The 63859-nt window shown below is 41.7% G+C and overlaps 1 protein-coding gene across 1 annotated transcript; it reads left to right on the top strand.

Moving 5' to 3' along the window:
• Window positions 1-3156: 3156 nt before the first annotated feature.
• On the top strand, window positions 3157-29529 carry npr3 (natriuretic peptide receptor 3). Its single transcript, XM_085180558.1, has 8 exons — window positions 3157-4467; window positions 20597-20719; window positions 22641-22816; window positions 24460-24595; window positions 26310-26404; window positions 26488-26620; window positions 26704-26788; window positions 27163-29529. Exons 1-8 carry the CDS (start codon window positions 3810-3812, stop codon window positions 27272-27274), a joined length of 1518 nt encoding a protein of 505 aa, XP_085036684.1. The 5' UTR covers window positions 3157-3809; the 3' UTR covers window positions 27275-29529.
• The last annotated feature ends 34330 nt before the right edge of the window (window positions 29530-63859 follow it).

Genomic DNA, 63859 nt, shown 5'->3' with positions numbered 1-63859 from the left:
TCGCTGCTTTTCCTCAACATTTTGCCGCCACGTTTCGAAGAGCGGGAAAGTAAATAAACGGCAGACAGAAATGAGGCAGGTCGAGTCTTCTTGCATTTCACGCATGCGCAGCACTGTAACATAAGCGTTTTCTGGCCGTTTCAATGTGGACGCACAACTCTGTGAAAATGACTGAAAACACTAGTGTGGACGCAGAGCGTTTTCGTCTGTGTCCGGGCCAGTGTGGACGTAGCCACTGTGATGGTGCTATATCCCCCTGTAGGTGTATATCCCAGCAGTTTGGTCTCAGAGCACAGGCTGAGGCGCAGGCTGTGGGAGACTTCCCATGATGCACTGAGCATTTTTTCAGTACCATTGCCTTTATATGCCAGCACTGCATGTCGTGTCTTCTTTTGTCTACTGTCTCCCAGTCAAAAAGGAATTCCTCCAACCCGTCATTGTGAAGTGGGATTGTCTGATGCTTGGAGTTCTCTCTGCACAATACACCCAATGCAGGCACATCGAGTACATATGAAACTCCACACAGAAAAACCAACTGGCTTGACCTGAAGGCCTTCTGTGAGGCAACAGTGTGAGGCAGCGCATCTCTGAACACTCAACTTAAATGTTACAGTAAATCACTTTTTTAAAATTGGCAGCATTTTCAGTGTCTGGGTGTGAGACCAGCAGAGGGGAGTAAAATCACACTGTTGCTTCAGTACATCAGCGCTGTGACAGCCTGTGAAAAACACGGGAAAGCAAGCTTTAGTTTTTTAATCTATTTATCTTAAAGACGTTTATGGCCACACTAATGAAGCAGACCGCTGAGGTCAGGCTGTGGAACTGTGCCACTGGCAAAATGTCACCTATTTACTGTATTTCGATGCCTTTAACTAATAGTAAATATAACATAAAACATATAAAACAATTAGAATGTGTATCACATGAAATCATTTCAGGAACATTAGGTGAGCAATTAGGACTACAACTGATTTTCATGTTCATCCTGAAGGTGCTGGATATTCTTGAGTCAGTGCATCATTCTTATCAACGCACAGCCTCGGAATCTGATTGGCCGTTTTCTTGCACGATGCACACAGCACTCAGTGCTGCATCTGTATAATTCTGATGTCAGAAATGATCAACAACAAAACGAGCAGAGCACAGCTGAGCCCACAGGTTCAGCAGGATGTCTGCTCAGACTGCCGTCTCAAAAACAAACATGAATCCAGACGTAAAAGATGAGATGTGTGCTGAGCTGAGCCTAATCACCATCATTTCACAGTTTTTCTAGGCACTGGTCTAATGGGTATAATTTGTACAATAAATAAAGATGTGCAGAATTATTCTTTACATACTGTAAAATGCTTTTCACATCATTTTCCATGTAATGATTTTAAACGTTACAAAATCTGTGGAAAGCATCAGCACTGACGTCAGCGACTGCAGCCTGAATGCCAGCAGACAAAAGGTGTCTTTAGACAGCTCAGTGGGTCATTAGTGACACGTTAATGAGCCGTGATAAGTGCAGAGGTTATAAGCTGAAGCGTTTTTGGTTTGCTTTGTTTATTCATTCACAGGAGTCGCTCACTCTGCTCGTTTGGATCTCTCTGCTGTTTGTGTTTTACTGCAGGCCATGAACTCTGTGCACACACTTGTTCTACCATTTTATTTACAATTTATCTGTTTCATACGGCTACAATGGAAAATGGTAAATCATTGTGGGGATGGCTGCAGTTATTCTCCAACACAGACTGAACTCTGGCAGCTTTCTTGTAATTTCTCCAAGTCGTCTCCAGGAATAGTTTTCGAGGCTTCCTGAAGGACGTTCAAAGCGTTTCTATCAAGATGATCGCACACTGATTCGATGATTTTGAGATCTGGACCAGGCCAGTCTATCACTGATAATGTTCTGCTCTGTGTTTTCTACCTTGATATGCTGTTACTGCATTGGTAGCATCTTTGGGATCCCTGTCCAATCAGAGGCTTTGAAACGCAGCCCTCCACTGTTTCCCACAGATGACCGGAGACCCTCACTGTGGCAGCTCCACCCTGAGCTCCTCTGAACATACTGATGTTCAAAGAGGCTCATCTGGATTCACCATCCATACATTTAAAATGTATTTTTATTTGATTAGCATTCAAACAGCTCAATGAATACAGAATTAAGATCTACCACAAAGCACGAACGCACGAGGCAAGGCTAATCAAAGGATGCTTATTACACCAAGCCTTTTAACAAAAGCTCGTTTAGCGTGCAGCTAACACAGGCTCGAAGCACAAGAGTAAAACAAACAAACAAAAATCAAAACAAAAACCTTAGATAATAAATTACATTTCATAACAACAATCAAAGCAAAACAACCAAGAGTTTCAGTGTTATTATTATTATGGCTCTTTTCTTGATTTATATATTTTTCTAATCCTCTATTTTTAAACAAGGAAAATGAACTACATCTCTTTAAATCACGGTCATAACTCTTCCACACATTAACCCCTCTGACAGAAACACATCTCTGCTCTGTTTGTCCTTATCTGGTTTTTTCTTGCTCTGCAGTAATTCGGCACACCTCAGCCTTGACAACCACACTTTGACTGGGACCATTTCTGATGAGGCCTCAGTGACGTTAGATGGATCCACTGATCAGATGCATCTCAGATCTTTGCTGGGTTTCTTCCTGTTTCTCACAGACATGTAATTTGTCGTTTATACTGTTGTTTATGGTGTTTTTGCCAGAGGCCTGTCAGCAGAGTCAGCATGCGCTGAGCTTAAAATGATTTCTTTGCCAGTTCACTCCCAAGGTTTAAAAAACTAAAGAACTTAGGGCTTCATTGAGATCGTTTGTATACCATCAACATGGTAAATGGTAAATGGACTGATTCTTATATAGCGCTTTTCTACTCTCTCGGAGCACTCAAAGCGCTCTATACAACATGCCACATTCACCCAATCACACACATTCTCACAAGCACTTTATCTATACTTAGTGCTATTTAACTACATTCACACACATTCATGCTCCGATGGACGCATCGGAGAGCAACTTGGGGTTAGTATCTTGCCCAAGGATACTTGACATGCAGACTGGAGGAGCCAAGGACCGAACCACCAACCTTCCGATCAGTAGGTGACCTGCTCTACCTCCTGAGCTACAGCTCATCACAATTTTAATTTTTGGTCACATTTTCCCACCAGTCTTTCTACTTATTTGCTACTAATGCTGAAAATGTCTATACAGAGATGTTGGTCACTGCAGAGTCCATGCACACCTGCAGTTTGGCTTGTGTTGTTGTTAATTAAGCCCTGTCTAAATAAATGATCTATAGCTGTGTCACAGATGGATCAACAAAAAGTAAAGAGCGTCATCTGCATTAACTGGAGCGCATTAAGTCACGCTACGTTGAAGTGGCTCATTGTGCGCTCGGGAGCGGTGTAGCTTTAAGAAGGAGGTGGGCAGCGCTCCGATGACGCATGAATAATCCTGAAAAGACGCTTCTAAACTCCAGGCCGGAGCCAGCGTGTATGATGGCTGTTGACTGAGCTGGAAGAATTTCCGAGCCTGGCACGATCAACTGTTGAGAAAATAGTTTGAACAGGTTCAGGAGCTTGGGAAGCGACTCTCAATGCAGAATAAAACACACCCATTCTGGTAGATTGGCTTCTCCAAAAGACAAATACAGTTATTTAGTATTAAGGCATTTACTAACGACAGAGGGCTTTCTGTTTGCAGCTCTATGTGCGCTGCCGAGAGCCAACTTGAGGGAAGGAACATTGGAAGAATATTTCTCTAAAAGTCTTTGGCTGCCTGTGTTGAAGAGGAAGTGCTACCATGCCACATTTGAGAACACTATGTGTCTATGTCTTGGTAGCCCTGAGCCCAGTTATGACAAACACCACCGAGGACTTAGATGTTTTGGTATTTTTGCCACAAAATAATTCTTATCTTTTTTCATATGAACGAGTCGCACCGGCGATCCGTTACGCGCAAAAGAGGCTGAAGGCAGACGGGGGTCAGTACTCCGGGTTCAACTTCAACATCCAGTTTGAAAACTCCGACTGCCTCTATGATGCTTTCTTCACATTAGCGGACAGGTCCTGCGGACAGAAGCCCGACCTGATCCTGGGTCCCGTGTGCGAGTACGAGGCTGCGGCAGTGGTGAGGCTGGCGTCCCACTGGAACATCCCGGTGATCTCGGCAGGTGCCCTGGCCACAGGTTTCGCGAACAAGAACAAAGAATACTCCCACCTGACTCGCATCGCCCCGCCGTACGTGAAAATGGCAGAGACTTTCACGGCGATGTTTGAACACTTCTCCTGGAAGAGCGCTCTGCTGGTGTTCGAGGACGACCGGGAGCAGCGGAACTGTTACTTCACGTTAGAAGGAGTATATCATCTGATGAGCAACTATAACATTGAAAGCTACGTGTTAACTGAAGACAAACCGCTGGACACGGACGAGCTGCTGCGAAGCATCAATGACATTGAAGGTAAAGCAGCTTCCCTTACTCTTTAATCAGACGGTGTGTGTTTAATGACAGCTGGAATAAGTCTCGACTCATCGTCACTGGTTTGGCTGACAGCGAACCATCAGTCACAGCTTGGTGTTGTTTGTGTTCTGTATGAAAGACAGCGAGTTTCAGTTGATGAAACAAATGAGCCCTGCACTGATGTGCCCTTCACAAGCCTGCATTTATCTGACATGTCAGTTTGCACATGCACTCATAGTCCTACTACAGCAGATTTCAGTGAACTGAACAATCGTAATGGGCTAAATTAGCCACTGCCAGAAAATGTAAGTACAAGTATATACCTGCACTGTCACACTAGTGTTCACAGTCTGTACATTAACAACTACCCAAGTTTCACGTTTCAGCTTCAGCAGTCAGAACTCGGTCAGTCTTATGGCTCTTTTAATCTCCTCCACAGCAGCCTCTCAGTACGCAACAAATGGCATTATTACCAAAAGCAGCAGATCTGCTCATTGAATCAACTAAATGTTTCATCAGACACAATAAGCAACCTGAAGCTGTGAGAGATGTTTCCTCTTATTCACGGTTCTGTCCTGTTCTCTTACTACACTGTTCACACAACAAAAGGCAGGGCTTCAGAAATGATACTAGACAATACAGTGAAAAGCATTTTCACTTTTTTGCACATTTCTCAAACTTTCATGTTTCAGATCATCAAACAAATTTAATATTAGATAAATTTAAAATGCAGTTTTTAAATGATGATTTAAAAAACCCACCTGGTCCTGTGTATTAAAAAAAGTAATTGCCCCAATAGGGCTGTGCGATATGACCAAAATCTCATATCCCGATATAAGACATCTATCGTCCGATAACGATATAAATCACACAAATGTAACATTTTCTGTATAGTCTGTGAATCTCGGGCAGCTCGACTTGCGTGAAGTGTTTCCAGCTGTGCGTCATGTAGCCGGAGTCGAGTTTTAACGATGCATGAAACAATACATTTTTAGACATAAGTTGTAACGGCGCCGTTTTCTTTGTGAGTGTTTATTACACGGCGTGCTGCGGGGAAAAGCCTGTTCTAACGTTTGAGTCTAAGGTTTATTTTTTAGCACCTGGCGTCTTTTTTACTTCTCATCCGTAAATAATCTGCTCTTTCACGTGATTCAGTTTATTTTGAAAAGTCTTAACAGGATCTTCAGCTTTATTGTGAAAGGTTTATGTGGAACATAAACAAGCGGACACGCGATGGCGTTACTGTCGTTGTTGCTAATGACAACGCATAAAAACAGGCGCTTGTCTGTCTGTAGTGTGGTTATATTAAATATAAGAGAAAGAGAGAACTTTAATAAATTTATAATAACTACAGTGACATCAAACATGAAAAAATATTACCGTAAACAGTTTATTTTGCAACACCACGAAACAAACGACAGCGTAAAATGAAACTATAGACGTTTTTATATCGTCATCCGATATATATCGTTATATCGAACAGCCCTATGCCCCAATTTGTTAAATCATGAGTCATGTGATTAACCACATCATTTTTGAAGACCTTGGTTTAATTTGGGGCGACCGTGGCTCAGGGAAGCACATCTGTAACCGGAAGGTCGCCGGTTCGATCCCCTGGTCGTTGTGTCCGCGGGCAAGACACTTTATCCTGCCGCCTACTGGCGCGATGTGGCAGCCTCGCCTCTGTCAGTCTGTCCCAGGGCAGCTGTGGTTACAACTGTAGCTGCCTCCACCAGTGTGTGAATGTGAGAGTGAATGAATAGTGGCATTGTAAAGCGCTTTGGGTGCCTTGAAAAGCGCTATATAAATCCAATCCATTATTATTATTAATTTCCTTAGCCACACCCCTTTAATGTCAAAAATAGTCTGTGGACATCACTGCTGATGTAAGACTAAGACAGGAACATCACACCAACAGTCCAACAGGGTGGTGTGATGGTCGGGGGTTGCTTTCATGCTTCAGGATCTGGATGTAATTAGTGGAACCATGAAGTCTAGGACAGTTTGCTCACTCATGTCCTGCAGCAGCACACAGAGTCTCTTCCTCTGAATAGTTTTTAAGAAACAGGTTTTTTAGTGTCCTATTCAAAGTCCATCTGATATGTTTAATCTTACAGTGAAATCGTCATTAAAAACCAAAATGTTATCTTATTAAAATTTGTTTCATCTGAATCACGTGTGATAAATATGCAACAAACTAAGGATCAGAAAGAGGTTGAATACGTTTGCATGGCACTATCTACAGTAAATAATATAACATATATAATAATGTATCCAATCATAATCCCAGATTTTTAAAGATCTCTGGTGTTTGTAGAAAATGAAGATGAATACAGAAGGAAGCTGTCCTGTAACTGAGAGAAGCAGATATAACTCTGCTGCTTCTGCAGTGATCCCTCACAGCTCTGAAAACATGATTTTTCAGCCTGTTCCTCTTCACATCCAAGCAAACATCCCTCGTGCAGCACAAGCTATCAGTGGTGATAGGCATGTGTGTATTTGTTTGTCCTCACCCCGCCCACTGCTTAGACAGACTTACATAACATCCTGCATGCTGTCTGCATGGTCCATCATCTCGTGTCTAATGGTTTTGTTGCTTCTCACTTCACAATCTGGACTCCTTCTTCTCTCCAGGAACATTTCCAACTCACCTCGAACCACACCAGCCATCGTGTGTGCTGTCATTTCTACACGATCGCTCTGTTTGCTGCTGTATCACTGTGTTTCACTGCTCATCACTGTATCGCTTCTTCTCTGCGAGTGTGTCCAGAGGTGTTTTTGCATGGAGCCATTAAAAACTGCCAATGGAAAGTAAAGTAAGCCAAAACCATTTAAACCAGTGGGATTACTGTTGGTAAATAAAGCATGGTAATGAAACGCAGCGAATCATAGGGCCACCCAGTAATCAAGCCAGGGACTCAACACATTTGAACCCATGTGATATGTGCTTAAAGCGCGAGGCTAAGATACTGATGAGCAGGTTGTTGGCACCGCTGCTGTGGTCATGACCCTGAGGAAGTGGAACCATGTCAGAGTCATGAAGAGGTGCCTGTGATAAACTTTAAATGGTGACGAGAGACTAAGTGCACTTGATAGCAAGACATGAGTTTGATTCAACAGCCGAGCAGTGGGCGGAGCTGAACGCTCCTCCATGTTTCACGTGTGGCTACACAAAAACATCAATGTGAACACAGCAGGTTTTTCTAAGACATGTAAATCTTTCCTAACTAGCTTCCAGTGAGAGGCATCCTGTCTGATGATGCTGTCACAGCTTTTTCCCGTGCTGGCACGCAGTTGCTACTCTCATCTGTTATGATGTCATAGTCACGTTTGTAGGAAATGATCAGTTTTTACACAAAACTCTGTACGGAGAGTTCAGAAGAACAGAAATGCCCACAAACACGGACTGTTGCATATTATACATTAAACTACTTCAGTGTAAAACAACTGCCAACATGATCTTATAAATGGTGTTGTTGGCCTGTCACAGCGCAGCGTTACAGCCTGCAAAGCAACTATTGTACTGCGAAATATCACCAGGGCTCAGGATGGGCCCAAACAATCCAGAGTGGTGTCCTGGCACCAACATGAATAGGTCAACTTGATAATAATCACATATTATTCGTTATTATTTGTGTGCTGTATGGTGTTGCTTTCATCTGACAGCACAGAGGTGCTTGATCGGCAATAAGAAAATAATGACGTCTGTGGTAAATAGTGAGTTATTCCTGCTAAAACACTAATAATGTCCAAATATCTTGTATAAACAGCAGGGATGGGACTCAGTTTTGCAGGGAGCTGAGTCGCAGTAGCTCAGTTCGGGTTGATAGTTAGTCTGCTTATCAGTGTGACATGCACTCGAGCTACAATCAGCTGGTTTCAGTCTGCGTGTCGCAGTCTACAGCATGGACATGGACGTTACTTTTACTACATAAAAGGACGAGAACGCGACGGTAAAGTGCAAGCTGCATGTATCTGCACAGACGCCATGCTAAGCTAGCCAAGTGATGTTAGAGTGGGCGCATGCTGACCCCACCTCAGCAGCCTGAACTTCAACAGGTAACAAACAGGTGAGCAGGTGGACTGCAGCCTCTGTTTCGACCTTTCTTCTCTCTAAGGTAGAGTCACTGTGGTGATGAAGTTTGTTCTGATTTTCATCTTTGCTTTGTGTTTGTACCTAAATACTGAGAGAAAAATCACGTGTGTGTCCTCATTAGGGCAGGGCTGTTGTGTAGGACTGTAGCCTTGGATTTAAATGTGTTTCAGGTCATCTTATGGAGAAATGCAACACTATTATAACAAGTAGCACAATTAATTATTTTCTCCCGGTAGTAATTAAGTAACACACTGCATAACTTTGAAGAACAGTGTTGTATAATGTGTGTAACACATGACGACCCCAGCACTGATCACAACAGACATTTGACCACATTGTATCAATTAATGTGCACAAATGTAACATCATTAATGTGCTGCTTAGTGGTGACTCTGAGAGTGAAGCCAATGACAATCATGAGGATCATTCAGTAATAGGAACTCCTTAATAATAATAATGTAGTATTGCCATTTTATACTAGCAGAGCAGGGAGAATATTAACAGGAACTAAAAAGAGAGCTCATATTTCTCCCATATGAGCTTCTCTTTACTGACTTACTCTCAAATTAAATTTAAAATCCTTCTCCATCCAGTATCAAGTCCTGAATGATCAGGTCAGTTATATCTTAAAGACCTCATACTTTTAGGTGTCCAGGAGATAGTCATCTACTTTAAAAATCGAGCTTCAGTCTTTCCTTTTGAGTGATGGTGACTTTGAACTTACTTATTCTGATATAAGCTCCGGCTGCTGGGGGACTTCCCATCGTTACTGAAAAGCATTTTGTGAAAACACTACGTCCAGTTTTGGGATATCCTGACCTGGATGATCGATGCATTAAGACCTCAGCTGCTACAGACTTTGTGCTTTCTGCTGTTAGTGGTTAGACTCTCTGTGCTTATCTCTCTGCTTTCTCGTTTGATGCTGCAACTTTTCAAATGTCAAATGCCTGCCCTCACTGAGGCCTGTTTTGACAGAGATGCTCTAAAAGGTGCTCGTTCTCCCCAGTGCAAAGTTCTTACTCAAAGGGATTTGCCGAGTCATTAGCTTCTTATCTGTAGTTCTGGTAAATGGTAAATGGCTGGTTCTGAGCACTCAAAACACTTTATACAACATATGTTTTTCACACATTCATGAGGTTTTTCTATGGTTAAGGGTTTACTTTCCAACATCCCTCTCTGGATGGACTGGAGAGAAACTTGGGGATAGGATCTTGCTCAAAGACATTGGGTATGCTGACTGTAGCAGCCTGGGATTAAATCACCAATGTTCTGGTGGAGATAGGTCATGACTTCAGCCCGTTCTCACTCCCGACACGTAATATACCGACAATTTGTCACGTCCCGAGGCATTCAATGGGAACGCGAAAGGTGACCTTCCACATTCCTATGCTACCTGCCGGATTGTGGATGAAATGGATTAGAATGACACTCCCGCGGTAACACATGTTCCAGCCGTATAGTCCACACCATAACCTCAGGCTCTGGTAGAATGATTCAGGCTGTAGATATTTCACAATATCTTGTGATGTGCTTGCACTACGGTTGTTGGGTGATTGGGCGAATATATCGACGATAGGCCGCCCTATCGTTGATAGTTTTACAAGAGCCATTTATTTATTTATTTGTCCATGAGTAAGTTTGCTAATAATGTTGGTTGAAGCTAACAGAAGCAGTCAACAGAAGTAAATAAACGCACTGTTTTAACAGCCTCCTCCTCAGAGTGTGCCCAAATGCAGAGATTCATTTACTCAGACTCATAACAGAAAGAAAGAACAGCAGCAGCCTATGTTCAGAAAAAAAAGCATTATATATAAATAAAAACCACAATAATGGGGATGGAAACAAAGAGAAACTGTCAGGGTCCCTGTGTCTACCCCGGGGTCGGCAACCCTGGGCACACGTGCCACAGTTGGCACACGAAGGGTTAACAAACGGCACGACCATAGCTGGACGGGCCATCGGGATACCGGGCATTTGCTCGGTGGGCCGATGGTGATTTTTCGATTTTATGGGCTGATGATTTGGGGGTTTTTTTGTAATGGAATAAACAATGAGAGGTGGTGGATTGTCCAGATGCTGGCTGGTGTGTAAAAAAAACTCAGTTGTTTGGTGGTGGCTGTGGTGGAGCTTCCACAGAGGCCAGCAGGTGGAGGAGAGACCCGAGGCAGGAGTGTCAGGTGAACTGAACTTCAGGTAAGAAGTTATGAGCTGCAGTCTATCTGGTCAGATATAAACCAAGTTTAGGTGCAGTTTATTTTCATTGTGCTGACTTTTTACAGTCAGTTACAATATCTCGTACTGCGTGCTAGCTAGCATGACGGGGTTTCTATACAGCTGTTCGGCTGCTATGATGTTACTGATAGCGAACTTTATTTTATTCATAATGTTAGTTATTAGAGTTGGTTTACCTTTGAGGTGACATGGATGAGTTGAAGTTATGAACTGTTTCTGAGAGACAAATAACACCAGGATCCTTTAGCTGACAGCTGGTAACTGTGCAGGGGCGGGTCTAGCAAAGTGTTGCCAGGTAGGGCATTAACAGGGGAAAGGGGGCACAAAGAAATACTTTCTTATTCTCATTTAAAATGTCTCGTTTTTATTAAATAATTATCTGATGTTCTGTCCCAGTCCAGCCCTGGGCACGACACGCAGTGAATTAATCTGAGAAGGTGCATTAAAAATAAATGGCCGGGCCAGCGGTGCACATCGCAGATTAGCTCGCATAGACACATTAGTTGTGCCGCTTCTTAATGACGGTATCTTAGCAACCCCAACTACCAGATTCAACTTCTAATTGGCTAAAAATAACTTAGCTACCGGTGAGAGGGACGTTGTTAGCTTTCCACATTCTGACACTTCAAATGCTTCAGCAGCTGTTTGCTCAGCGCAGCATCAGCACCACAGAGATACACGGATACATCCGCAGACTCGAGACAGAATTCACAAAGTGTTTTCTGGACTTTCAGGTGTTTGGACCAATGTTTTCTTTCTGATCAAACCAGAAGCTTTAATGAGCAGCTGGATTTGTCTCACATTAACTGGATGAGTTAATGCCAGTTAATGCAACATCGAAATGCAGCTGATTGAACTGAAAAGCATCACTACCTGACAGGTTTAACTGTCTTCAGAACATTGCAGAGGCCTTATTGACAGTGTTTGGCTCTACATGTCTGTGTGAGCAGATTTTCTCTCACATGAGTGTCCTCAGGTCTGAACGCTGGACACTGGCAGACCTGTGTCTCTGAGTGGGAGACCAGAGATCACATTAACATGTGTGTCTCTGTATTAACAAACATATTGGCCCAGTTTATTTTTCTTATCATTGTTGTGAGGAGACCATAAACAGCATTTGTATTTTCTGTTGTTCAGTTCATTTGCTGTTATGGATAAAAAGTCTTTTTGTTTCAAAATAGCTGATAACTATTCACTGACAGCTGCCAACATCTGCAAACACATATAATCTATAAAGTTGTTCTATATAGTGAGTAACTGTTCATGTAGAGCGTTATTACATTTATTGCTAATGCATCATATGGCACTTTGACCTCTGAGGAGATTTTAGATGCACTCGTCATCACCTGGTCTACCCGGTCGGCTCAGTGTGGCTACATGTGTGTTTGTTTTGATTTTGTTCCTGCTCTCTCCCTCCCTCACTTTCCCTCCTCCCTCCGCCTGGGTGGAGCTCACCTGGTCGCAATCACACACCTGTGGCTCATCACCCGACAGTGTTTCACCCTATTAGAGCACTTCGCTCTCGCTCTGCAGGCCTACTTGTTGTTCCTAGAGTATTTAAAAGTAGAATGGGAGGCAGAGCCTTCAGTTTTCAGGCCCCTCTTCTGTGGAACCAGCTTCCAGTTTGGATTCAGGAGACAGACACTATCTCTACTTTTAAGATTAGGCTTAAAACCTTCCTTTTTGCTAAAGCATATAGTTAGGGCTGGACCAGGTGACCCTGAATCCTCCCTTAGTTATGCTGCAATAGATGTAGGCTGCCGGGGGATTCCCATGATGCATTGAGTTTTTCCTTTCCAGTCACCTTTCTCACTCACTATGTATTAACTGACCTCTCTGTATTGAATCGTATCTGTTATTAATCTCTGTCTCTCTTCCACAGCATGTCTTTATCCTGTCTTCCTTCTCTCACCCCAACCGGTCGCAGCAGATGGCCGCCCCTCCCTGAGCCTGGTTCTGCCGGAGGTTTCTTCCTGTTAAAAGGGAGTTTTTCCTTTCCACTGTCGCCAAAGTGCTGCTCATAGGGGGTCATATGATTGTTGGGCTTTTCTCTGTATCTATGAAGCGCCTTGAGGCGACATTTGTTGTGATTTGGCGCTATATAAATAAAATTGAATTGAATTGAATTGAATTGTTCCAGTCCCTTTATAAGATGGCAGCACCGTGCTTCTCGTCGCTGGACCGTTGCCGACTCTCGTCAGTGTAAACCCAGCTGACTCTCGTGTTTTCTTAGCGATCTACCCGCAGTGATCCTTCCGTGTCTCTGTGAATAGACTTCCCTGGACCAACCCCTGTGTTACCTGAGCGAAGTTCAGGTAACGCAGTGAAGTGAGTGAAGTTTGGAGCTTTTGTGTTTTCTGTGGAGTGTGAAGAGGAGCGTGAGGCGTGGACGGAGTGTGGAGTTAGGAGTGTGTGTGGATCCCCGGAGCCGTCCTTCCCCACTTTGTAAATAGATCACCTGGTGTTGCTGTAAATAAAGACTCTTGTGTTCTTTATTCAGAGCCTGCGCGTGAGTCTGTTCAGTCCCGTTGTGACAGAAACTTCTTCTTAGTTCCCACTAACGTGTTCACAGGTCGTTCCAGTGTTTGTACGACACACTCGACCAAACAACAAATAAATAAAAAATCTAAATGTCTTTTGCAGCGATTATAAAAAAAATTTCTGATGTAAAGTTACGTTTTTTGTGCAATTCGGCGAATCTCAGATAAATACATACATACACAATCCAAAAAGTATCTATATTAATACTGAAACAAGAAAAGAAGGTCAAATATTCCCTCTAAACAAAATTCTGTGACAGGCAAACGAGCATGTTTGCTTCATCAGGTTTCAGCAGCGTGCACAGGTGGTTAACAATATTAGCAGCGGTGATGAAGACGTGTCCTGAAGGTGTGTTTGTGGCTGGTGTACACAGCCTGCGCCATGTGTGACATCAACGGGAAACGTTTTTCATGTACTTTCCATCAAACAAGTGGATCGTCTTCTCCGTCTACAGCCTCCTCGCTGAGGTAACAGTCCATTTCTATCTGCGCCGTCTCCAGTGTGCAATTTGGCAATTAGTTCGTCCATGTTTGGACTTCTTCTATGTTCAGTCTGTGCATGATGACATTGCTCCGCCCATCAAAAAGTCTGCGCATGTGCAACTGATGATTTTCGCTTGGAACATGTTTACGTATCGCCCAAACTTAGCTTGCACTTCATGTTGCAGTTTAGAAATGATCCATCTTTACCTGCCATCGTTATAGGACGCAATACCTGCTCTACAGGTATTGCGTCCTATAGCCTTACGTTTGCCTCAATAGACTGAACATTTGTAAACCAGTAAATGTGGTGAGCAAACCTGCAGGAGTTTCATTTATGTGGAACTGGTTAGGAGAGCACATATTAACCAATAACATTAATTATCAGTGTTAAATTATGTGATTAATGCTAATATTATCCTAAAGGCTAAACGCTGCCTCCTCTCTGGGTGTCTCCTGTTGTTCTTGTTGCTAATAGCCACGTTAGATATTTTATCACGTGAGACTGAACAAAGCCTGCAAACCTGGTTCTACATTGTTTCTATAATAAACTATGTGTTTTTTATCCATCTACACAGTAAGGAAACAATGTTTCTTTACTGTTAGAGTACAAAGGTGTATGACCGATACACTGTTACAGCTTCACTACAGTCTCAGCTCATCAGCTCATCAGTTCCTCTAGGAACGCTGGTGAGAAGTACAAACACTACCATGACATTAATACTCCTCCTGGGCACCATCTGCTCCTCTTTACATGTTCAGGTTACCGTAGGCAACTAATAATATGTCATCAGCCATCAGTTTCTCTCCACCAGGTCTGGAAAAAGCAGTGCCTGTGTGTTTGTAATTGCATTATGGATAGAGCTGTGGCTGTGGGACACAACACTAGATTCAGACCCACTTCAGGTAAACGCTGACATGTGCAGTTTGCTTCTCTTCCAGCTTTCTCAGATGTGTTGCCATTGAAAAATAAGACACAGAGGAGATTTTCATCAAATATAAAAGTTTAAAGATTTGATATGTTTCCTCTGTTTGACTGAGAACCAAATGTTGGGTTATTACTTTAGACCATGTTGAGCTGATATTGTACAATAAAACCTTAAGTCAAGCTGGGTGTCATGTTTCTATGCTGAATGAAGCATGAAGCAGTAATATTATTTTTCTAAAGGCTTCATTTATGCTTTTAAACCATGAATATTAAAGGCAGTGAATCACATGTTTATCAGCTTCAGTTTCAGGCTGTCGTCAGCCGTTATAATCTGACGATCCAGGTTTGTTGAGATGATGTCATTTGGAATTTGATCCTTTAGTTTGATTTTCCTGAAAACTGAAAAAATTAATAGTTTTATACTCAGTTTGAAATGCAAATAAAATGACAATGTAAGATGTAGGGTTAGGGTTAGTTTTAGCTTAGTTTTAGTATATAAAGGCGAATGTCTTAGCCCTCTCAGGCTCAAATTAAACCTTTTGTTGCTAATGCACAGCCAAGTCCTGCAGTGATACTTCTGAGTATAAAAACCTCATAAAATATGTATGTGGGGTAATCAGGTTGTTCGTTTTTAACTGTTGTAAATCAGCAACGCCTGCCTTGAGAGGGTTCATCAAGAATTGGGCTGCGGTTGGTTGAAGGCCTCGATAGGGACTGGCAGATGCCCCCGTGTACTAATGAGAGATGGGTGGGGCACGAAAACGCAAACGAACAGCTTGTAGAACTGGGGCGGGGGGTGCGGGTCATATATAGAAAATACACGGAAGGGGCGTGTTTGGAGGCGTGATCCCGCCCCTGAAACTTTGATAATTTATCTCCAATAATTCAAAACTTGCAAACAAAAAGCCCAAACTATTTGTTATAGATAATTTTGTAGCAGGAACATCATAAAGATTCTGACACAAACTGAAAATAAAGCACCTTTCTTGTGATTGGTTCATTTCCATGTTAGTCCATGTGAGACCTGCACTCTGGTCCTGAATCTGTGAAGGACAGAACTCCTCCAGGCCTCCGGTAGGACTCAAGATCCACTTTGACTCTGCGACCACAAGTGACTTGATAATCAGGCTGCAGGGTTCAGACAGTGATCTGTACCCCAGGACTATAATGATAAGGAGAAACAGTTAGTCAGGAAATAAATGTTGATTTCTGTATCTTAAGGACTCTGTTTAACTGACCTACATATACATATTTATGTTCCACCGTCCTTTCTTTTCCTTATCCCGTTCACCTGTCTGACAAGCACATCCAACATCACTGCTTGTTTTATGGAAATGGCATTACAATTTTCACTGTGTTCTAGTTCGAAAGCTAACAGGCAAAACAGGTCATCTGAAACAGTGTGGGCACTCAGTGAGTACTCCATGTGCCGGCCCATTCCTGAGTTCATTTGTAACGAGCATCAGCGCTCCAGCAAAAAGGAAAATCCAGAAGTTTTGAAATATTGCTGGCTGCAAGCGCTGCCCGTGGAATGGCTTGCAGAGCATATACAGGGCCAGTAGTGTGTAGAGCCCAGTGTAATTAAAGGGTGCTACAGTGCTGGCAGTACTGAGGTGAAGTTTGTCCCACTGACTCAAGGGATATTTCAGGAGGTGTGTTTAAGTGACAGAGTTGTGAGGAATGTTCCAGCGAGACTCTGAATCTTCCTTATTAGACGGGGCGCTGGGGTTACTGTTTTTCAATTGCAAGCCTTGTTTGTGCAGCCATGTGTTTGTTGGTTTATTTATTTTTAATCACTGGGACACCAGAGGGGAAAAAACCCTTTTATACAACCCAGCAAAATCCTTCGTTACATTTGGCTTTTTCCTCCTCGGCTCACTTCATTCATTTTGATCATTAAATATTTAAAGCAAACAGAAAAGGCTCTGCGGTCCACAGAGTAGTGAGGAGTCTCTCTACTAACATGGATTTCTTAAATTCTTCAGATGATTATCTTTAAATTCCTGCAATTAATGTGCAAATCAAGGTGCTTCATATGAACTCTATTAATTTGATTAATATTTTTGCATTGTTGAATTGAATAATAATAATAAAAATGTTACAATTACAATTTGAAAAGTGGTCAGTTTTTACTTCAAAGGCATTCGAGAAACACCGACTACGTGGTTCTGGTAACTCGTCCCAGCGTGTTGGAGTGAAGACGAGTCTCTGAACTCAAATGTGAAATAATTTAATTTTATATGTGTGTGCACACAAAGTGCTGTTGCTGTTTCACTCATAGTTTAGTGACTTTTTCTGCACTTTAACTTTAACTCCAGAATTCTGTTTGGAGCTTGAACAAACGCACTAATGCCTGATGTCCAAATACAAAGACAGATGAGAAGAAGCTGCATCTGTATTTGTTAAACTTATTCGCTGAGATTAAGTTACACATGAAAGTGCATCCAAAGAGAACCAGCATCTTCTGAGCATGTCTCAGTTCAGTTTATTCAGCACCAAGTCACAACAGGATCAAGACGTTTTATATTTGAAGTTAAAGACGCTACAATAATGTCTCCACACTGTGTGTGTGTAAAGCTTTCTTCTTTTGAGAACAATACAAATCCAGCACTGATCCTGACCTGCAGTGAATCAAACTGTAAAAACACGTAGCGTGGTCATTTCTACAGACATATACGACTCCTCCTGGTGGATAATACAATGCATAATACCAATATCCGTTTTAGTCATTTTATCTTGGCTCTGCATCAAATCTCCAACAATTTTTCCCGTCACATTTGGACAGCCATCAGTAGGAACACCTGCCGTTTGGCCCATTTCAGCACCAGTCTACCAAAGCATGTGCTTACCTGTAACACACGGACGTCACAGCTTTGTCCAAAGAGCAAAAGGGAAAAAGACACAGTTGTGTTGTGTTTAAACTAAAACGTCCTCTAATCAGCTTGTTATGGTTACACATATTTTCTCAGGGCACATTAGTGTGTCAGGCCACCAGGCACTTCCTGTTTGTTTGGGGTTTTTTTTAATTTGGAGACAGCAGCTGGTGCTTCTTATAAAAAGTGAAACAATGTAGGACTCATATAAACTCTGCATTGTAATTCAATTCAATTCAATTTTATTTATATAGCGCCAAATCACAACAAAAGTCGCCTCAAGGCGCTTCATAGATACAGAGAAAAGCCCAACAATCATATGACCCCCTATGAGCAAGCACTTTGGCGACAGTGGGAAGGAAAAACTCCCTTTTAACAGGAAGAAACCTCCAGCAGAACCAGGCTCAGGGAGGGGCGGGGCCATCTGCTGTGATTGGTTGGGGTGAGAGAAGGAAGACAGGATAAAGACATGCTGTGGAAGAGAGACAGAGATTAATAACAGATATGATTCAATACAGAGAGGTCTGTTAACACATAGTGAGTGAGAAAGGTGACTGGAAAGGAAAAACTCAATGCATCATGGGAATCCCCCGGCAGCCTACGTCTATTGCAGCATCACTAAGGGAGGATTCAGGGTCACCTGGTCCAGCCCTAACTATATGCTTTAGCAAAAAGGAAAGTTTGAAGCCTAATCTTAAAAGTAGAGATAGTGTCTGTCTCCTGAATCCAAACTGGAAGCTGGTTCCACAGAAGAGGGGCCTGAAAACTGAAGGCTCTGCCTCCCATTCTACTTTTAAATACTCTAGGAACAACAAGTAGGCCTGCAGAGCGAGAGCGAAGTGCTCTAATAGGGTGATATGGTACTACAAGGTCATTAAGATAAGATGGGGCCTGATTATTTAAGACCTTGTATGTGAGGAGCAGGATTTTGAATTCAATTCTGGATTTAACAGGAAGCCAATGAAGGGAAGCCAAAACAGGAGAAATATGCTCTCTCTTTCTAGTCCCTGTCAGGACTCTTGCTGCAGCATTTTGGATTAACTGAAGGCTTTTCAGGGAGTTTTTAGGACATCCTGATAATAATGAATTACAGTCGTCCAGCCTGGAAGTAATAAATGCATGAACTAGTTTTTCAGCGTCACTCTGAGACAGGATAATGGTCTGCACGATGCAACTACTTTGGTTGTGAAAGAAGGATCGCTGGCTCCTCCGAGACAAGATGCTGAAGTTGTCTTCAAGAGATAAGTTGCCTCCAGTGCAGCTGTTGTAGTTTTAGACTGAAGTCCTGGTATGAAAGCGTGAGACTGGACCAATAAGACTTTTACTAGAAAGTGCTTTGGAGAAAAGCACCAGTTTCAGTTTTATAGAAGTCCACTGCTCGACCGAACTTGAAACATCCAATAATAATAATAATCCAATAATGTTGATCAAATGATAATGAGGGGCAGTGGATACAGTTACATACAGTAAAAGCAAGTGAGGTGTGTCCCTAAGTGCAGGAGTCTTGGAGTGTTGTTCCTGAGAAAGACCCAATGAACAGTGAACCTGCACCGAGCTTTGACTGTCGGTACACAGCTTCTTAATGCTTCGAGTGCGCAGTAAGAGCAGAAAAGCACTATTTAAATGTGCAGTTGATGTGTTGCGTGTTGTCCTGGTTGTTCTACAGTCCAAGCCTTTGGCAGTGGTTGAGGTGGTAAACCAACAAATTATATTGAGTATATAAAGGTTACGGAATATAGGTTTACTGTGTAGTGTATTAACTCCATCTTAGAAACAGGAGCTTGTACATCTGGAGACAACTTGAAGTCCTGGTTGTTTGTGTTGATGTGAGTCAGCTGTGCCGTTCAGTATCTGATCAACATACCTCTGAGCACCTTCCTCTTTAGGATGTGTTCTCAGGCATGCTCAGCTGGTACCAAGCTGGCCTCTGTCCACATCTGCATATGAACACCAAATACTGAGAAAGCTGCTGTAATGAATCTTTTCCTCACAGTTCAGTAGTTTGTACCTAAATGGTTAGTCTGTTGTGCAGCGACATCAAGCAGCCCAGCAGGATCAGAAGTTCTTCATCCTGAAGATCGAATCACGTTTAGAAATGAAATATGAGTCATGATGCAGTCTGTACAGACAGCTTGATTAAGTTAAAAGCGTATCTGTTCCATCAGATGTGAGGACGGTGTCTGACTAACATGACTGATTAAACTGAAAATATACAGTTTAAGTAACAGCACTGATTGTGCCAATGTGGCCCAGAAGCAGCACACTGCACGGAGTCCATCAGCTGATTAGCTTTAGCCAGCTGTCTCTGAGGCAGCTGGTCCAGTATCTGCTCCATCTGCAGGCTCTAATCAGGGTGACGTGCATCCAGGATTACACACCACACATCCACGGGTTACATTTGTGCAACCAGCAACACACTGGTGGAAATAGTCCACAGAGCGCTCGTGTATACGTGCACATCAGGCCTGATGCTTACAGTAATAATTATCAGCAGCTGTGCTGGAGATCGGCTTGTGGTACATTTCTTACTGTTTTCACTTTGATGGTTCTTTTCATCATTTGCAGCTATGTGAGGTATGTGTGTTAGAATTTGATTAACATGATATGCTCCTCACAAAAGAAGGACATCTGGGACGTGTGGGGTTTGATGCTATTGTGCAGCACTAACCTGCACATCAAGATTGTAACTGTAACACAGTAAATTACATGCATTCAATATCTGATGTGCTTGGAATGAAAATCTGTCAGGAACTACGATTATTTGATGACTGTGTGAAAAAAAGTGTGGCAAAACCACACCACCCACCCGACTGTGAATCTGACTGCATTGTTATTATATTTGTGGAGCTTGGGTTATCTTTTAATGTAAATTACACTAACGCTTACCTAAATTAATTTTCCCTTTTCATAACTTATTGTGTCCAAATAAACTGATGAGCCTATTAAATGACTTCTTGTCTCTGTCTGGTTTTCTCTGCAGTGGTGATTATGTGCATGGGAGCAGAAAAAATAAGAGAGATCATGCTGGCTGCACACAAACGACAGATGACAACCGGCAAATGCATATTCTTTAATGTTGAACTCTTTAATGCCTCTTCTTATGGTAAGTTAACATCCATTACCTTAAATGTGTCTAACATACATATTTAAGGTAAATAATTATTAGAAAGCACTGGCATTGTCTGTCAATGTTTGTTAACGTGGGTACCAGTAAAGTAAGGCGGTGCATTTCTGTATGCGTTTAAATGGAAAATAGAGGTAAAGTTGCAGATTGCACCTCTCCTTCCAAGTGTGCGGGAAATAAGATGCAAGGTGGTTGGTGCCCGCGTGGTGGTAACCGCCAAACCGATGGACAAAGGTGAAGGGAGCCATTGGGCTGAAGGAGGAGTCCTATCGGGCTTGGTTAGCCTGTGGGACTTCAGAGGCAGGTACTGACTGAACCAAAAACTCAGGTGTGGGAGGAGTTTGGAGAGGCAATGGAAAAAGACTTGTGGACTGCCTTGAAGAGTTTCTGGCAAACTCAGGCGACTCAGGAGGGGTACAAGTGCTGGTGGAGCACTGCTGACTTCAACTGAGGATTCGGGCGGTGGAAGGAATACTTTGAGGACCTCCTTAACCTCTTAAGCCCCAAGCCTACCTGCTTTCCTGCCTTTTGCCCCCGTATCAGGGGGCGTTGGGGCTTAAGAGGTTAATACCACTGACATGTCTTCTGTAGAGGAAGCAGAGTCTGGGGACGAGGGGGACGACTCGTCCATAGCCGGGAGTGAGGTCACTGAGGCAGTTAAACAACTCCTTGGTGGCAGAGCTCCTCAGGTGGACAAGAGTCGTCCTGAGTTCCTGACGGCTCTGGATGTTGTAAAGCTGTCTTGGTTGACCTCTACGATGGTGATCAGGAGTGGTACCTTTGGACTGGCAGACCAGGGTGGTGGTTCCCATCTTTTAGAAGACGGACTGGAGGGTGTGCTGAAACGATACGGTGATCACACTCTTCAGCCTCTCCGGGAAAGTCTATGTCACGGTGCTGGAACGGAGATTACGTCTGTTAGTCGAACCTCGGATACAGGAGAAACAATGCCGTTTTCGTTCCAGTCAGAGAATACTGGTCCAGCTCTTTATCCTCTCGTGGATACGTGAGGGAATGAGAATCAGCACCTCCAATCTGAGGCCATGGTCCTCAGACGGAAAATGATGGAGTGCCCACTCAAGTCAAGTGGCTTTATGGGCAGTAAAACCATGTGCAGTGGTACAGTACACAGCGAAGCGTTCCTCCGAAGCCATGGTGCTACATACAACAATCAACACAGGACTACATAAAGACTGAGCATTGTGCAAAAAGTAACTTGATGCGTGATAAAAAGCACAAAAATAACATCATTTAGTCCGAAGTGGTCGTTGCGTTCATGAGGCTCCGGGTCAGGGACGAGTTACCTCCCCTTAGACATCGGGTGAGGAGCCGCTGCTCCACATCAAAAGGAACTAGTTGAGGTGGTTTGGTAATTTGACAAGGATGCCTCCTGAGTGCCTTCTGTTTGAGGTGGTCCAGGCATGTCTCACAGGAGGAAGCCCTGTGGGGGATCCAAGACAGGCTGGAGAGATTATATCTCTTGGCTGGCCTGGGAACGCCTTGGTGTTCCCTCGGACGAGCTGGAGGTGGCCAGGAAGAGGGAGGTCTGGGCTTCTCTGCTCAGGCCGCTGACCAAGCGACCCAGCCTTGGATTAGTGGAAGAAAATGGATAGATGGATGGATATTAGTGACATTACCCATTTAATTCATTCAAATTAGAATAATTGCAGACTACTTTAGTTCACTTTAATTCAATTTTATTGATCTAGCACAAGTTCTCTTCTTTGTGAGGCATCAGTAGACGTGAAACGATTAAAGACTCTCAGCAGTTCTTAGTTCTACTTCACAGGTTTGATGGGGTTTGTATGTAAATGTATGCTCTATGTAACAAGCAAAGCATTACATTCGTAAATTATTTGGTAAATGTAGGTTTTTTTGTCCCTGGAAACTTAAATTCTAGGCAATGGCTCATGGAAGAGAGGTGATGAATACGACAACGACGCAAGGCAAGCCTACGCTGCTCTGAACACTGTGACTCTTCTGAGAACTGTCAAGCCTGAGTTTGAGAACTTCTCCTTAGAAATGAAAATGCCTTTTGAAAAAGTAGGGCTTCATGACTGCAACGACTGTGAAAATGTAAGTATGTCTATCAATGTCAGACTGAAACAAAGAAGTGTAAGGATAAGAAAACTGAATCGTAGATGCTGATATGTTTGCCTCAGATCTGGTGGTTTAGGCAGTGACTTTGGAGGGTCGAGTGAACAGAACTAAAAAAATATGTGTGACAACTGGAACCTTACAGGACTTTTCCAGGGTTAGAATAATATATGACTAGTGTTAAATAGCAGTTTAGTATATTAGATCACACTAAAGCTGCTGTTAAGATTATTCCAATTCAGTTTTATTTATATAGTGTCAAACCACAACAAAAACCCGTCCAGGTAAAGATCCTACAATAATACAGATAACCCCAACAATTAGACGAAACCCTCAGAGCAAGTACGTCAAACTGGTGAGTAAAACCCCAAACATTATTTCCAATATGTCAGAGGTTTTAGGGAAGTTCAAATTGGGAAAAAGTAAAAAACAATAAATTGTGTTGTTTTTTAAGCCAAAAATGACAAAAAAAAAAGCCACATAAAGAATATACATCATGAACAGTACAGACAGGCTGCAGTGGACTCTCACTTCAACCTTTGTTTGTTATAACTTTGTTCTTTTCTGCAGCTGATTGTCGGCCATCAGCAACACTGGAGACTGGAACACAGAGATGAGACACTCTGGACACAAAAGAGGAACTAAAATAAAGCAACAAAATCAAGAACTATAAATAACAAACACATGCAGTAAAAAATAACATATTTAGGAATTAGAACCTTCATTATCTAATAACTTTCTAAGACACAAGTCCAGAATAAAACTAAAGATACTTGGTCAAAGACCAAGGACCATGATATCATGGGAGTCTGTGGGAATTAACTCACTTATGGAGCCAGAATTCCAGTTTTAGCCCCAGGGGCAGCAAGATCTCATACAATGGTGTGTACCACTTCTTTCAGAGACTAGCAGAAACATGTTTTACATCGCAGTGCTATTTAAAAGTTAAACTGCAGAAAATTCCTAAAGTGGGATACTTCTAAAAGTAGATTAAGACTACATAATAAAACCACCAAGAGAAATAATTGGATGTTTTCAGTGGAACGTTTCAACACTCATGCAGGTGACTTCTTTAGTCTCAGCTGACTGCAGGTTTCCAACCTTATAAACAGGACATTTGCACAACGAATGAAACGAGTCCACTGTTCATTCAGTGGGCTGGTTTCAGTCACTGAAGAAGTCACTTGGATGAGTGATGGAACGTTTTTCCACTGAAAACAGATGCAGATGAACAGAATCAGCTTTTTGGGATGTAGTTACCTGGATGATTGTGCATCAAGAAACTTACACTTAGTCTCTTTGCGTGGCTGTATCAGAAGGTTCCTGGTTCGATCCCCCTAGTCTGCATGTCAACTATCGTTGGGCAAGACATTAAGTTTCTCTCCGATGCGTCCATCGGAGTATGAATGTTAGTTTAGTAAGCACTTAGAAGTGCTGTGTGAATGTTGTGTGTTGTATTAAGCTTTGAGTACTGTGGGAGAGAAGCTCTATATAAGAATCAGTCCATTTGCATATTGAGTAAACTGATAATATAATCTGTCAGTTCTTCAAAAGATAAATGTATACAAAGCATTGTGATTATGTGAACAGTGCAGTCACTTCATGAATTTGTTTCATGTCAGGTCAACATGTTTGTTGAGGGGTTCCACGATGCCCTGTTACTGTATACCATCGCCTTGCATGAAGCCATGAAAAACGGGTACAGCAAGAAGAATGGGACAGAGATCACCTCACGTATGTGGAACAGAACATTCGAAGGTAAACACACGAGATGGTGTTGTGTGACCATAGTTTAGTCTGATGTTATTTTGTATATGATCAAATATAAACTTGTAGACTTCATATTTGCTTAACTCTAAAGCAACATCTGCACATCGACAAAACAAGAGCAACGAAGGATGAACGTTTAAATGCCACCGATGCAAATGAGTAAAAAACATCAGGCTGACATTAATATACCATTGTACAGAAAATACAGTGACTGATGACTCTGCAGGTGCTGTGCAGAATGATCGCTCTGAAATCATTTGTTCTCTAGAAAACAAACAAATCTGAGAAGCAGTTTTTGAACCAACTTTATATTAGACAACTTTTAATTAACTGCTTTAGCCAATTTACAATGAAAATTTAAAAAATCTTGTTCATGACCTGTAGCATGTTAACACTATTGGAAGTAAAAATAACTTGAACCCCAATTTTGAAAACACAACTTTCTTTCTTTTTTATTTCTTTTGCTCTGACTGTAACACTCAGCAGTCGCCTCATTGTTCTGACACACAACAACACTATTGACTACACTACACACTAACTACACACTAACTAAACACTAACTACACAAGATTTGTGCTAAACGTTGCAAATCTCTCACATCTCAAACACGCCGTCACTCCTAAAACTTCCCGTCCTAAACAATAAACACCATGTTGCCATATCATTTTTTGATTGGTCCACATTTTTCCACCAATAGGAAAGGCTGGGGGGTTTGGTTTTGTCTTTGTTCACACGCTTTCGAGCGTTTTCCTTATAAAACGCAGTTTTCACCGTTTCTTCCTGCAGTAAATAAAAACAACGACAGTATTCAGGAAGAAAACCAAACATTGCAGATATTTTATCATAACTCTGGTTTTACGTGGTCGATCAACACAATTTAAAAACTGGTATAAAGTCCACACTTTGTCCGTCAGTTGTTCGTCTGTCCTGCTCACATCTCCAATGGTTGTTCACGTTGTCATTAACTTCACTCCACATCAGCCGCTTTGCTAAAACTCCGGTGTCGCACATAAGGACGCTGTCACAGCCTGTCAACCACGTTGATTAGCTGCGTATATACGAATGTGAATCGCATCATTGGCTGGACTTTGGGATAAGGTGGCATCGTTCTGATCCCATACGGGAGCAGCCAGTCACTGACTAACACTGCAGAACTGAATTGTTGACATTTTAATTTTAATTTCAATTCAGGTTAGATTTTTTTTCTGCGCAGAGTGCCAGCAGTGCGCACGCGCACAGCTTAGAGGCAACATTGGTTGTCAGTCCACATAGTATTTTCCCAAACGTCTTGGGGATCATCAGGATACGTGTTGGTGAGATGAGCCTTTGTGTTGTTTTTGGTTTCTCCTTGGCGCTCTCCCATGGATGCCATTGTTGCTCTGTGTCCTGTTGAATAATGAACTCTGACCTGGCCTGCAGTTCCTTAGATGTTGTTCTAGGCTCTTTTGTGACCTCCTGGAGGAGATGTCGATGCACTTTTGGAATAATTTTGGTAGGTTAGTCACTCCTAGGAAGATTATTTAAAATCGTTATCTTTGTTTAGTACAATTTATTTTGTGATCTGAAAGACGTAAACGTGACAAATATGCCAAAAAGGAAAACAAAACAAAAACCTTTGCAGGCACTGTGAGGTAGTGAGGTATCTTTCCTGCTACGTTTCTGGGATTGTAGTGAAATAAAGCTGCTTCATAATGGGTTGCAGGAATTGCTGGCCAAGTGTCCATAGATGCCAATGGTGACAGAAATGGAGATTTCTCTTTGATGACCATGATAAATGTTGAAGCAGGAACCTATGAGGTAAGAAGCTCTAAGATCTCTAACAGGCTTCGTATTGGAAATGTGTTGTGCAGCTTAACAACAACAATTTGACTCATTTACAGGTGGTGGCCAATTACTTTGGTGTAAATGGAACTTTTCAGCTGTTGCCAGCATTCAACACTGAGCATTTCACTCTGAAAGGAGGGGATAAAGACCACCCTGAGAAAACCGATAAATCAGACACACCCTGTAAATGTATGTTAATGACACGTGTGACACTGATGAACAATATTTGTGGTGCAGTGTTTGTTTTCACTAACGAGTGCTCGTCCAAACAGGTGGACTGGGAGTGTCAGCTTTGACTGGAGTCATAGTCGGAGCTGTTCTGGGGGCCGTGATCCTCGTAGCGTTCTACTTTTTCAGGTAAAAAACGATGTAGTCAGCTCTTCTGGACAGTGGCGTGCTCTGGTGTAATTTTGGCCTTGGATAAAAACACTTCAGGGATTAAATCTCAAATGAAACCTTACTGACTCAAAACTGCTTTACTTACTGAAATTAGGAAGAAATGAAAACTTCAGAGTTTATCAGCAGTCACATCATCAAACACTCAAGTGAAGGACTTTCATATCAGATTTTCCTGATTTATTTTGTTACACCGTTTTAACTTTAGCCCTGCTGTCAGAGGTCTCCATGACTTTGCTGAGTATGATTTAATGGTGAAAGAGAGGAATTAAAGTAAAAAACAAACATATTGATTGACATCGTTTTCTACTTTATTTTGAATCCTTCTTGTGCAGAAAAAACTACAGAATTACCATCGAGCGTCGCACGCACGGCGAAGAATGTGACTCTGGGAAGCATCGTCAGCTACGAGAAGACTCCATTAGATCAAACTTCTCAGCAGCATAATGAGAGGCTGACACAGTCCATGGAGAATCGCACATGTGACCAAAGACTTTGCAGTGGCTGTCAGTAGACCCACAGTGTTAACTATGAGACACTCGTTTGTGTCCTTTGATGTTTTGACTTATAACTCAGGACAGCTGTAACAGTCACAAAGCACCACTCACTTGGATTCCCCCACACAAAGGTAAATGATTGTATTGGTGTTTCATGATATTTGGCCACAATGTTCTTTGAGGTTTTTCTAGGCATCTGTTATTATTATTATTATTATTATTATTATTATTATTATTATTATTATTATTATTATTATTATTATTATTCACATCAATTCTAACTAATAACTGTGAATAATTCAAAACAGACGGCATATTTAACACTATATTGGCATGCACTACTAGCAGAGTTGTTGAGATCTATTTTTACCTTGCAGTTTTAAAAACAGTGTATAAGTGTAGTAAACCTAAATGTCATCTTAACACTTTAAGGATATAACAGAGCTACAGGGGTGTAGACTAGGGCTACGTCCACACGTACACGGGTATTTTTGAAAACTGAGATTTTCCGTTTTAAAAAATAATCCCGTCCACACGTAAAGGCAGAAATGAAGGAAAACGCTGCTAGGAACATGCCAAAGCAGCAGGTGGCGCTATATTCCTGACCGTGCAGAAATGTTGGCCAATCAGAAGTCTAGAAGCCTCGGTGGGAAAAAGTAAACAAAGCTGGGGCATAGAAGCAGAACCGAGTTGTATGTGTGGAGGGACAGTAACTGTGTGTGTATATGTAAGCATTTAAACACTGCAGAGAGAACAATTAACAGTAACAGTATTGTAGAAATTCATTTCACTGAAACAATAACGTGGCGCACAGTGTGACGTCAAAAAAGGCGCACACCTTTGACGCTGCGTTTTCTCCGTTTTCTGCGTTTTTCTCGTCCACACGTAAATGCAAAAACGGAGTTTGTAAAAATCTCCACCCTGGCCGGAGTTTTTAAAATCTCAGTTTTCAGTGACCAAAAACGCCGTTTACGTGTGGACAAAAGGTGCAAACGCATAGAAAAATCTGCGTTTTCAAAAATACCCGGGTACGTGTGGACGTAGCCTAGATCTATATCAATAGGTGAGAAGCTACTGATCTTGAGCTACTGATACTGTAAGGTTTTCAGCTCATTACAACACTGCTGCAGTCTGGTAGCCTCCATACAAAACACGCTCCATCAGTTTTCTAATCATGCTGATTTCTAATGATTGTTTTCTTTTAAATAGTTTTATTTTAAAAATTCCTCATATAACTAATTCACCACCTGAAAAGATACTAAAGATATTTTTATTGATGTGTACTTTACGTTGCATTTTTATTACTGGTTCCTTATGAAACTTTAATATAGCAGTAAACAATATTTTCTGTGTAAAGATGTGTATAAAAGCATAATTACAGAGAATCACTTCACACTTCCTGTCTGTGTCTCGTACATGACATTTCATGAGTCCTCACCTTTGAAACACTGTCCTGGTTCATAAAGAGATGTGAAAGTGAGATGACAGAGTGCACTCAGCCACACAACCCAAAGTAGTAAAAACAATACTTTACTCATATTTACTTACTTTCAGCACCCCTGCTGTTCTCCTCTGTGCTCTCTACGTCGCCTTTGAGGCTGTAAATAAATTGCAAAGAGAAGAGAAAGGCGACCTGATGTTTTTGACTCTTGTCTCACTTTCAATGAACTGATGTCCGTAAACACAAATCTGGAGCCCAACAGCACATGATCACCAAGGCCACGTTTTTGCCAAAGGAGAATAAGTTATTAGAAGTAAGTTATTGTTATTAAGGGCGTATTGTTGAGACATTCATCTATTAGTTAGTGATTTATTTATAGTAGTACAGTCGTGGTTTTTAGTAACATAAATAAGGTCTTTCTACAGGCTGTTTAATAAAGAGATCTATAGATAAGCTTACTTATTGAGGTTGTACGCAGGGGAAAATCGTTTCAGCAAGAACTGATTTATTGTTTATCATTTCATAAAAAACAAACAAAAACAATTTTATTCTTAAGCACTGGGTTATTTTTTTTAATCTGTGTGTAATATTATTATAATGACTCCTGGCATGTGGTTGTTTATGATGACTGAACATTGAACGCGATGTGTTTAAATTATTTCTTGTAAATTATAACATCTATTATGTTACATATTTCTCTCAATTTTGAATTTATAATAAGTTTGTATTTTCTTGTTATGATTATTTCTAAAGCATACTTTTACTACAATAATAGTTCAGTTGTACCCTACAAATACTTCTCAAGTATCACTTATAATACAAACATAGGGAATTCTTGAGTTTATAAGCCAGTGTTACTGTTGATATTATTTTAATTAGAGTATACGTTGTGATAGGAATACAGTTTATCCTGCGTCATTAAACTTTGGGTTCGTCTGAAATGTCATCAACATTGTTTTGTTTAATAACATGCAAATAATGAATAATGAGAATAAAAAGTGATATTGAATTCTTTATGAGCATTCAAAGGCCAAATAATACAAGACGATGATGGAGCAGGTTTATCACATTTCACAGTAAATTTAAAGTTATAAAACTATTTGATATCATACCGACTGACAATATGTTTCTTTGACAAAGAAGAGGACAAGACGTGACGAGATAAGCGAGATAAGCGAGATAAGCAGCATATAAATGGAAGTAAATTCCAGTGACGTAACAGAACTTGTCATTAGGTTTTATGGCAGATGCATATGAACACATGGGGATTTCTTAATAATATTCTATGGGACCTACAACATACAATGCAAAAAGAAAGAAATTGAACGTTTTCTGCTAAAAGGTGATTAAAAAACAAGTTGAGTGCTTTGTGTTTAATGATATTTTTAAGAGCTCTTATTTCTTTTCCTTTTCTTTCCCTCTACTTTTGATTCAGTTTAGACCAGTGTTTCCCAACCTTTTGGAGACACGACACATATTTCACATTAGGAAAATCACACAGCACACCAGCAAACAAAAATGTCACAAAAAGCATATTGATAATTTTTTCCGCACACCAGGTTTAGCAGAATTGGCTCCGTTTGTCCAAAGTATATCTTTTTTGCCTTCTTTTGACCACTACTCATGCTGGGCCTTCATCCTGGTTGGAATAGTGACGTGTCGGTCGCGAACGAAACGGCTCTTAGAGCCGACTTTTTGAAGTGAACGACGCAAGTCGTGTTTTTTTTTTCTTTCTCTCACCCTCTCTCTCGCACTTTTTTCCCACTTCACTCCGCATGCGAGCCTTGTGCTTTACGCTGGGAAAGCACAAGGCTCGCATTAGCACAGGAACAGAGCGGGAGGGAGAGAGAGAGAGAGCCAGGGACAACAACGTCACATTAGAAAGGTATAGTAATCATCCACAACTATTTTCAGATGATAAAGGATTCAGAAAGTTTATTCATGCAGGTCCAAATGACAGAGAATATGCATCTTCTTTTTGTTTTCATATTTTAATTTATATTTAATTGTGTTGTGGTTTTCAGTGTTTTGTGTTGTTTCACTTTAAATTTGTAAAAGGAAAACTGAAAATTTAAATAGTTAAAGTTGAAATGTGAATAGTTGGTTTTTGTATTATATGATTTATTTATTACATTTTATGTGGAGTGAATAAATAAAAGTATATTTACGGTGGCCCCTAGAGACGACGCACATAAAAACTCAGAAGCACGTACAAAACACAGCAGAAGTGCTCCAGGACGCTAGGGCGCAGTGTTGAGCTTTTGTTACCTCGTGGCTACACAAGCCAGCAAGTACCAACGACCGGATTTGGTGTGTGGTAGTAACAGGTAAACATTTTTTTAAATTATTTGAATATATATGAGTGCCTGTGTATAAATACACAAACAACACACATATGCTTTCAATTGTGTAACTTAAGTGATCTAGTAGCTCTGCTTTGGAAGTTCAGTTAACGCTAGAAATGTGTTTTGGAGTTTGTACGTGTTTTGTCTCTACGGGCCACCACATATTTTTATATATAAACATATATAAATACATTAGTAATTCCTTTTGTGCATAATTTTATATTATTATAATTATTATAATAATAAATTAATTAAAGCAACAAAACAACCTGAAGAGCCGGTTCGGAGCCGAAAAGAGCCGGCTCTTTTCAGTGAGCCGAGCCGAAAGAGCCAGGTCTCTAAAAAGAGCTGGAAATCCCATCACTAGTTTGGAATTTTCTCCAGGATCCAGGTCAGATTGACTACTTTTTCTTTTCAAATATCTATTGCTAATAAGCACTGCGTTGTCTCACTCACAGGATGACTTTTATGCAATTTCTTCTTTGTCTTCTTCTGTTTTACTGGCAGTTGGCAACTTATTTAATTGGAGCAAGAAGTTGTACTTCCCTCTAGTGGAAGAGAATGTAATTGTTCGCTTGGAGCAGGGGTGTCCAACTCCAGGCCTCGAGGGCCGGTGTCCTGCAGGTTTTAGACGTGTGCTTGATCCAACACAGCTAATTTAAATGGCTAAGTGACCTCCTCAACATGTCCTGAAGTTCTCCAGAGACCTGGTAATGAACTAATCATTTGATTCAGGGGTGTTGACCCAGGGTGAGATCTAAAATATGGTAGAGTACCAATCAGGTGAAACCAGATAATCTTTCTCACGGCACACATATGTGCCATGGCACAGTGGATGGAAAACACTTTTGCCCTTGACGTTCAGCCTGTTTTTAAATCTCTTCACAGCACTGAATCTGTGCTGCTGAAGACTTTTTAATGATATTTCCGTGGCTACAGATTAGGGGAGTATCCTCACTCCTGAGGAGTGGTTCGGATTTTTCCTGGCTCAGAAAACTTTCTCTGTTACTCTAAACAATTTCAGATCATCCTCTGTTCTCCATTGTTCTGTGGGGATTTTGTTGTCCCTCCTGAAGGGCCATATTCCTCACCCTATCATTAAAGGAGAGCCACATTTCAGAGGAGACTCATTTCTGCCACCTGACAGGCTGAGGAGGCCTCTCTGCTGTTAAACTTCACCTGGAGGTGGAAATGGAAAATCCCATGGACCCTTTATCCACATGCTTCCAGGACACTCTCACTATACGTTTGGGCACACCAGTCTTGTTCAAAACATAGATCTAGTAATAATTACACAATTGATCATCACCCTTCAATCTAAGGTGTACTAGTGTCAAGCGCACTTATAAACAACTGTATGCTTGAACACAGTGTTACGTATGAACAAACTGGTTGGGACAGATCAGGATCCTACCAGTTAAACAACAGTTCCTTGGATTACTGTGACAAACAAACCCCTCCATCATAAGGTGGCGATTCATGGATGACATAGTCCAAAAAAAGAGAAAATACCAAGTGGGTACCAGTTCTTTCGGGAAGATGCATTGTATTTTAATTCAGTTCAATTCAGTTTTATTTATACAGCGTCAAACCACAACAGCAGTCACCTCAAGGTGCTTTATATTGTAAGGTAGACCCTACAATAACAGATACAGAGAAAAACCCGGCAATCATGTGACCCCCTATGAGCAGCACTTTGGTGACAGTGGGAAGGAAAAACTCCCTTTTAACAGGAAGAAACCTCCGGCAGAACCAGGCTCAGGGAGGGGCGGCCATCTGCTGTGATTGGTTGGGGTGAGAGAAGGAAGACAGGATAAAGACATGCTGTGGAAGAGAGACAGAGGTTAATAACAGATATGATTCAATACAGAGAGGTCTGTTAACACATAGTGAGTGAGAAAGGTGACTGGAAAGGAAAAACTCAATGCATCATGGGAATCCCCCGGCAGCCTACATCTATTGCAGTATAACTAAGGGAGGATTCAGGGTCACCTGGTCCAGCCCTAACTATATGCTTTAGCAAAAAGGAAAGTTAGACGATAGATGATAACAAGTAGGACTGGTTTCTGAGTTTTACAGCTCTCCTAACAAAAAAAATGGCCTGTATTTGTAAAGTGCTTTACTAGTCCCTAAGGACCCCAAAGCGCTTTACACACCCACACATCCACACATTGGTGATGGCAGCTACATTGTAGCCACAGCCACCCTGGGGCGCACTGACAGAGGCGAGGCTGCCGGACACTGGTGCCACCGGGCCCTCTGACCACCACCAGTAGGCAACGGGTGAAGTGTCTTGCCCAAGGACACAACGACGGACCGGGGCTCGAACCGGCAACCTTCCGATTACAAGGCGAACTCCCAACTCTTGAGCCACGATCGCCCCAACAAGACCAGGTTTCCTCCAGAAGGTTTGCCAATTATCTATGAAGCCCACATCGTTTCTGGGACACCACTCAGACAGCCAGCAATTTAAGGAGAACATGCGGCTAAACATGTCACTCCTGGTCTGATTGGGGAGGGGACCAGAGAAAACTACAGAGTCCAACATTGTTTTGGCAAAGTTGCACACCGATTCAATATTGATTTTAGTGAACTCCGATTGGTGTAACCGGGTGTCATTATTGCCAGCGTAAAATTATAATTTTACTGAATTTACATTTGGTGGGGATAGGTTAATTGTGAGTGCGAATAGTTGTCTGTGTCTCTATGTGTTAGCCCTACGACAGACTGTCTCCAATTCAGTAATCCTCCAGAGCTGCAAATATGCTAATTTTGTTACAAGTATCTTTACTGCTAAAGGAGGCCGAGGAGTAACTAAACATCTGACACAATGAGCAGGAAAGTGCAGCAGGGACAGGTGAAGAGGCCATGCTGCTAGCGAGTCAGCTATGAGCTAAGCTAGGCTAGCGAAACCGTAAAGACACAATGAGTGAATCCACAGAAAAGCACATGAAGATTACTCTATGAAACAAGAAGTTATCTATAAGTTTTTAATAAATTGCTACGTAGATAAGCTACACAAAAACACCTGTGTGTTGTAACAGGAAGTGATACTTTACGGCAGAAAGAGTGACCACCAAGTGACAGCGCCACCCAATGACGGAGGTCAGAAGAGAATTCTTTGAGTTGAGATTAAGGCAACAGTAACTCAAATATCCACTTATTACAACCAAGCAGAAGGACCATCTCCGTACGCACAATAACCATGAAACCTTTAAACAGATGGGCTACGGCAGCAGAAGACACCTTTGGGTGCCACCATTATTAGCTAAGAATTGAAAACTGAGGCTATAATTTAGATGTTTGGACAAAGATGTTGCATGGTCTGATAAGTCTTAAAATTTGCTGCAGCTTCAGATGGTAGATGGTCAGAATTTGGCATAAATTGTACTTTTCTCCTTTAACTGAATTGCAAGAATGTAAAAAAATAAAAAAGAAATGTGTCTCCAGCCGGTCTGTGTCTGAATAAGGGAAATGATATTAAGTGCTAAGATTGGTGCACCCAGAGCCATAATTAATATGCAATTTTGCTGATAGTTAATTATGCTTAATATACTGAATAATATAATATAATAGTGTAGACTTCTCACTGGGCTTGACCTTGGTGTGTGTGTGTGTGTGTGTGTGTGTGTGTGTGTGTGTGAGGAAGTGACATAGAGAGACATGATCTACAGGATTGTCAGATTTTTTAACATGATTTAATTAAATAAGTTGTATTGTGTATGTTGTGACTGACTAACAGAGAGAAAGTATTCCTCTGTGTTTGAATTAAAAATGGATCATGTTAAAATCTCCTTGTGAGATTTTACACATAGACCTACACATAGACTCATTTCAAGTAAAGTTGCATAAACTAAATGAAACATGTATGACAAATCATATAGAACATATAAAGGAAGAAAATGTGATAAACTGATTTTAAAGTATAAACTGTGTTTTGAATCATGTATGTGGAGAAGCCAGATAGCTGGAGAGGATGGTAAGGCCTGATTGGATGTCAGAATAGGTGAGACCAGATGTCATCACAGAAGATGTGACGTCCAGAAGAAGAGGAGGTAGAAAGAATGACCAGGTGTAAAATATAAATCAGTTTTCCCTTTGTCTTCTGCGAGATGAGCTTAGATTGGATCTAAGGAGTTCACAGGTGCAACGACAGAGGAATCAACCGCTGCCCAAACTGTGAACCTGCAAACTGGTTTTGTATTTTTTGGCGTTTTCTCTGCTCACTTGTGCCGTGGTGGATTATAGATTTCCATAGTTTTCCTGTTGGATTCTTATCTTCAGCATGGCACATGGGGATAGATGCATCTTCAGCTGTGGGTCTGCCTGTTCTCTCTCCAACCTTTCTCTTCCCAAAGATCAGGACAAAATCAGCATTTGCTTAGAGTAGGTTAATTAAGTTAAGTAACAGACCCTTGGGGCCGACTGTCCAGGCCACTGAACTAAATAATGTCATATTCCAAGACCACTGATCTAGAGGAGAGCTGCTGTTAACGGATATGGCTGATGGGGACTGAGCCTGCAAGGCTACTCAGGGCTTCCTGTTTCTTATCAGCTCCATCTGAGCTCTGCACTGCCTACTGGGTAAGACCCACAGGATCAGAGAATAGGGTTAGTTAAACAGAGAGCCGATTCAGACTTCCTGTACAGCTGGTCCCACAGATAAACACTTTATCCACATTTGTCTCATTCACCCATTCAAACGCACACGCTTGTCTACATCTAAGTGCTCTCTATCTAATCGTCAGACACACACACACACACACTAATGAATGTTGCTCAGGGATGCTTTGGCATGCAACCACCAACAGCCACCCTCAGACTTGAACAGTGCATAAAAGCGTGCATCCCCTGTGCCTTATACCTCTGGTTCAGGCTTCTGGTGGTGTCATAGTGTGTGCAATATTTTCTTGGCTTTCTTTGGGCCCTTGGTACTATTAGAGTATCATCAGCCAACTTGAGTGTTATTGCTGACCATGTCCATCTTTTATGGCCACACATCTTTTAGTAAGTAAAATTTATTTATATAGCACTTTTTTAAGCCAGGAATCTATTATATAATGCTTTACAAGGAGTTTAAAAATACATCAGACAGAAACAACATATTACACAAGAACATTACTCAAATGCCTGTCTGAATAGATGAGCTTTCAGCCACAGAGTCAATGGTGCATAGAGGAGGAGGTAAACTGTTCCACAGTTTAGGCGCTAAGGTTTGGAAAGCATGATCCCCCTTTTGTTTTCAGACGGGTCCGTGGAATAGGATCAGTGGATCTAAGCATCTGGTATGGCCTCTTCTCCTCAGGCCATAAAAGTAAGAGTGAGGATTTCAAACTGATATCTGTACCTAACGGACGGGAATTCATGACTGTGAGTTAAGAGTCTTGCCACATGTTTGACAGCTTGAAGGTGATTTAAAGAAGCCTTTGAGGAGGAGGAGATGAAGGCATTCGACTGTGCAGATTGGCTGGATGGCCAGCTCTAGCAAGAGTCCTGGTGATTCCAAACCTTTTGCACATGATGGAGGCCTCTGTGATTATTGGGACCTTCTGTACCCTGATTCCCCAGGTCAATATAACTGTTTTCAACAAAAAGGGTTTCCTTCATATCAAAGCTTGTAATATTCTGTGTAAACATCCATCACACAGCAAGTGTTCAAATGCAGAGGTCGTCACAGTCTCACAGACTTGGCTAGATGAGTGTATTTCCACCAGTGTGTATACATCCCTGGATACGGCCTCAACATAAGGAGGAACATTTAGAACTGCTTACAACAGGCGGGATGATATCAGCAGAAAATTACATTTCAGTGATCATAATATGTGCTGTACCAATTAGATCAATATGAAATTAGGATATTAATACGTTCACCGACGTGATGAGAGCTCAAGACTTGCATGGAGTGATTCATGAAAAGGATGTAAATTCAGCATGGAAGAACTTCTTTAAAAATCTGTTGAAAGTCTTGGATGTTGTTGCAGAAAAGGTGCAGAATCATGGTTTTCTAGTGATTTGTTAAAACTCATCAGTGAAAGACACCGTGCTTGGGTAAGGTTTACAAATTATAATGACAGTTCATGCTACATACAACAAATTAAGACACCCTACTTGATATGCAATGTGAACGCTTAAAAGAATTATATAAAACAATTTGAGGAACATACTTACATGTGTGTGTGTGTGAGAGAGAGAGTATGCATGTATTTAAAATTAAGCATACCTTTTTTGATTTGTAATAACTAATTTTTGTAATAAGTCTGTAACATGAAAACAACGTGGAACAAGTTAAGGACATGTTCAGGATGCACTGTAAAGGATTTAGAGAGGAGTGGTCCAGAAACCCTCCTGGGATGTGTGCAAACCCGCTGACCAACTACAAGACATGACTTAAAGCTTTGATTGCCAACAAGGGTCTCTCCAAAAGTATGAAGTCATGTTTTACTTAAGGAACAAATACTTTTTTCACCCAACGACAATTAATTTATAACTGTTTATGTTCTTTGGTCTCCATTAAAATTAGAATACCATAAAAAAATAGAGGTTGTTTGTTTATTTTTAAGTGAGCAAACTTACAGATTGAGCAAAGGATAAAATAATGATTTGCCCCTCTGTAAGCTGTATTCATTCTTTGGATCCAATATCCTGCCTGCAGATATCCTGGGATGAGCAGGTCAAATAGCCTGAATTAAATTAAAGTGCTGCTGTTCATGGATTTTTCTGTGTAGAGTTAGTGATTTATTTATCTAGAGCACGTGGTGCTTGGACTTTACAGTGAAAGATAAAACCCTCGGTTGACATTATGCAGTTGCATGTGAGGCTGAAAAACATTGGCACTGAGGCGGGATGTTTGACTGACGTGTGATTAGTATCAGTGTTGTAAACATCCCCAAAGAAGCAATTCAGCATTGGCCTCAACAAAGAAGACTCATTTTGCCCATTTCCTTATCATCCTATTATGATGTTGATTCAGACATTTTCCATCTAGCCATCATCTGCCCACTTGGATGACGTCAGAAACCTTTAATCAGATAAAATTCTCACACTCTACATGGCCAAGTTGATGATTTGCAGCGGAATGTGTTCCCTCTCAGCTCTGGAAGAAATAGTTTCCTTCCTTCTTTACTTTATGCTTCCTTTCCCATTAGTCCTGTACAAACCCTCATGCTTGTTTGAGTTTGTGTGTGTGTGTGTGTGTGTGTGTGTGTGTGTGTGTGTGTGTGTGTGTGTGTGTGTTTAGACCACCGTGTTTCTGAGTTAAAAAAACAAAACACCCATACTTCTATGAGGTTTCACAGATTTGTTTTGAATGGATTATAATGAATATTTTTGTGAATCAGTAAAAACAAAATTTATATTTGTATATATTATATTTATTTGTATATAAAATGTTGCTCCCTTTGCAACAGCAAACAGAAGCCTCCAGTAAGCGTCTCTAGGCTTATACTCCCAGTGCAGAGACCAACATTCCCAGTGAACACAGAGCACCTGGTAGTGGTCTAACATTCACAGCTGCAAACTCAGCTGGAACTTCAATAAACTACATAAAAATGCTGAGCTCACTGCTGCAGTATTGGTCAGTGTTAAGGAATTAGATGACCACGAACCACCTCAGAGAGTGGGACAACATGGAAGCTCCACTCAGGAATTATAGCAGCTAAGTATAGATGTAAGCCGATTCTTGTTTTTAGTCGTTTGTAAACAGAGATGTCTGCCCAACACGGTCACTTTCGGTAAAGACACAGTCAATATAATTTGCTTCCAGCCCTAGACAAGTTGCACTATAATGCAGTTCTGCAGTGTATTGCTGACCTGTCCAGGATGTGCAATGTCTTTTGCCCTGGGACAACTACACTAGGTTCCAGCTTCCCTTAATATCCCTGAACTGAATAAGCTGTTAGCCTGTTAGCCCAAACCCATCGCAAAGTAAAATTTTTAGGAGAAAATTAATGCAATATAAAGCAGCAATTCACAGCAACAGTTTGCTCATGGCACTTTATATTGTGACCACCAATATTAAAATCAGACAAGCCCGTATGAGCAATCATTTGGCAACAGTGGGAAGCAAAACCTCTCTTTTAACAGGAAGACCTCTCTGACAAAATCAGACTCAGGGAGGAGCAGCAACTGACTGTGAGGGCAAAGACAAGAGAGCACAGGGAGAGAGGAAACGAGACAAACTGTGGGACAATGAGACAGATGCTAAAATGACTGCGAGTCAAACACAGCAGTGGTGTAGAAACACATGAAAAACAGATGAAGGAAAAACACTCTGCATCATGGGAAGCCCACTAAGAAAGTAACCTTGTATTTACTCAGTGTGCACACTGAACAAAGTGTTATCGCTGAAACCAAGGTAACGGCATCAAACGTAAGAATCCGATTGGACACTATTGTTTCCAAGATTTTCAGGTTAGAGGACAATAACCTCAGTTTTGTCTGAATTTAGAATGAAATTAGATGTCAAGATTCAGCGAGCTGATCTGTATTATCTGGCTTCATTGATTAATAAATCAATCAATCTGAGTATCATCTACATAGCAATGAAATTGTTATGATACTGCATAAGGGAAGCATGTATAATGTAAACAGTACTACACACTGTGGAAAAAGACTCCCCATTTACTGTACACGCAACCACACTGGACTCTTTCAGATATGTTAGAAACCACTGCAGCACAGTTCCTTTAATACCAAAAGTGTGTTCTAATCTCTGTAGTAAAATATTGTGGTAAATCTATGCATACGGATCAGTATTTAGGGTTTGACTCTCATCATCCACTGGAGCTTAAACTAGGTGTCATCAGGACGCTGCAACACAGAGCGAACACCATCCCCACAGACACAGCAGCCAGGGAAACAGAAGAACATCACATCAAGAAGTGTCACGGCTGGGGCAGCAGTCATGTGGTTGAATGAATGCGGATCCAGGATGCAGATGGCAGTGGCGATGCGAGTGGAGCTTTATTTACAGTGGAAAAACAACAAAGGTGAGGGCAGAACTGAACATAAATCTAAACTGGGCAAAACTAAAGAGCAAACCTGAAATCATCACGAAACAGAGTGAGGTGCAGAGAGACGTAGACTAAGGAACAGGATACCAAGAAACACAGGGTAACACAGAGGATGAACACAGACGACACGACGAGGAACAGAGGCAAACACACACTATATCCGGACCAGGACCAAAACGGAGGCCCCAGAGTCCCAAACAAAATGTTCACAAACCACACAGGGGAGCAGAGTCCGAAAAATAGTTCAGGGCCGATAGCACAAAAGGCCAGGATGAGACAGTTCAAGGGTGCCAGCCATGAAGAAGGCAGTGGCGGCGCGCAAACATTTCAGGAGGCAGTCCACGCGGAAGGCGGTGGCGGCAACAGAAGTCCGGAGGCCGTCCACGCGGAAGGCGGTGGCGGCGACAACCCCGTTCAGGAGGGTGTCCACGTTGGCGATGATGATCAGCCAGCGGCCTAGAAAATGGCCGGTGATGTTGAGGCGCCAAACGCAGACTGGATGGCGGCATGCCAGCAGCAGTACCAGGCGAGGAGGAGGAGGAGGCTGAAGCTGCATCTGAGGCCGAAGCCGATACTGAAGCTAGTGAAAGAAAGGATGACTGGGCTTGTGGCTGGGCAGCTAACTGAGCTGGTGGCTGCTGGGCAGCTAACTGAGCTTGTGGCTGCTGGGCAGGTAACAGAGCTGGTGGCTGCTGGGCAGATAACTGAGCTTCTGGCTGCTGGGCAGCTAACTGAGCTTGTGGCTGCTGGGCAGCTAACTGAGCTTGTGGCTGGGCAGCTAACTGAGCTTGTGGCTGGGCAGCTAACAGAGCTTGTGGCTGCTGGGCAGCTAACTGAGCTTGTGGCTGGGCAGCTAACTGAGCTTGTGGCTGCTGGGCAGCTAACTGAGCTTGTGGCTGGGCAGCTAACAGAGCTTGTGGCTGCTGGGCAGCTAACAGAGCTTGTGGCTGCTGGGCAGCTAACTGAGCTTGTGGCTGGGCAGCTAACAGAGCTTGTGGCTGCTGGGCAGCTAACTGAGCAGTTCTAAAAGTCCCAACATCCGGCTGTGGGGTGACACGCGATCGTCGCGATTGTCGCTTCCTCCCTGCAGACGACTCCGACGGGCCAGGCAAAACCACATCTGGCGGGCCGGGCAAAACCTCCGGCAGGGGAAGCTGACGCGACTTCCGGGGCGGCCGTAGTCCGCTGCTGTTCCCGGGCTTTATGCAGGTTGGAAATTAAGTCCGAAACTCCTTTGAGCTGGCGGAGGTAGGGATTCCCTTCCAGGATTGCCTCGATGGCTTTTATCCCCACCACTTTCGCCCCTGCGTTGTGTGGCATAGGATGCGTGTGAGATCGCTCTCCCCTGACAAAACTGCTGGATCCATCTTGTGGTCGCGTCGTACTGTCACGGCTGGGGCAGCAGACGTGTGGTTGAATGAATGAGCCTCCAAGATGCAGATGGCAGTGGAGATGCAAGTGGAGCTTTATTTACAGTGAAAAACAACAAAGGTGACAGCAGAACTACTAACACCAGGGACCAACAGAGGGAGGACAAACCCAGAAACCCAGTATCCAAAATCCCAAAACACAAACCATCCCAAAATAGCCCACACATAATAATGAAAATAATAATAATAACAACAATAAATACACCAAACACAAAATCACTGAGTCACGGACTCAGGACCATGACAAGAAGGCCCTGAGTAAATGTGGTTATCCCAGCTGGACTTTTGTCAAAGCTGGGAAGGTTCCTTCAAGTCACTTCAAGTGAAGAAAAGCTTTTTCCTTCAAAAGAGTGTGAAACAGAAACAAACATATGTACACCCAGATGTAGTTTGATACTGTATACATCCAGAGAGAGGACGTTTGAGTACCAACACCTTCAGATGAGGACATAAACATCATTAGCACACGTTACTTTGCAAAGTAAAGCCACTCCTTCAGTGGTGGATGGCATCAATATGCGGGCTTATAGAACCCACAGCAGAGCCATTGTCCCCAGTGTTTCATACATGTCTCACACTCTAAATTCACTAAAAATGTCATCTTTTCCATCTTATAAATCTCTAGAGTTACTTCAGTCCAGCTGTTTAATGTTGGTGGATCCTGCATTCACTCGCCTTTTTACTTGCAGCCAGCAGCACACCAAGTATTTATCTATACCCTTTATGTCTGACGGTGTGTATCCTACTCATATGGGTTTGAAGGGTAACTATGCGTTTTGCATCACTTTATGAATGTCTCTCCAGTAATTTTTAATATCGTTACAGTCCCAAAACATATGGCAGTGGTGTGCTGCTTCATAGCCATTCAGAGCCTCCATCATCAGAGTGCGCCTTTAGAGCTGGGCAATAAAAACACAGGTAAGACTTTTACAGCAGAGCTCCACTAAAGCACTAAATGTGATTCAGTGCTTTTCCAATGACATGAACAAATGTCTTGCCATTCTTCTTCTGTAAAAAAGGTGTATCTATTGCAGTAAACAGTGTGTTAAGTGGAGGAGTTGTACAGAGAGATGGCCACAGGCAGAAATGATTTCCTGTGTCGTTCAGTGGTGCATTTTTGGTAATCTCAGTGTCTCACTGAACGAGCTCCTGTGACTGACCAGCATGTCATGCAGTGGTTGGGAGGTATTATCCAACATTGTCTTTATCTTGGACAACATCCACCTCTCCAACACCACCTTAAGCGAGTCCAGCCCCATCCTCCCAACATTACTGGTCTTACGGATCAGTTTATCGAGTCTGTTGGCGTCTGCGACCCTCAGCCTGTTCCCCATCATGCAACAGCATAGAGGATCGCACTGGCCACAACAGACTCATAGAAAATCCTGAGCGTTGTCCGGCAGATGTGGAAGCACCTCAGTGGCCTCAAAAAATAGAGGCGACTCTGGCCTTTCCTGTAAAGTGCTGTGGTGTTTTTAGCCCAGTCCAGTTTATTATCTATGTATACTCTGAGGTATTTATAGTCCTCCACAACGTCCACACTGACCCCCTGGATTGAAACAGGGGTCTAAGTGTTTCCTGGTCTTCCTTAAATCCACGATCAGTTCCTTGGTCTTTGCCACGTTGAGCTACAAATGATTCTGCTCGAACCACGTGACAAAGGAGTCGACCACAGCCCGGTACTCTGTTTCATCACCCCTGCTGATGCATCCAACCACCACAGAGTCATCAGAAAACTTCTGAAGCTGGCAGGACTTTGTCTGTGGTGTAGAGGGGGAAGAGGAAGGGGAGAGGACAGTCCTTTGTGGATAAATGATATTCTTGATTTTCCGAATAAGAACTTTGCTTTAAAGTTTGAAAACTCATCTTCCTTTACAATGCCACATATTGATGTGATTCCTTTTTCTATCCAGTTCTTAAAAGTAGAGTCTATTTGATTTGGTAAATTCCAAATCATATGCACACCATTTCAATATTTTAATTCCTTTTCCAGCTTATTTTCTTTTATCACCATTTTCCAAACCCCTACTGTGGCTTTTACCTGTGGATTCCTTATTTTAACCACGAAGTCCTGTAGATTTGTATCTGCCAGATAGAGCTTATGCTCAAACATGGGATGTGAGTCCATCTTTGACTCTTTGATATAAATGGTTGTAGTTTTTATCAAATAGTCTTATTAGTATTTTATTAGTATCTTTAATAAATGTTACCCCCAGGTATTTAATTATTTCAGTGGGTATGCTTGTTTGAGTTTTTTGGATAGTCTATAATTATAGGAAAGGGTTTCAGTTTCACTTAGGTTCAGTTTGTATCCTGTTATCGGGCCAACGTTTTTAATTTTATTTCCTCTGGCAAGGACCGGCAGGAGTATAAAAGTACATCATCAGCATAACATGCTTGTTTGTGTTCTACATCGCTAATTGTAATACTTGTGATTTTTCTGTTTTGCCTCATGCGTTGAACTAGCAGCTCCAGGAATATTGCAAAAAGCAGAGGAGACCAAGCACTGCCTTGTCTCACTCCTCTCTCCAGTCTTGTCGAGTTATGTAACCATTATTTTCAGCCTTGCAGTTGGATTGTCATATAATGCCTTTACACTGTTTATCACCAGATCATTAAAACCAAATTTATGCAGTACTCTGTATAGGTGCTGCCAACTAACCGAGTCAAATGCCTTTCAGGCGTCAAGACTCAGGATCACAGCCTGCTCTGTATGGTGTTGCATGTTCTTTACAAATAACATTTTTACCATTAGAGAAAAAATGACCAATAATCATCCCACAGATGTAATATTATCTACAGCTACTCTTAGTACCATTGATGTTAAGTTAGACTCTTTTTCTCCAATCGATCTTTCTGAGTTAACTTCAATAATTACTTCCTCCAAACCATCAACGTGTCTTTTAGACCCCATTCCTACAAAACTGCTCAAAGAAGTCCTGCCATTGATTAATTCTTCGATCTTAAATATGATCAACCTATCTCTAATAATCAGCTATGTACCACAGGCCTTCAAGCTGGCTGTAGTTAAACCTTTACTCAAAAAGCATCTCTAGACCCAGCAGTCTTAGCTAATTATAGGCCAATCTCCAACCTTCCTTTATATCAAACATCCTTGAAAGAGTAGTTGTCAAACACACACACACACACACACACACACACACACACACACACACACACACACACACACACTACTACATAAAACATAGAGTCATAATTAGTAGGTGTCTACCAGCTGTGCCAAACAGCATCCCTGCCACTGCCTTGTGAACTGGCTGCCCCCCCCCCCCCCCCCCCGGTGCAAAGTTAGCAGCTGCAATAACTGCATACATCAGCCTCTATAATGTTTTGAATTATGATCAAAACAAGAATGGAGCCAGAGCCTTCGAGTAAAACAAAGACGACATGGACAGCGGAGGTTTTAAGATCTCTTTGTGAATGCACATGAAGTGAACATGTAGATCTGCAGTCCCTAGAGCAGAAGAGATTTTTGAAAACATTTTAAATCTGCCATGGCAACACAAATGGCTATAATGAAATTGATTATGTTTAATCAAAATCTATCGAGATGTCTAGGTGAGCTGCCTCCCTCTTCCACCACAATCACCCACACATACAGGCCCTTGTGGTAAAGGTGTGTCACCAGGGTGCTCTCTTTTTTTGCTTGTTTTCTCTTTTTTCTTTCTCAACAGGTGATCCAGGTGATTGATAGATGTATTTTTTTGTCTGTTTGTTTTGTTATTTTTGTTTTTTACCCTTTATCACCATCCCTCTTCCCCGCTGTTTTTCTTTCCCTCTTTCTTTTCCCCAGTCAAGTCTGTCCCGTGTTTAGCAAGTGAAAATAAAATAAACAATAAAAGCAAAGGTGAATCAAATAGACCAATACGGCAAGGCTGGGATGGTCCATTTGGTAAAGTAAATCCGTTGGGCATCTTTCTTTGCCTTTATACAATAATTCTGATGGCAAAAGAGCCAAACGGGACAGGAGGGGGAAAAAAGACATCTAGGTGAACATATATATATATATATAACATAACCTTCGATGGAACTTCATCTAATTTCTTGAACATAATAAACTGTGTTTATTCTGCATAATTTGCTATTTTATGAAAGGATATGTAGATTTTTTTTTAGATGAATCCAGATCCATGTAACCAACTTAAATGAAACTATCAATAGAAAGTTTTTGTCATTGTGACTTTACTGTATTAAAATGCTGTTAAATGTATCTGAGAATTTTCCTTTCAAATATCAGCTGAACCCATGAGCGCTCAGTTTCCATAGTAACCACAGAGCCATGCGGAGTGGCAGCTTGTTGCAGCAGCATTTGTGTTTTTATGTTTTTCTCTTTGTTTTTCATTCTTAATTACAGACAAATTAGTCACTTTGTTACTTTATGCAGCTTTTCTTTCCAGCCTGTGGTGTGTTTTGAGTTTTGTGTTTTGCTTTGATTTTTGTGTTTTGCTTTGATTTTTGTGTTTTGCTTTGATTTTGGTGTACAAATCTTGTTTTCTTGATACAAACAAACTGTTATCTCGTATGGATGGACAGGCAACAGAGCCCCTTCTCTAACAGACTGATTCAGCTGCAGCAGCGACAGATACGAGAAATTTTCTGCATCACATGCTATCACACTATGCATTAATATTATATCTGTCTGGCATACAGTATATTCCCAAAAGTATTCGCTCGCCCATCCTAATCACTGAATTCACGCGTTCCAATCAGTTCACCGATTGTGAAATTTCCTGTTAGGGGTTTTATAACAAAGTTGAAGCGATTGGGAATGACAGCAACTCACAAAGCAGGAACTCCAGCAACACTTGAGGGAAGATGAACAACTTTAATAATAGTTGACAGCAACTCAGCCACAAAGTGCCGAGTATGACAGTTGGGGTTATTATGGTGTAGCATTGTTTTTCAGGAGTTGTTGTATATCTTGTTATAATAAGAAACAGGCTTCATTCTGTCCTTTTTGAAACTTAGAATATGTGGAGGACACAGGTAAGGCTTGCAGTTAAAACTATTTGGAATATCTTGAATATCTGATTTATAAATACATTTTAACTACATAATTTAACTACATGTATACATATACTACATGTATATGTGTATTCATGCATTCCAGTTGCCCTCTGAGCACTGGGAAGTACTTCAAGTCTACAATGAGCTGCACAATGACCCCAGATTCTGACCCCCCACTAACTTCCTGACTCACTTATTCTCCTTTTTGGCAGAGAACAAAATTCATGGTACCATTAACCACAGCAAATTGTCCAGATGCTGAAACAGCAGAGCAGTCTAAAGCTTCCCATGTTTGACTGTTGATATGATGTTCTTCTTATTAACAGCTATTAGTTTCAGGCGAGGTGACTCCAGCGGACAGAGTGATGGAGTCCAACTTTGGGATCTTGTTGTCAATGAAACCATCATTTAAAACCTGGGTTTTCTATTTTCTAAGGTTAGCTGTGTCTACTATTAAAATTAGTTTGAAACTCTGAGCTGTCAGCATGCTGGTGCGGTGGCTAGCACTGTTGCCTCAAAGCCAGAAGGACCTGAGTTCAAGCAAGAGTCCTGACAGGGACTAGAAAGAGAGAGCATATTTCTCCTGTTTTGGCTTCCCTTCATTGGCTTCCTGTTAAATCCAGAATTGAATTCAAAATCCTGCTCCTCACATACAAGGTCTTAAATAATCAGGCCCCATCTTATCTTAATGACCTTGTAGTACCATATCACCCTATTAGAGCACTTCGCTCTCGCTCTGCAGGCCTACTTGTTGTTCCTAGAGTATTTAAAAGTAGAATGGGAGGCAGAGCCTTCAGTTTTCAGGCCCCTCTTCTGTGGAACCAGCTTCCAGTTTGGATTCAGGAGACAGACACTATCTCTACTTTCAAGATTAGGCTTCAAACTTTCCTTTTTGCTAAAGCATATAGTTAGGGCTGGACCAGGTGACCCTGAATCCTCCCTTAGTTATGCTGCAATAGATGTAGGCTGCCGGGGGATTCCCATGATGCATTGAGTTTTTCCTTTCCAGTCACCTTTCTCGCTCACTATGTGTTAACAGACCTCTCTGTGTTGAATCATATCTGTTATTAACCTCTGTCTCTCTTCCACAGCATGTCTTTATCCTGTCTTCCTTCTCTCACCCCAACCAATCACAGCAGATGGCCCCGCCCCTCCCTGAGCCTGGTTCTGCCGGAGGTTTCTTCCTGTTAAAAGGGAGTTTTTCCTTCCCACTGTCGCCAAAGTGCTGCTCATAGGGGGTCATATGATTGTTGGGTTTTTCTCTGTATCTATGAAGCGCCTTGAGGCGACTTTTGTTGTGATTTGGCGCTATATAAATAAAATTGAATTGAATTGAATTGAATTGATGGGAGGAATGATAAAAATCTCATTCTGAAAATCAAGAAGATCAAACAGATGATAATCAACTTCAGACATAGTCCTGAAGTGTTTCACCCCTCGTTAGCTGACAGCAGAGCTGTGGAGGTAGTCGGCAGCCTTTTCCTGGGGGTGCAGATAACTGATTGTCTGTATGGGTCAGTAAACACATCGTCACTGGTTAAATGGGCTCAGCAGCATCTGTACTTCCTGCACACCTTCTCCTCAGAGCCTCACCACTCTCTCCTGTGGCAACATAGAGATGATCTGCTGAATCTCTGTCTGGTTTGGAAGTTCCAGATATCACTGCAGAGAGTGGTGAGGACCTAACGCTGTCTCAGCAGAGCCCACAACATCAGAGAGTCCGCCCAGCCCCACCACACACTGCTCTCCCTGCGCCTAGAAAGAAGCATCAGGAACAGAAAAGCCAGCTTACCCTCTCATCCAAATATACTGAGTGCACATTTACTGCTGTTCAAGTGACTGAACGTTTAGGCAGCGCAATATTTTTGGATTGGTGATGCTTTTTTTGTTGTTGCTATACTGGTGTGTATTTATTTCCTGTACAGTTAGTATTTTATTTTTTGTATTTTATACTTTTAGATTTGGGTTTGTTTATACTTATCGTATTAATGCACTAACTGGTGTATATTGTAAATGACAATAAAGCCAGTATTTTTTATCTATTGTAGAGGGAAATGGCTGGATGTGGCTTGTTGTAGTGTAGTACAGTGCATGTGGAGGGAGCTTCACTTGTTCCACTTTGTCGTGTTACAGCTTTATTTTAAAATAGATTAAATTCTCTTTTAACTTCAAAATTTCACAATGACAAAGTTAATAAAACTTTGCTTGAAATTCTTGTAAATTTACTCAAAATAAATAAAACATGTACACATATATTCACAGCCTTTGCTCAATACTTTGTTGCAATTAGAGCCTCAAGTCTTTTTGAGTATGGTCCTTTAAGCTCAGCACACCTATTTTGGGGCAGTTTGTCCCATTCTTCTTTGCAGGACCTCTCAAGCTCCCTTTGCAGATTTGCTGGGCAGTGTCGGTGCACACCATGTTCAGATCTCTGAGAGATGTTCAGTCGGGCTGGGCTTTGGTTCGGCCATTTGACAACATTGTCTTTGTAATGTTGGCTGCGTTCTTCACCTTCACCCCAAGTCCAGAGCACTGGAGCAGGTTGTCATCAAGGATGTCCTTCTAGAAGGTTCTGCTGTCTCTACAGAGCCATGTTGAAGCTCTGTCTGAGTAACCATTGGGTTCTAGGTGACTTTGATGATTACAGTCCTTCCAAAGCGCAGACTGACCAGTCGGCCAGCTTTAGGAAGAGTCCTGGTGGTTCCTAACGTATTCCATTTACAGATGATGGGGGGCGCTGTGCTCACTGGGGCCTTCGGTGCTGCTGTACAATGTTTCTGTACAATCCTGTCTCAGAGGTCTACAGACTGGGTTTATGCTCTAACATGCAGTGGCAACTATGGGAACTTATATGTATGGAGACGTATGCATTTCACCACATCATTTGGTAGAATTGACCAAAGATGAACTCCAGTCAAGTTAAAGAAACATGACTGGTGGTCGGTGGAAACAGGATGCACCAATTTTCAGTGTCATGGCAAAAGGGGTGAATTCTTGTGTATAAGTTTTTGTGTTTTATTTTTAATGAATTTCGAGGAAACTCAGTTCGCTCTGTGATGATGGAGCGTCGTGTGGAGAATTTAGAGGTGAAAAATGAATGTAATCCATAATCTACTACTGAGATTGTTCAGATTGGCTGGGCAGCCAGAACTTGGAAGAGATGGAGGCCCCTGTTCTCATCGGGACCTTCAATTCTGCAGTAATTTTTTCTGTAACCTTCCCCAGATTTATGCCTCTCTCAGAGGCCTGCAGGCAGCTCCTTGAACTTCATGCTTTGGCTTGTGCTCTCACATCAACTGTGGGGCCTTATATAGACAAATCATGTCCAATCCACTGAATTTACCACAGCTGGATTGGAATCAACATCTGACAGATGCTGAGGGGAAGCAGGATGAACCTGAGCTCTATTCTGAGTATCATGGCAAAGGCTGTGAATGCTTATGTTATATTTTGCTTTTTATTTTTCAAGCAAACTTCTCTTTGACTTTGTGATTATGGAGTGTTGTGTGTAGAATTCAGATGTGAAAAATGAATTTAATTTATGCTGGAATAAGACAGCAACATGACAGGAGGCAGCAGAAGTGAAGTGCTGTGAATACTTTCCAGATGCACCGAATAGTTTTGATAATATGAAAGCAGCACCGACTGTTGCAGAAGTTAAATTTTTTGCATGTATGTTTCCACCAGGATTTGTCTACATGTTTCATTAATGCATCAAAGTCTGATGTTTGCCATGTTAATCTCTGAGTGCATCAAGGATAAAGTGCTCCCATTTGTTCCCCAAATCTTAGAACATCAAATACAGCTCTGGCTGCTCATTTCCCTGCATTTAGCATCTCAGGGGACGAGCGAGGAAAGGGAAAACAAGCAGTGCTCCACAGTCTTATCAGTGATCACCTACCTAAAGCAGGCAGTAAATAGGGAGACTGTGACAGTCCTTAGAGCAAAGACCTGGGTTGTATTTATAAGTCATGCAGTAACTTTCTTTTCATTCGTGTATACCTTTTTTCTCAAGTTTGCTTTTCTTGTACTTTTGATCGTTTGGTTTCTGTTAGGTTGTAGCTCTCAGTCACTGTGTCAAACTCACATTCATTCATCTGTCGTGTCTCTTGTTTCCTGTTTTATTTTGATAGTCCTTGTCCTGCGCTCAGTGTAATCAGTTTTCCTTCCCCTCCGTCTCGTTATGTCAGATTAGTCCCAGCTGTGTTCCCACCTGTTCCCCATCCTCCATCCATCTGTCAGTCAGTCACGTTTTCTGTCTGAGAGTCCTGAATTTGGGTCCTACACTGGCCTGCCACAGAGCTTATAATGACATTTTTAAATTAAGTATAAATAAGTAAAACGTAGGAACCATACTATTTAACCTTCCTGTCAACAAATAAAAGCCATGTTGAATGGGCTGCAGGTTGAATGCATACTCTGTGCACACTGATACCTCGTACAGACTCAATCCATTTATGCTGCATTAATTTGTTCACTCCTCTTTCAATTTCCAATTTTACTGCATCACATTTTTATGGCCTTTAAAATCATGTAGATGCAAATTAAACGTCTGGCACAGATGCATGAGAGCATTAATGCCTTCTTTGTGTATGTGCTGGTATTGGACCAGAGTAAATCAGAGCTGTATTGTTTTGTGATGGTAGGCCTCAGGCTACAGCCACAGCAGATCTGATAATGTCCATTTATTTTCTTTGGAATTAAGAATCACCAGAATACACACAATCCAAGTGGCAAGTGTAATACGTTTGTTTGGTTTTATGAAAAATACTTGATGCACATTTGCAGTTGCAGCATCAGATGCAGTCTGAAAGAGATCAAACATGACCCTGACATGATGTGATTTTGTCACAGTCTACTGTATATGTGAACCATTAAAGCATTTGAAATAAAAGGTTGTGGGTCATCAGTTCCTACCTGTGTTGTAAATATGTACACATTATTGAAAGCAGAGTTTTTGTTCAACCACTGACTCTGTGTTGTAGCCTCCACCTCCACCAGCCTCCTGTATTGCACCTTTTTGCTAACCTGCTCCATACATGGTGATTTGAAGCAAACATTTCTAGTTTGGATCACTTCATCAGGTTGCCACTGGTTTTTAGTCCAGTTCCTGGATAATTTGGCCAATCTGGTAAGCCTTTTCTCCCAGTTTCCCTTCCTTAAATCTGGCTTCTTGACAGCCTCCCTGCCACTGACACATGCATCTCTTGGGTTGTGTGTCAGGTCTTTGCTGGATTTCTTTCCTGTTTTGCTAGAAACTGTCCATGTGCTGCAGATATAGTGGCGCAGACATAGCTGCCACTACGTTTGTCCTTTGGTGCCTTCAATTATGTATTTGTAAACATATTAAGAGGAAGGTTTCTAGTTTGATTCCAGCCAGAGACCCAAATGCATCTGGTGTGAAACTCTTTCAAATCAAGCATGCAGAGTTACTTCTGTGGGGACTCCTTATAGCAAAGCAGCAGCCGAAAGTAGCTCTCACTTTATTTTCTGTTGTCTGTCTGTTTGTTTTCAAGGATACACTACAGACAGTGCTGAGAGTAACTTTGTTGGTGCAAACAAATTAATAAATAATCAAAATTGTACGTGTTTTTGCTACAGGCTAGTGGGCTGGGACTCAGAGTTACCAGCCTGATTACTGACAGAAAATGGTGAGCCATTCAAGGGATAACCAATCACATGTTAGTCTTTGATCTTCCTACAAAAGCATTTCCACCCTCCTTACTTGTGTTTGTGGGGAATGAGTTTCCATGCTAGGTCCTGGGAAAGGGACTCTCAGTCTCTCTCTCTCCAGGCTCTAGGTGCATCCATCAGGTGGGCCATCTCCCAGTTTTGAAGTAGGCTTTTCCACCTTAGACTCCCATAGCACACAGCGTCCTACATACCAGTATGTGAATGTGTGTGTGAATGGATGTGTAAAGTGCTTTGGGGTCCTTAGGGACTAGAAAGGTGCTTTACAAATACAGGCCATTTACAGGCCATTTACATGCACTTCCCAGTCCAGGTCTCTAATAACACAACATATGCCCTGATTTAAAAATGTATTCTCTTTTCTATAAAACCCTGATTTATTTTTGTTTTTTTTAATAAACAGACAGGCCAGGCTAAAAATCTTTCCTTTAAAAGTGTCCTTTACTCCATACAACTAAGCTCCAGCTGTGCTATACAGCCCGTTGTTTCCTGTCTCTCTGTACATGTCTTCAACTTTCTTCCCCCTTTGTAGAGAAAATGAAGGGTCCCAAACAGAGATGGGCAGTAACGCGTTACTTGTACCGTGTTACTGTAATCACATTACTTTTTTCAAGTAACGAGTAAAGTAAGGGATTACTATTGCAAAAACAGTAATTAGATTACCGTTACTTTCCCGTAGGAACGCTGCGTTACTGCGTTACTAAAACCGTGATTTTTTTGCGAGAATGTCTCATGACAGTGACGTAAGCGAGTGCGACGTTCGTGACAACAGCTGTGTGCAGATCAACAATGGATCATATATCGAGTGCAGAGAGAGTATGAGCGTGCAGCGTTTAAAGCGTGGAAGTACTGACCTTACTTTGAGTTTGATTCCATAAAAAGTGACAAAAACATTAGTGTCCGTTGTGTGTGGGAAGAAAACTTCTTTTTACAGAAAAACACCCTAAACTTCCAAACAAGCACCGAGTAGCTACGACGTAATGGGAAACTCACAGAGAAACTCGCGGATTCTTCCACTGACCGCTGCACACCTGCACCAGGATAACCCTCCGCCTACCTCACTCCTGCTTTACAGGTGAAAATAGAGCAACAGGACCGCTAGTCTTTGACTTTATTTATTTTCTGCTGTGTTTTACTTGCATCTATTTGAAAGACTGAGTGTAAACACAAATAAATAAATAAATAAATATATATATATATATATATATATGTATATATATATATATATATATATATATATATAATGTGCTGGAATGTGCAGAAAATAGGTTTAAATATTAAACAAATTTCTTCCAGTCAGAGAATGTTGCAGATAATTAAATTTTTGCTTGATGCATAAACTAATAAAACAAGTTTTAAAAAGAGACTTTTCCATTTGATTACATTTTGTATGATGGATTATGCAGAAAAAGTAGAATTGGGCTGAAAGATCTATCACTTTATCACCTATTCAGGTTGTAAATCGTGTTTTTAAAAGGTAACTAAGTAATTAATTACTTTTGAAAATAAGTAATCAGTAAAGTAACGGGATTACTTTTTTGGGGAAGTAATCAGTAATTAGTTACTGATTACTTTTTTCAAGTAACTTGACCAACACTGGTCCCAAACCCACACCAGTCAACTTCCCACTGTAGTCAAATCCAAATAGTTGGCAGCTGGACTAGAGTAGCACCTCCACACCCACATGATGTGGCCTGACACATAAATGACCAAACAAAAGCATGCAGTAATTGAAACAGACAACAAAAATCCTAACTGAGGCCATGTCCACACTAATACGTTTTTGTTTGAAAACGCATGTTTTTCTCTCCGTTTTGGCCTCCGTCCACACGGAGACGGCGTTTTCGGTCAAGGAAAACTGAGCTTTTTGAAAACGCTCTCCAAAGTGGAGACATTTGAAAATGCTGTTTTCGTGTCGCAGTGTGGACAGCGAAGATGGAGGCTTTCGAAAATGATGACTTATTTGTAGTCATATGATGCCGTCATGTGACCAATTCAACTAAAATGGCAGACAGCATTGTACAGCAGTTGCTTTGTTTGCTCTCAATTTTGACAGCCCTATTAAAGATTAATATCAGTTTGTACATGCTGCAGATAGCTCCAGATAAAACTCGGTGCTTTTCCTCAACATTTTGTGCGAATTTTCAAAGAGCCGGAAAGCAAATAAATGCTACATTTTACAAAACCAATCAAAAACAAAAACAGGAGGTTGTGTCAGAGATGCATATAAAAGCTCAAATGAGACCACTCGTTACTGTGTTTCATTAGCTGAGATTAGGAATTAAGGGATGTTAGTTCACCATTGCTAGGGTCAAAGTGTCCAGCAAGGCTAAAAAAGCTCTAACCTGGTGTACTGCAGTAGGAGAGGGCCAGTTTAACCTTTGATTCAGTCACTCTCACCATAACCTCTGGAATATGTCTTCCAAATATGTGAATGCTTATGAACATGTTATACATGTACATAAGCATGTACATGTCTTCATAGATAATTGGCAAACCTTCTGGAGGAAACCTGGTCTTGTTAGAAGAGACGGCATCCATCCCACTTTGGATGGAGCAGCTCTCATTTCTAGAAATATGGACATATTTATTAAACCTCCCAAAATATGACTATCCAGAGTTTGGACCAGGAAGCAGAGTTGCAGTCTTACACGCCTCTCTGCAGCTTCTCTCCTCCTGCTACCCCCCCCAAAAAAAAAAAAAACCCATCTCCATAGAGACTGTGTCAGCTCCCAAACAGACAAAAAACAAACTAAAAACCAGCAACAAACAACTTAAACAATCACAAAGAAAGAACAATACAGTATCCACATCTGAACCAAAGAGTAAAACAGTGAAATGTGGATTATTAAATATTAGGTCTCTCTCCTCCAAGTCTCTGTTAGTACATGACTTAATAATTGATCAACAAATCGATTTACTCTGCCTTACAGAAACCTGGTTGCAGCAGGATGATTATGTTAGTTTAAATAAATCAACACCACCGAGTCATTCTAACTACCAGAAATCTCGAAGCACAGGCCGAGGGGGAGGTGTGGCAGCAATTTTTCACACCAGCCTATTAATCAACGAAAGACCAAGACAGACTTTTAATTCATTTGAAAGCCTGATGCTTAACATTGTCCACCCCAGCTGTAAAACTCAGAAACCAGTCTTACTTGTTATCATCTATCGTCCACCTGGGCCTTACACAGAGTTTCTCTCTGATTTCTCAGACTTTTTATCTGATTTAGTTCTGAGCTCAGATAAAATAATTATTGTGGGTGATTTTAACATCCATGTAGATGCTAAAAATGACAGCCTCAACATGGCATTTAATCTGTTATTAGACTCAATTGGTTTCTCTCAAAATGTAAAAGAACCCACCCACCACTTTAATCACACTCTAGATCTTGTTTTAACATATGGCATAGAAACTGAACATTTAACAGTGTTTCCTGAAAACCCTCTCCTGTCTGATCATTTCCTGATAACATTTACATTTACAATAATTGATTACACAGCAGTGGAGAGTAGACTTTATCACAGTAGATGTCTTTCTGAAAGCACTGTAACTAAGTTTAAGAATATAATCCACCCACTGTTATCATCGTCAGTGCCCTGTACCAACACAGAGAAGTTTCAGTCAGGTTTCAGAGTTCATCACAGCACAGAAACAGCTTTAGTGAAGGTTACAATGATCTTCTTATGGCCTCTGACAGTGGACTCATCTCTGTGCTTGTCCTGCTAGACCTCAGTGCAGCGTTCGATACTGTCGACCATAATATCCTATTAGAGCGATTAGAACATGCTGTAGGTATTACAGGTATTGCGCTGCAGTGGTTTGTATCATATCTATCTAATAGACTCCAGTTTGTGCATGTAAATGGAGAGTCCTCTTCACACACTGAGGTTAATTATGGAGTTCCACAGGGTTCAGTGCTAGGACCAATTCTGTTTACATTATACATGCTTCCCTTAGGCAGCATCATTAGAAGACATAGCATACATTTACACTGCTATGCAGATGATACCCAGCTCTATCTGTCCATGAAGCCAGATAACACACACCAATTAGTTAAACTGCAGGAATGTCTTAAAGACATAAAGACCTGGATGGCCGCTAACTTTCTGCTTCTTCATTCAGATCAAACTGAGGTTATTGTACTCGGCCCTGAAAATCTTAGAAATATGGTATCTAACCAGATTCTTAGTCTGGATGGCATTACCTTGGCCTCCAGTAACACTGTGAGGAACCTTGGAGTCATTTTTGACCAGACATGTCCTTCAACGCACATATTAAACAAATATGTAAGACTGCGTTCTTCCATTTGTGCAACATCTCTAAAGTTAGAAATATCCTGTCTCAGAGTGACGCTGAAAAACTAGTTCATGCATTTATTACTTCCAGGCTGGACTACTGCAATTCATTATTATCAGGATGTCCTAAAAACTCCCTGAAAAGCCTTCAGCTAATCCAAAATGCTGCAGCAAGAGTCCTGACAGGGACTAGAAAGAGAGAGCAGATTTCTCCTGTTTTGGCTTCCTGTTAAATCCAGAATTCAAAATCCTGCTCCTCACATACAAGGTCTTAAATAATCAGGCCCCATCTTATCTTAATGACCTTGTAGTACCATATCACCCTATTAGAGCACTTCGCTCTCGCTCTGCAGGCCTACTTGTTGTTCCTAGAGTATTTAAAAGTAGAATGGGAGGCAGAGCCTTCAGTTTTCAGGCCCCTCTTCTGTGGAACCAGCTTCCAGTTTGGATTCAGGAGACAGACACTATCTCTACTTTCAAGATCAGGCTTCAAACTTTCCTTTTTGCTAAAGCATATAGTTAGGGCTGGACCAGGTGACCCTGAATCCTCCCTTAGTTATGCTGCAATAGACGTAGGCTGCCGGGGATTCCCATGATGCATTGAGTTTTTCCTTTCCAGTCACCTTTCTCACTCACTATGTGTTAACAGACCTCTCTGCATTGAATCATATCTGTTATTAACCTCTGTCTCTCTTCCACAGCATGTCTTTATCCTGTCTTCCTTCTCTCACCCCAACCAATCACAGCAGATGGCCCCGCCCCTCCCTGAGCCTGGTTCTGCCAGAGGTTTCTTCCTGTTAAAAGGGAGTTTTTCCTTCCCACTGTCGCCAAAGTTCTGCTCATAGGGGGTCATATGATTGTTGGGTTTTTCTCTGTATCTATGAAGCGCCTTGAGGAGACTTTTGTTGTGATTTGGCGCTATATAAATAAAACTGAATTGAATTGAATTGAATTGTATTGAATTGAACTGAATTTAATTTAATTTAATTTAATTTAATTTGAATGTATGAGGGAAAGTCAAGTGAGTATATTGTGTCAAATATACTATAAAATATAAATATACTAGAAGGGAGTATGCTAACTAGACACTCAAACACTGCTGCATGAACCACTAGAATCTTACTGGGGCATTATAGAGGGGAAAAGCACAGGTTCAAACTCAAACCCCCAGAAAGTTTGCAATTTCTGCACATCTCTAGAATGCATCTCTACCTACCAGTACCTTCCAGCAAGCACAAGCTTGGAAAACTCTCCTTTAGTCAGGTGGTTCAGAGTTTCCTTTGTCCTAAGGAGAAGGAATGCCTTCTTGTGAGTAGCAGCATTCATCTTCCCATAATGAACACAGCCACCAATGACCATCTTTCTTTTGTGCCAGTACGGGCAGTGGCTCTCACCTTTCTCCAATGTTCCCGTCACCAGTGTCTTTATCTCCTTATAGGGGAGTGAACTTAGTGTGGACTTCATGTTGCACTAGCTGTGTCCTGCCAAAAACATCTTCACCACCACCAACTTCACAGTAGGGCTTGAGGTTGGTTAGCTCTACAGATCCAGTGACGAACCAGTGGTGGTAACCAGCCAGCCACAAGAACCGTCTCACCTCCTTTTTGGTCTTGGCACGCGGGCAGGATGCATTGGCTGTTGTTTTCTGACATCTGTCCACATCCTGGTACCCACACCCTGGGTGTGGTTTGTGGCTCAGCTGCAGGTGAGGTTTGGAGCAGAGGTTCAGGGGGCAATGCTGCATCTGCGATGTTGTATCTTGTTGTATTGTGACAGTAGCAGAAATAATAAAACCAACAGGCAATAAAGTAGAGCAAATGTCTACAGCAAACCCCAAACAGAAACAATGGTCAGTCACATGCTAAAGCTTTACATATTATAGTGTGTTTTTCATCTTATTTTACAATCATACCGTTTCTTAGAAGCAAGCAGATGCTTTATCACATTCAATTCAATTCAATTCAATTCAATTCAATTTTATTTATACAGCGCCAAATCACAACAAATGTCGCCTCAAGGCGCTTCATAGATACAGAGAAAAGCCCAACAATCATATGACCCCCTATGAGCAAGCACTTTGGCGACAGTGGGAAGGAAAAACTCCCTTTTAACAGGAAGAAACCTCCGGCAGAACCAGGCTCAGGGAGGGGCGGGGCCATCTGCTGTGATTGGTTGGGGTGAGAGAAGGAAGACAGGATAAAAGACATGCTGTGGATTCATGGACATGCCCATGAACTTATTGAGAGGCTATTTTGGGTTTAGTACCTTGGTTTTTACACTTTCACATGTGCGCTGATGACTCAAGAATCAAACCTCCAGCCTTCTAATTGGTGTTCAACACACTTGATATCCATCACAGCCACACAACAGAAAACATATCAGCCTAATTTGCAGTGGTATCATATCAGCTACCTGTCCCATTTTAACATGGCTCAAACCCTACCTGTTTTAGTGTTGATAACACGTATACAACTTTATGTACTGATTGACAAGAAGTAGCCCAGAGCCCTCTAATAGTTAGAAAAACACCAATATATGGATACATACTGCTGTATGTTCACTCCAATGGACCAGAAACAGCAGTAGCATCCTGATGTAAGCCAATATAAGGTTAAAATATGCCAATGAAGCAGGAAAGACTTGTTGTTAACACTAGTCCTTGAATATTTGACTAAAATATACAAAACTGTGGTTGTTAAAAGTGTATTTTCATGTTTGCATCCTTTTGCAACACATACAAAACTGCAAAATGTAACATCTGTCTGAGTTTATTTTTGACCTTTGAAATCTTATTTGGATATTTCACATATTTGTAGAAGTACTATTACACATATATAAATATTGGGTAAAATTCCAAATATACTTGTGTGATATTAGTTTGCAGTTGTCGACACATTACACTCACCAAGCTATTCAGTGTAAGCAAAAATAGCCCACTCATAAGCAGTTCAAACAGAGTTGGTCATTATTGAGAATTGCCTACAGCTGCCTCCACACCAACCGTTACCAAGGGAACAGAGTGTTATGCTTGCTACATGCATCAGTTTCCTCTTGACTTGTTACTTTGACAACAGGAATGTCAAGTGGCTGTGCTGACAAAGAAACATTTTGACCAGCTATTTGCTGTTCACCTCATTTCTTGTAAGGGTAATTGGAGCTGCAGGAACAGTTTCTCATGAACATGGTTTCTCATTAATATGGTTCAGCCACCTACTTTACACATGCACTCCACAGCCTAATGCTACAACGTGTTAACATGTTGCACATGCATGCATTGTGTTTATCTTGTTATCTGCTATCTGACTTTCAGTTGTGTTTACATTTCAAAACAAGTCGTGCTATCTCCTGATCTTTTGATCCCTCCGTCTGGTCTTTTCCTTAATGAAATTTAAATTTAACAGCTACATAACTTTTGGCGTTTGTTTTTCTTGGTCAAATGAGTCAAACTCCTCTCTGGTGGTAGGGGAAAGAATAAATATACAAAGACAATTCCACAGAAACCTCAGTTAGAGCATGCTGCTGAGAAATCTACACACTCACAATCCAAAGTGTTCTTTTTTATTTATACCTTTGAAACTACAGGAGGAGAATATTTATGAAACCCAAGGCTTAAAGGCTTTAAACACCTTTAGTGCTTAGTGACCTTCTCCTAATAAGATTACATTCCATGGTTTGTCATTCACTTGTGTTTGCTGCTCCAGTAAGCCCAGAGAACACTGACACCACAGGTGGGCGATGGATTCTTCAGTGTTTAGAAAAATCTATTCGATGGCCAGCAGATTTTGAGACTTCTGGTCTGTTTCAGACCAGAAGTCTCAAAATCTGATGTAGTCACCTGAAATGGCTTCACCTCACAGGTGTGCTTATCAGGGCTCATTTATGGAATTTCTTGCCTTCTTAATGACGTTGGGACCATCAGTTGCGTTGTGCAGAAGTCAGCTTGGTACTGAGCTGACAGGCTTATTTGACAACTGTTAGAATTCATATTATGGCAAGAACCAATCAGCTAAGTAAAGAGAAACAACAGCCCATCATTACTTTAAGTAATGACCTTTAACTGAAGGTCAGTCAGTCTGGGAAATTGCTAAAACTTTGAATGTGTCCAGTTGCAAAAACCACCAAGACTACAATGAAACTGGCTCACAGTTTCCCTCTGCTGCTGAGGATACATTCATCTGAGTCACCTCAGATCCATCCTCAGAAAATCAACATCAAAATCAACATCCTCAGAAATCACAAGTTAACAGCAGCTCAGATTAGAGCCCAGACAGATGCCTCACAGAGCTCCAGTCGCAGACACATCTCTGCATGTTCAGAGGAGACTGTGTGAATCAGGCCTTTATGGTCAAACAAGCAGAAGAGATTTGTTTGGGCCAAGAAACACGAGGAATGGACATTAGACCATCTGTGCTTTGGTCTGATGAGTCCAAATCTGAGATCTTTGGTTCCACCTGCCGTGTCTTTGTGCAGAACAGAAAGGGTGAAAGGATGGTCTCTATATGCATGGTTTCCACCGTGAAGCAGGGAGGAGGAGGTGTAATGGTTTTTTCAACAGCACAATGACCCCAAACACACCTCCAGGCTGTGTCAGGGCTATTTGACCAAGAAGGAGAGTGATGGAGTGCTGCAAAGGGTGGCTATAACAGTCATGAAAACAAAGAAAAAACATTAAATAAGAAGGTGTATCCAAACTTTTGATTGGTAGTGTACATGTTCACACGCCAACCAGGTCAAGACCCTGCTAGATATGAAGTCCAAGCCTAAGAGGCAGAGAAACTTTCAGTCAGCAATAACAACTATTAGCCTATTAGCCTGCTACTAGCCTGCCATAGGCTAATGGCAGATTTGGACACCCGCAGGAACTGCAGAATTGCCTGTGCTGTGGTCATCAACCTGGTCCCAGAGGACGGATGGAACAGCATCCTGCTTGCCTGAGACAGAAGTCTAAAGCAGAAGCTTCCACAACTAGGGTTCAATACAAGGTTTGTGGGACTGCTGAAAACCACAGCAAGCGCAGCCAAAGAAGTGCAGAGATGAGACTCTGCAATCTGGACCAGGTGGAGAACTGGCTGGATGCAGGGAAACTGTAATTCAATTCAATTCAATTTCATTTATATAGCGCCAAATCACAACAAATGTCGCCTCAAGGCGCTTCATAGATACAGAGAAAAGCCCAACAATCATATGACCCCCTATGAGCAGCACTTTGGCGACAGTGGGAAGGAAAAACTCCCTTTTAACAGGAAGAAACCTCCGGCAGAACCAGGCTCAGGGAGGGGCGGGGCCATCTGCTGTGATTGGTTGGGGTGAGAGAAGGAAGACAGGAGAGTCTGGGGCCATGGGTGCACTATGGCAACCGAACCCAAACATGGACTGTTGTTCTGCAAGGTTGACTCAGCAGGCATTATTGAACTGGTGATACATATAGGACAGCTAAAGGGACCATGGCTGCCACGAGGTCCATGAGGTGGAGGTCCAGTCCCCAGCTGACTGTAGCCTGAAGCAGTGGAGGCAACGTTTAAAGGCTGTTGTCACTCTAAGGGAACTAGTGGCCCTGCTGCAGTCCAGAATCATGCCCAGAAACATTTTAACCAAAGAACAAAGAAACAATGGTGAGGGAAACAACTCAGAGGCTGCCAACAGACAGATGCCCAATCATACAAGGTGAGCAGACTGAATACTGTAGCCCAGGGGTCCCCAATCCCAGTCCACGAGGGCCAATGTCCCTGCAGGTTTTAGATGTGTCCTTAATCCATCACAGCTGATTTAAATGGATAAATTACCTTCTCAACATGTCTTGAAGTTCTCCAGAGGCCTGGTAATGAAATAATCATGTGATTCAGGTGTGTTGACCCAGGGTGAGATCTGTAGCCCATACAACACACTTACAATCACAGTTTAAAGTAACGCATGCTACACCTGATTGATGAGGTGCAGATCAAATGTTCAGTGATTTCCCACCAGTATCGGTGCTTTATAGAGAAACTGTGGGGCATGTCTAAAAGTATCCACACATTAGGGAGAGTACCTACACAATCCCTGTGAAATACGTAACAGAGCGAGGCAACCATGAGAAGAGAAGAGAGAGAGTGCAGGCACTGGTGACAGCGTCCGCCTTAATGAAAGACAAAAGCAGAGCATGGTGACTGGTCAGCCAAGGCTTTCAGTCCTAAACTTTCTTTTTCACCAGTTTTCTGCCTGATATTTTTAAAGAAGTTTGGAGACGTCCTGTTATGTCATTTCAATTCAATGTTATTTATATAGCACCAGATCACAACAGTCATTTCAAGCTCCTAACCTCAATAATCAGATGATGCCTTTGAGCAAGCATTTAGAAACAGTGGCAAGGAAAAACTCCCTTTTAACAGGAAGAAACCTCCAGCAGAACAAAGCTCAGGAATGGAGAAGCCGTCAGCTGTGACTGGTTGGAGGACGAGAAGTTAAAAAGACGCACTGTGGAGGAGAGCCAGAGATTATTAATAACTAATAATTAAATACAGAGTGGTGTATGAACACATAGAGAGATAAGTTAGTAGGAAGCACTCAGTGCATCATGGAAAGCCTGCAGCAGCTTTTTGCAGCATAGAGCAGCGGTCCCCAACCCCCGGGGAAAGGACCGGTACCGGTCCATGAGTCGTTTGGTACCGGGCCACGAGAGTTGAGGCTCGGCTGTGAAATTGATGGTTTTCAGGGTTTTTATCGTTAACTTGGTTTCCCTGGGTCTTTCCCGTGTTGTAGTTGTGCGTCTTGTTTTGAAAGAAATATTTAGACGTTACCATAGTGACCAGAGAGCATTAAGCGGCAGAGAGGAGGATGTTACTCTGAATGTTGTTGGTGCATTTCAGGAGGACGCTGCTAATAAAGTTACACAATTACACAGTGAACTCGCTTTTATGATTATATTTACGAAATACCAGTTTTTGTCTTGGTCATTTAATTTTGTTGTATTTATCCACCACATCTTAAAGGCCGTCCATGATAATATTGTCTGACATTAAGGTTGGAGACCGCTGTGATAGAGAGTCACCTGATCCAACCCTAGCTGTATGTTTTATCAAAAAGGAAAAAACTTGTTGTTTGAGGATGAATCAAAACTGGGAGCTGGTTCCACAGAGTACCCACTCAGCTCTCACATTGTGTGTTTTTTTCCCATATTTCTAACATGCCAATTTCTTTTGTTGTGATTTATTGTCAACCAGACCCATATTTGCTTTAAACGACAAATTTATCTAAGACGTGATTTATGTAAGTCTGGGATGGTACGTGTTAACAGCCGCTCATAGATCCTAACTG

This window comes from Neolamprologus multifasciatus, chromosome 12 (genome assembly GCF_963576455.1).
Source record: "Neolamprologus multifasciatus chromosome 12, fNeoMul1.2, whole genome shotgun sequence".
NCBI lineage: Eukaryota > Metazoa > Chordata > Actinopteri > Cichliformes > Cichlidae > Neolamprologus > Neolamprologus multifasciatus.
Note: the sequence above shows the minus strand (reverse complement) of the source record. Positions and strands in the feature narration are given on the sequence as shown.

Bases quoted from the DNA above. Each gene is read 5' to 3' on its own strand.
- npr3 (XM_085180558.1), top strand. From the start codon at position 3,810: ATGCCACATTTGAGAACACTATGTGTCTATGTCTTGGTAGCCCTGAGC. The intron at 22,817-24,459 runs GTAAGTATGTCT...GTTTCATGTCAG, and splicing joins ACTGCAACGACTGTGAAAAT to GTCAACATGTTTGTTGAGGG. The intron at 26,789-27,162 runs GTAAAAAACGAT...CTTCTTGTGCAG, and splicing joins GTAGCGTTCTACTTTTTCAG to AAAAAACTACAGAATTACCA.